This window comes from Miscanthus floridulus, chromosome 14 (genome assembly GCF_019320115.1).
Source record: "Miscanthus floridulus cultivar M001 chromosome 14, ASM1932011v1, whole genome shotgun sequence".
Classification (NCBI taxonomy): Eukaryota; Viridiplantae; Streptophyta; class Magnoliopsida; order Poales; family Poaceae; genus Miscanthus; species Miscanthus floridulus.
In genome coordinates this window covers 28,403,621-28,475,709 of record NC_089593.1, presented here as the reverse complement: position 1 = coordinate 28,475,709, position 72,089 = coordinate 28,403,621, and the positions used below count along the sequence as shown (strand labels likewise).

The 72,089-nt window shown below is 46.5% G+C and overlaps 3 protein-coding genes across 3 annotated transcripts; 2 read left to right on the top strand and 1 right to left on the bottom strand.

The window, feature by feature from the left end:
- Positions 1–11,300: 11,300 nt before the first annotated feature.
- LOC136503265 (uncharacterized) lies at positions 11,301–11,675 on the top strand. The gene has a single exon (XM_066498397.1). The coding sequence runs from the start codon at positions 11,301–11,303 to the stop codon at positions 11,673–11,675; it is 375 nt and encodes a 124-aa protein (XP_066354494.1).
- Positions 11,676–24,063: 12,388 nt separating this feature from the next.
- Positions 24,064–34,691, top strand: LOC136504409 (uncharacterized). The gene is made up of 4 exons (XM_066499325.1): positions 24,064–24,387; positions 24,915–25,348; positions 26,933–27,168; positions 33,949–34,691. Exons 1-4 carry the CDS (start codon positions 24,179–24,181, stop codon positions 34,525–34,527), a joined length of 1,458 nt encoding a protein of 485 aa, XP_066355422.1. The 5' UTR covers positions 24,064–24,178; the 3' UTR covers positions 34,528–34,691.
- Positions 34,692–36,105: 1,414 nt separating this feature from the next.
- LOC136504410 (uncharacterized) lies at positions 36,106–44,919 on the bottom strand. Its single transcript, XM_066499326.1, has 5 exons — positions 44,725–44,919; positions 36,662–36,730; positions 36,441–36,516; positions 36,288–36,352; positions 36,106–36,198 (listed from the first exon to the last, which is right to left on the bottom strand). Exons 1-5 carry the CDS (start codon positions 44,905–44,907, stop codon positions 36,106–36,108), a joined length of 486 nt encoding a protein of 161 aa, XP_066355423.1. The 5' UTR covers positions 44,908–44,919.
- Positions 44,920–72,089: the final 27,170 nt, after the last annotated feature.

Sequence of the window (72,089 nt, the reverse complement as noted above, 5' to 3'; positions counted from 1 at the left end):
GCAAAGGGTGATTTATCATCCAGTACATCATAATCGTCCTCCTTATCGTCCGCCGCAGTTCCAAGCCGGGCAACAGTCAAATGTCCATCCTGCTATAACCTATCCGAGTTCACAGTCAACCAATGCTCCTGGTGGCAATGCTCCAACATCCCAGGGTCACAACTATCCGTGCTATAATTGTGGAAGGACTGGTCATTTTTCCAGGGAATGTCCATATCCTAGGCAGGCTAATCAAAATTATCAGAAGGCTCCTGCCAATCAACAACAGGGTCAGGCACCAAACAAGAATCCCAATCAGAATGCTCAGAAGGGCAAAGATGAGAGGAAGACAGGACGGGTGTTCTATATTCAAGCTGGAAAAATTCTGGAAGGGGAGCCAGTAATGATGGGTATGTTTCCTGTTGCCAATCACCCTGCAGTTATACTTTTTGATTCTGGCGCATCGCATTCATTCATCAATAGAACATTTGTCGTGAAGCATGAAATTTCGATTGGTGCAACAAAGGAAAGTTTCTTTATACAGTCGCCCAGGGGACGTCTGTGTACTAAGGAGATGGTATACCAGGTACCCGTAAACCTGGGTGGGCATATTTTTCCCACTACCATGATTATCCTTAAGGATCAGGATATAGATGTAATCTTGGGAATGAATTGGATGTATCAGCATAAGGCTGTTATAGATGCTTTGAATAGGACCTTAAGAGTGAGTTTGCCTGATAGTAATTCTCAACTTCTTATCCAACTTCCAACCCTAAGAAGATCAGTGAGTAAGATTTGTGCAACTGTTGTCAAAGATATTAGAGATATTCCGGTAGTGTGTGGATTTCCGGATGTGTTTCCTGAAGATTTACCCGGTCTACCACCTGATAGGGATGTACAGTTCAATATAGAGTTACAACCTGGGACAGCTCCGATTTCTCGGAGAGCTTATAGGATGCCACCTAAGGAATTGGCCGAGTTGAAAACTCAGTTACAAGAATTGATTGAGAAAGGGTTTATCCAACCTAGTTCTTCACCTTGGGGATGTTCAGCAATTTTTGTGAAAAAGAAAGATGAGACCCTGATGTTATGTGTTGACTATCGTCCATTGAATGAAGTGACCATCAAGAATAAGTATCCATTACCTCGGATAGATCTGCTTTTTGATCAACTGGCCAGAGCCAAAGTTTTCTCCAAGATAGATTTGAGATCAGGATATCACCAAATCAAGATAAAGCCTGAGGATATTCCCAAAACGGCATTTACCACAAGATATGGGTTATATGAATACTTGGTAATGTCTTTTGGTTTGACAAATGCTCCAGCTCATTTCATGTATCTTATGAACTCAGTATTCATGCCGGAGCTAGACAAGTTTGTAGTGGTGTTTATTGATGACATTTTAGTATATTCCAAGAATAAGAAAGAACATGCAGAACATCTCAGAATTGTTCTGACCCGCTTGAGAGAACATCAACTATATGCCAAGTTCAGCAAGTGTGATTTTTGGCTTAAGGAAGTGCAATTTCTTGGACATGTCTTGTCAGCCGAAGGAGTTGCAGTTGATCCCAGCAAAGTGAAGGATGTGCTTGATTGGAAACCGCCAACCACAGTTCATCAAGTTCGGAGTTTTCTGGGTTTGGCAGGATATTACCGTCGGTTTATTCCAGACTTCTCAAAGATATCAAAGTCCATAACTGAATTGTTGAAGAACCAAGTTAAGTTTGTTTGGTCATCAGATTGTGAAGAGGCTTTCCAGACTTTGAAGAGACTGTTGACTACTGCGCCAGTGTTAGCCCAACCTAACATCGAGAAGCCGTTTGATGTTTATTGTGATGCTTCAGGTATTGGTATTGGATGTGTGTTGATGCAAGAAGGCCGAGTCATTGCCTATGCATCCAGGCAACTTAAGCAACATGAAGAACATTATCCGACTCATGACTTGGAGTTAGCGGCTATGGTTCATGCTCTAAAGATTTGGCGGCATTACCTGCTTGGTAATACGTGTCATATGTATACAGACCACAAAAGCTTAAAGTATATCTTTACTCAGTCAGAGTTGAACATGCGACAAAGAAGATGGTTAGAACTGATTAAGGATTATGATTTGGAAGTACATTATCACCCTGGTAAAGCAAATGTGGTTGCAGATGCTCTCAGTCGCAAAAGTTATTGCAATTGTTTGACAGTGAGAACAATGGGTTTGAATTTATGTCAAGAAATGGAAAAGTTGAATGTAGAAGTAATTCAACAAGGAAGTTTGACCAACATAATTGTTGAAGTCACTATTCGAGATCAAGTTATTGTTGCTCAGAAGGAAAAACAAGGGTATAGCCCATATTAAGGAAAGAGTCAAGAATGGGAAAGCGGAATGCTTTAGCATTGACAATGAAGATGTGTTGTGGTTCAAGGATCGCCTGGTGGTACCAAAAGTTCCTGAGTTGCGGCAGTCAATTCTAGATGAAGCACATGCTACTAGGTTATCCATTCATCCAGGAAGTAACAAGATGTATCATGATTTGAAGCAAAGATTTTGGTGGACTAAAATGAAAATAGAGATTGCCAGATATATAGCGAAGTGTGATACTTGTCAAAAGGTGAAAGCTATACATTTGAGGTCTGCTGGTGAATTACAACCATTACCTATTCCATCTTGGAAGTGGGAGGACATAAGCATGGACTTTATTGTTGGTCTACCCAAGACATCAAAGGGATTTGACTCAGTATGGGTTATTGTAGATCGACTCACTAAGTCAGCGCATTTTCTTCCAGTCAAGACAATATATCCTACGATCCAATATGCCAAAATGTACTTAGCAAGAATCATCAGTCTCCATGGAATACCCAAAACTATTGTGTCAGATAGGGGTACACAGTTTGTCTCCAACTTTTGGAAACAATTGCATTCTTCGTTGGGTACTAAACTTCTGTACAGTATAGCTTATCATCCGCAGACTGATGGACAGACTGAAAGAGTCAATCAAGTACTTGAAGATATGTTAAGGTGTTGTGTCCTTAACTATTCCAAAAAGTGGGATGAATGCTTACCTTTAGCCGAGTTCTCATACAACAATAGTTATCAGGAAAGCATTAGAATGGCTCCATTTGAAGCACTCTATGGTCGTAGATGCAGAACATCATTGAGTTGGTCTGAGCCTGGAGAAAGAAGATTCTTTGGAGTTGATCTTGTGAAAGAAACAGAAGACAAGGTTAGGCAAATATAGAGTAATTTGAAGATAGCTCAGTCCCGCCAAAAGAGTTACGCGGATAGACGACGGAGACCATTGGTATTTAACAAAGGAGATTTTGTATATCTGAAAGTATCACCAATGAAGGGAGTTAACCGTTTTGGTGTTAAAGGAAAGTTGGCACCCCGATATATTGGACCCTATCAAATTTTAGAGAGGTATGGGAAAGTAGCATATCGTTTGAAATTACCTGAACATCTTGCAGCTGTGCATGATGTGTTCCATGTTTCTCAATTGAAGAAGTGTCTCCGAGTGCCTGAACAAAATGTTGAAGTTGAAGGAGTGGAACTAGAACCGGATTTAACTTATTCCGAATATCCTATCCGAGTGTTAGATCAGAAAGATCGTGTTACTCGAAGATGGACAATCAAGTTCTATAAAATACAATGGAATCAACATTCAGAAGAGGAATCTACTTGGGAATCAGAAGATTACTTGTTAGAAAAGTTTCCCAAATTTTTAGCGTCAATATAGAATCGAGTAATGTTAGTTGAGCTCGGTGGTACATATTGTGTTTTGTAAAAGTAACCTTAGCTGTTTTATGGACAGAGTTTGTATGTGTTCTTGCGATACATTTCCTTTTCCATTACTTACCCTATGGCTTTGAATCTCGGGGCGAGATTTCTTTTAGGGGGAAGGATTGTAACACCTCGGGTGTTTAAATGTTAAAATCTGACATGTCATCATATGCATTGCAAAGCATTTGGCATTTGGTGAAAACTTTGATGTGCATTTACTAAAACAAGTTTACATTTGTATAATGAGTGTTGAATTATATTGTTTGACTCAAGTTTAAAGTTTGACTGGGTTTTGAATTTTTCGAGAGAACCCCGCGTTTCAACATGTAAACCCTACCCTGAAAATCCATTTCAAAATTTAAGCATATTTTGGGGTTGGGCCCAAAAGCAAAAGTGTAGAGCTTGGCAAGTTATACAAAGTTTGTTTTTGGAGTTTTTCAAGTTGTTTAGAAAATTTTTAAGTAAATCAAAAAGGCGTAATTCGGTAAATTTCCCTATTCAAATTCAAAAGTTCATTTCAAAATCTAGACTGAATTAGGAGATGGTTATAAAAGCAAAGTTGTAGAACTTTTGATTTTGAACAACTTTTATTTTTGGAGATTTTTGAGTTGTTATGAAAATTTGAGAGTAATTTGTGAAATTTGGCGAATGCCAAACTTGTAATTTCTGTGAACAGTACTCACCGCTCAGGCTACACCGGCGGCGATCTTCAGCTTGCTTCCAGTCGCGCGCGTGGCCGTCTGGGCGTCGCGTTGGCGCGCTGAAGGCTGCGTCGTGGCTTCCTTGCGCTTCCTTGGCTGCCCTATAAAGCTCTGGAGCGGCCGTCATTCTTCTCTCTTCGCTCTCTGTTTTTCCCGTCGCCGCTGCTCCATCTCCGGCGAGCCCGCACCGTCTCCTAGCGCCGCGGTCGTCTTGGTAAAGGCCGTTCTAGATCCGTCTTTCTCTTGCGCATCCACCCAGCCAACTATGGTCGGCTGATTTCGCCGAGAACTCGCTGACCACGCTCTTCTTCCTCGCGGCCGGCAGAGTCCCCGTCGAGCGAGCGCCGTCGTGGCCAGTACTCTACGGTGAGCTTCTGATCTCGGGAAGCATTGTTTCAGCTTCTCCGTGATGCCGTGGTGCTTAATATCTTGTTGATTGCTCGTTTTGTCCACCACAGCCACTGGAACACCGCCGTCGTTATTGCTCGCACCGCCGTGATCGCTGTGAACGCCGCCCCGCTTCACCGTTGCTTCTCCGGCCTTAATTCTTGCTTGAACATGTTCGTGGTGAGCTACTGGATCTTCCCATGCCCTCTGTTTCCCCGTTTTCGGCTTCGTTTCGCCGGCGTAACATCGCCGAGCCACCGCATCCGCCATGGCCGACGCCAAGCTCGTAACTCGTAGTAATTCGTCTAGCTAGTGCCTTCAGTCGATGTGCCGCGATGATGTGGTCATTTTGGTACCTTGACCGTCGCCTTTGGACTCACCGTCGGTGAGTTTGCGCCGGTCAGCGCCGTCGTCGTCGTAGTCAACACGCGGGAGGTAGATGATGACAGGTGGGGTCCGATGTCAGTGACTCAGCGTTCAAATGGATTTTTCTATTTTCAGATTTGAATGAATAGTGTCTGTTTTTGTTATTTTTGTGTAGATTTATTTAGAGCTCCAAAAATTATAAAAATTTTTGTGTGACTTCTCTGAGATGTAATAGTATTTAAGAAAAATATGAAATAGTGTTTTTCAGTAAGTTTTAAATGTGATAAAAATTGCTCAATTTATTCATAAATGGATTTCCAGGATTTTTCTAGGCTTATTTATTTATCCAAAAATTATGAAATTTGTTTTGCCACTTAGTTAACATGTAATGAACATGTACTAAAATTTTGGGCTCAATTAGAATAAGTTGATTTATTTCATAATTTTGAATTAAATAATTAATTCATAAAAGCAAATAGTAACCTTTAGTGATTTAGGTTTTGTTTGAAATTTTGGATTGAGTGATGACCTTGGGTCATTTGTTGTTAACGATCCTTGGCAGTTGATGTATGTATTTACGAAAAAGAATTAGTTTGTTTGACTTGCAACTGTACCGCGAAGGAAAGTTGTATTCAAATTATTAATTTTTCATCCCTCATCGAGCATCATGTTTCGAATTCCGCATCATGTTAAACATGGCATTGTTATTACGTGTAGTGAACGAAGGTGAAAACGTGGTAGTTAATCAAGCTGTTGAAGAGGTTAATCCGTCTGTTGAGGTCGGGTCGAATACTTGTGTAACGTCGCAGGAACCGGACTTTTCCGTCAACGAAGGCAAGCCCCGGATGCATACAACCCTACCTTGTGTTTTATAAATTAATTTCGCTTTTGCTTTCCGTTACTGCATTAAGTGATTAGGAGTTAAGTAAAAGCCTAATTGTTGCATTACCACCCTTGTTATTCCATATTTACCATATTACCATGTTTTAAACTCGTATATGCCTAGTCTTGCTTAGCTATGCGTAGAACGATGAAAGTCGGGTGACTACCTGCCACCCGCAAGTTACAAATGGAACACTGGTTAACTATGTTAACATGTGATATGGGAATGTGGAGTAATAAATCTAGACCGGGCGAACTCGGTGAGTGTGAGCCACAAGACATGGAGGTCTTGTGAGCGGGTTCTTTCCGCCTGTGTCGATTAAGGCACGTCCGTTGTTGAATTGCATGAGGTGAGAATTTGTAGTACTAACCACATACTCCGGTAAGCCTGAACTTGGCAATTCTACTACGAGAATGGCTACTCGCGCACTGGGAGTGGAGAGATGGCGGGAATAGCGTGTACCCACGTGGCCATGGGCTGGAATGGTGGAGTACTGTGTTCTCGGGTGGCGCGGACTCATTCTTGTTTTAGAGGATCCGAGGGTAGGTTGGTATATGTAGGTCGGGGACCTGCATATGTCGTGTGGTCTGGAATTCCCAGCTGGGTGTTAATCGGTTCGAATCGTCGTTGCTCCTCGGTTATGGAGACTCAACTCACTGTTCATCATCGTAGAATTAATAACCAGAACTTAAATAAGGCTTGTGAAGATGTTGGATATGAAGTTTCATGATCTCAGTGCGGATCGTGTCAGCTTTGTATATAATTCTCGAGAAGTTTTCTATATAAAGAATGTTGTTAAAAGAGGTTTTACGCAAAAGAACTTTGATCATTGTTAAAGCTATACCTTGAATCCTTGAGCCTGCATTACTGAGTCTATCAGTTAAGATTTCGGATAAGTCTTGTTGAGTACCTTTATACTCAGAGTTCGTTGACCCCTTGTTGCAGGTGAGCCTCATGAGCAGATCTGTTTTGGATCGTGCTGCATGACTATCGTTCGTTCTGACGATGAGAATTAAATGTGTGATCCTTGGGCAGGATGTTTATTTTGTGTGTTAAGTATATGTTAGTTATGCCACTCTACTACTACTATGGTTTGTAATAATTATGGAACTTAGTTTGTAAGGTTTGAAACAACTGTTTGTAAACTATGTTATTGTAAGACTTCCGCTGTTTTTACTCTGGTTTTGATATTTGAATAAATGTTGTAATACTGCAATGACTCTGTAACGTGATCCTGCTCGGAAATCGTGGATGATTCGGGGTTCCCCGAGGACACCCGACAGTCTTTTTAAGTTATTGGAAACATATGCATAAATGTCAAAGGTTGTCGGACAGTGACAGGTGTATGTGGGCCCTATAACTTAGGAGGTTCTACCACAACGCCCGAGGATCGCAAGGTCCACCGTGAGATTTGCATGCTACTTGAGCGTGTGGCAGCACAACAGGTAGAGAGCTCGATGTCTCGGCGACACAAACCCGACACCAGCCAGTGTACCCCCTCAGTGTGCCCTGCTAGGGATGCATCAGTCCACCAGGCGCCGCAAGGTGATGGGTAGTGCATCGCGATCCCAGTGCATCAACGTCTCAGCCACAACCGCGACGCACGCAGCACCCTCAACACCCGCAGATGCTCCCACGATGACCCGGGGAAGGAGCCCACTGTGGCTATCATCCTCGATGCTGCGGACGCTACGACAATGGCGAGGACCGGAGCCTAAGTCCCAGCCTGCCAGGCCCTCAGGCCTTCGGTCATCACATCCTCAATGCTGCATTCCCACCAAGGTATCGCCCACCAACCAACATCCCTAAATACTCTAGGGAGACAAACCCCAGACTTTGGCTTGAAGACTATCGGCTTGCCTTTTAGGTCGGTGGTGCGGATAATGATGATTTCATTATCCGCAACCTTCCACTATTCCTTACCGATTCGGCACGAGCGTGGTTGGAACACCTTCTGTCCGACGCTATCTAGGGTTGGGCGGACTTAAGGGAGATCTTTGTGGGGAACTTCCAGGGCACGTACAAACGTCCTAGAAACCCCTGGGACCTCAAGAACTGTCGCCAGAAGGCCGGCAAAACCCTCCACGGGTACATCCGGCACTTCTCCCGATAGTGCAAGGAGCTCCCTAACATCGCCAACACCGACATGATAGGAGCCTTCTTGTTTGGGATGACCTGTGAGTCTTTGGTCCACAAGCTGGGACACAAGGGCCCGCGGACCACCAAGGAGCTCCTAAACATTGCCACTAGCCACGCCTTAGGAGAAGAGGCGGTCGGAGCAATCTTCAACCATTCCAATAGCAAGGCAACACGGGACGAGGGTGCCAACGAAGGCACCTCCAACCGTTCCAGCAAAAGGAAAAACAAGAAGCAACGGTGCGAGGACCCACTCGTGGCTACTGCTGACCGCAAGGGTGGTCGGAAGCCCATGGAGGGCGCTCTAAACCACTTTGAGAAAATGCTCGAGGGGTCATGCCCAAACCATGCCTTCCCCATAAAGCATCTACTGAAGGACTGCAGCCTCATGCGGAAGTTCCTAGCTGAAAGCGCCAACAAGGGGGAGCAGGGGAAGGAACCTGCCCTCACTACCGACGACGTCGAGGAGAAAGATGATGGCTTTCCAATGCCAGACGGCTGCCTCATGATCTTCGAAGGATCAACGGCCTATGACTACAAACGTCGTCAGAAGGTCGCGCGCCGCAAAGTCTATACGGCCTAGCCAGCCACACCTCTCTTCCTTCGGTGGTCGGAATCCACCATAACTTTCGATCGGGCCAACCGCCCAAACACAATCCTGCATCTAGGAAGGTATCCGCTTGTTGTCGACCCGATCATTGGCTCAAAGTGCCTCACCAAAGTTCTGATGGATGGAGGCAGCGGCCTCAACATCATGTACGTGAAGACGCTTGACGTAATGGGCGTCGACCGAACACACCTTCGCCCGGTCCGAGCGCCTTTCCATGGCGTCATCCCTAGAAAGCAAGCCACGCCACTTGGACAGATCGATCTGCCCGTTACCTTAGGGATCAGTCCAACTATAGGACTGAGACCCTCACCTTCGATGTGGTAGGGTTCCCCGAAACTTTCCATGCCATCTTGGGATGACCATGCTACACGAAGTTCATGGCCGTCCCCAACTACACATACCTCAAGCTAAAGATGCCAGGCCCACATGGGGTCATCACCGTCAGCACCTCCTTCTAGCAAGCTTACGACTGCGAAGTCGAGTGCTGCGGCCACGCCACAACAATCGTCACCTCTGGGGAACTCGCTGCCCTCAGGGAGGAGGTCGTCGAAGAAGCGCCCGACACAAAGAGGTCATTCGGGTCATTCGAGTCGGCAGAGGGCTCCAAAGGCGTCCTCATGGACCCCAACAGCTCCGAGGGTAAAATGGTATGCATAGGTACCGTGCTCTCCTCCAAATAGGAAAGCGCGCTCGTCGACTTCCTTTGCGACAACAAAGACATCTTTGCGTGGAAACCCTCGTATATGCTAGGCATCCCAAGGGAAGTCGCTGAGCATACCCTGAGAATCCACCCATGCTCCAAGCCGGTGAAGCAACGCTTGTGCCGCTTCGACGAGGAAAAGCGCAGGGCCATCAGTGAAGAGATAGCAAAACTACTTGCCGCTGGATTCATCAGGGAAGTTCACCACCCAGAGTGGTTAGCAAATCCTATTCTTGTACGAAAAAGAACAGGAAATGGAGGATGTGTGTCGACTACACTGGTCTCAACAAGGCATGTCCAAAAGACCCGTTTCCTTTGCCACGCATCGACCAAATAGTCGATTCCACCTTGGGGTGTGAAACCCTCTACTTCCTTGATGCGTACTCCGACTATCACCAAATCGCGATGAAAGAGTCCGACCAACTCGCAACGTCTTTTATCACCCCCTTTGGACCATACTGCTACGTCTCAATGTCGATCGGTCTAAAAAACATTAGGGCCACTTACCAGCGTTGTATGCTCAATTGCTTCGGGGACCTCATTGGGCGGATCATTGAGGTCTACATTGACAACATCGTAGTTAAGTCCAAACGGGCTGACCACCTTGTTGCCAATCTTGAGCAAACCTTTGCGAAACTCTGGGCAAATTGCACCAAACTCAATCCCAAGAAATGTGTTTTTGGGGTCCCAAGGGGCATGCTGCTCAGCTTCATCATCTCCGAGCATGGCATCGAAGCCAACCCAGAGAAAATCTCAGCCATCACAAGGATGGGTCCAATCCAGAACATAAAGGGGGTTCAATGGGTCGTAGGGTGCCTCGCCACCCTTAGCCGATTCATCTCATGCCTCGGCGAATGAGGGCTCCCCTTTATCGACTCCTTAAGAAAGCCGACCGCTTCGAGTGGACAGCCGAGGCCTAGGAGGCGCTTAACGTGGTCAAGCTGCTTCTAACAAAACCCCTGGTCCTAGTCCCTCCAAGCGATGGAGAATCCCTCTTACTATACATAGCGGCCACCACACAAGTGGTTAGCACTGCCCTGGTAGTAGAACAGGAAGAAGAGGGGTATGCCCTCAAGGTCCAGCACCCAATGTACTTCATCAGCAAGGTATTATCCGACTCCAAAACCCGCTACTCCCAAATCTAGAAGCTCCTATACGCCATCCTCATCACCAAAAGAAAGCTACGCCATTACTTCGAGTCACACCCTGTGATAGTAGTGACGTCGTTCCCCCTCAGTGAGGTCATCCATAGCCAGGACGCCACAGGAAGAACCGCAAAATGGGCACTTGAGCTAATGGATCAAGGCATCGGGTATGCATCTCAAACGGTGATCAAATCCCAGGTGCTGGCTGACTTCATCGTGGAGTGGACCAAGGTCTAGATGCCACCGGCGGTCATCGATCAAGAGTGCTGGACGATGTATTTTGACGGGTTGCTGATGAAGAAGGGCACCAGCGCAGGGCTGGTCTTCGTATCACCCCTTGGGGTCCGCATGAGGTATATGGTTTAGCTCCATTTTCCCTCATCAAATAATGTGGCCGAATATGAGGCACTCGTTAACGACCTATGCATCGCCATCGAGCTAGGCATCCGATGCCTCGACATTCGGGGTGACTCTAAGTTGGTCGTTAACCAAGTCATGAAGGAGTCTAGCTGCCACGACGCCAAGATGGCTACATACTGCCAAGAAGTCTGATGCATAGAGGACAAGTTCGATGGACTCGAACTTAATCACGTCCTGAGGCACCTCAACGAGGCGGCCGACACACTCATGAAGGCTGCGTCTAGTCAAGAGTCGGTACCAACGGGCGTCTTCGCCAACGACCAACACAAACCCTCGGTGCGCTATGAAGGCTCAGACCGGGCCGAGGACGGCCCATCTAAACTAGCCCCGAGGGCTGATCCACCGTCTGTTCCATTCAACCCAGAGGTCATGGAGCTTGAAGAGGATCCGGATGTAGAGCCTGACCCCCCAGACGACTGGAGAATGCCCTACCTCGACTACCTCCTCCACGACACGCTGCCAACGGACAGGACAGAGGCCCGACGGCTCACATGTTGTGCCAAGTCCTTCGTCCTTGTAGAGGGCGAGCTCTACAGACGGAGCCACATCGGGATCCTACAGCTCTGCATCCCTGGTGAATAGGGAAGACTTTTGCTGAGCGACATCCATGGTGGTGTCTGTGGTCACCATGCTGCGCCAAGGACCTTGGTTGGAAACGCATTCCAATAGGGCTTCTACTGGCCTACTGTAGTAACTGACGTCGAGCAAATCATACGCACCTGCGAAGGGTGTCAATACTACGCTCGGCAGACTCACCTTCCGGCCCAGGCACTCCAGATGATCCCCATCATGTGGCCCTTCGTGGTCTGGGGGCTCGATCTAGTTGGGCCACTCAAAAAGGCGCCTAGGGGCTTCACCCACCTCCTTGTCACCATAGACAAGTTTATGAAATGGATCGAAGCTCGACCGATTTCCACGATCAAATCCGAGCAATGCTGTACTTTTCTTCCTCGACATCATCCATCGCTTTAGAGTACCGAACTCCATCATCACAAACAATGGCACGCAGTTCACCAGTAGGAAATTCATTCGATTCTGCGATGAACAACACATCCAGATCGATTGGGCAGCCGTCGCACCCCCTGGACAAACGGGCAGGTCGAGCACGCAAACAGCATGCTCCTACAGGGCCTTAAGCCTAGGATCTTTAACCGATTGAACAAGTTCGGTGCGCGCTAGCTCACCGAGCTCCCAGCGGTGCTCTGGAGCCTAAGGACAACTCCTGGTCGGGCCACTAGCTACACACCTTTCTTCATGGTCTACGGTTCTGAGGCTCTTCTCCTGATGGACCTTGACTATGAAGCACCAAGAATCAGAGCATTCGATGAACAGGGGGCCAAAGCATCCAACCAAGATGCCATGGACCAGCTAGACGAAGCCTGTGACATCGCCCTCCTCCATTTGGCCAAGTAACAGCAGGCGTTGTGATGGTACCATAGCCGATGGGTGTGGGACCGAGCCTTCAACATCGGGGACCTTGTTCTCCACCTCGTGTAGAGCAACAAGGACTACCACAAGCTCTCCCCACCCTAGGAGGAGCCGTACGTTGTCGCGGAAGTACTCCGCCCAAGCGCCTACAAGTTGAAAACCATCAACGGTGAGGTCTTCACCAACACCTAGAACATCAAGCAGCTACGTCATTTTTACCCTTAAAATAACACATACTTCTGCTTATCAGTTTTTATCTTTATGAATCTCCGATCCTTAGTGACATCCAACCCTTGCAAACTGCAAGGGGTCGGACCTCACTCGGAGGCTGATACAAACTGAACAAGTACATTTATCGTGAAGACATTTCCTATATTACCTTTGCAAACATTCTCTAAGTTTTCCACTCTTCCCGTAACAAGTCCTAATGGCTTGGATTTCATGAGCAAATTCTGAATATAACTGGTAGGACTGCGGGAATCCCATGCCCCAGTGGCTACGACCTCCTTGCTCACCAGCGTAATCAGAATTAATTCACCCACACTCCTAGTTTTTTTGCAACTTGAGCCATGGGAAGGGACGGACAACACCAAAACCTCTTCTATGAAAAGAGGAAGCTGAAAAACTGTTTGCTGTAGCAAAAGATAAAAATTTGCTCAGTCTTTGCACAAATTCACCACTTACAAAGTGATTTCATCATGAAAAAGATTAATGTACTCTCAAATTCAAAGGACTGTTCACTCTAGGGTGTCCCCACAAACTTATTCAATTACATCCTCTACATAGCTTTGCTATGAGTACTACTACAGCCACCACACGCTCTCCATCGGCAACGTCCGGGCACATACACGGCCCAGTTCATCTACTATAGCCGCCGTGCACTGCTCCCCATCGGCGACGTCCTACCACTTCGTGGGACCCTCAAAGGCGTCATCATCTGCAACGACGAGCACCACACTAGCGACTGCGGTGTCCCTCCACCGGGGCGCCCAGGGACTACGCCATCATCATCAGCCGCAACCCCAACAATGGTGCCTCCACCGGGGCGACCAGGGACTATGCCATCGTCATCGACCGTAACCTTAACAATGGCGTCGGGGCAAGAAGCGCCTCCCACCGAAGGAAGGCCGCAACGAACGACGGCAAAGTCGATGACGCTCGGCACCCTCCAGTGCCCCTCCTCCTTCGACAGCGGTGACCCCTCCTCAGCATAGGCGACCCACGCCATCTCATCTACGTTGGATGACCTCCATCTCAACATCACGCTCCAGATTCATGAGAGGATCTGTGAGTTTTTCTCTCCCTAGCATTACCCTATCTTACTTAGGAACCGATGCATTCGGTGGAAAGGAAGGAGAAGAGGTGGCAGCTCAGAGGCTGGCGAGGAGGTGGGACGAGAACTCTCCCCCCTATTTAAAGAAGGGGCTCAGCAGCTAAGGAAAGGCGAAAGGTTTGGATGAAAAACTCTCTGCCTTCCCCTATTCAATGCAAATGTGAAATCAATGTTGATAGAAATCTGAGGGGACACGATGGAGCCGGAGGGACGCGCTCTGGTCGACAAGATGTCGCTCGGTTAGGCGGAACATCATCTGGGCATGGCCTGCTAATAATGCACCCCTGGCGCAAGAACCGGGGCATGCTCGTATGTAGGCAACTCTCCGCTTCCCTAGGTAGGACCGTGGAACGACCCAATAGCGGAACCCCCCTCTAAGGGGAGCCCAACAGGCCGCCTGGGTCGATCGGATGGCTCAGGCAAAACAACGAACGAACGACCATTGAAAGATGAGCACCTCTGTTTACTTACTTTGAGTGTAAATTTCTTTACTGAGCCTCCGACCCCAGTAACAGCAGAGGCACGAACATTGCTCGGGGGCTGCCAAGGGTGTCTATTTGTTTAGACACCCCCTTCGGCTGACCCCTCCTTACATTTAAAAACCGGAAGCATGACATGTGGGTATAAAGCTTTGAATACAGCTGCATGAACCGCCGAACCTTACGCCTCAACGACTATGGTGTTTTATGTTCACCACCATAAATCGAACTCACAGTTCCCCACACCGCAAGCCTCGGCTCCCGCCTTCCCAAAAAGGGTTTGGAGGGGTCCACCTGTAGAACCTCCTTTGAGGAGAGGATGTCAGGTCGACTAAATCACAAATTATCGCTGAGGAACAAGAACAAAAAATAACAACTCTTATGCAGGTTACGCCAACCTCATCGCAAACATCAGGTCCAAACCTCGCGTGGACACATCTAGTTAGAGCTTCCCATCGCTCGTGTCACCAAGGTAACGTAACCAAACCCCACTTTCATTTCAATTAAGTAATGCATTGAAACCATACATCTAAGCATGGCATATGCAAATCTCTACATCTCAACGCTTCGTGTTGTGTCACGAGGCGACAGCCACCTCGTTCAATATGAGCGGCGACCGACTGAGGTTTCAAGGCTGCCTTGCGTCGAACAGAGCTAGGGGAGAAAAGCAAAGACGAGCCCCAGCGGCCCTGCCTGACCCCGCTCAGAGGCGGACAAGGATGTCTCGACCTTTCTCGTTCGATTCTAACCCCAAGTCAAACCCATAGAATCTCCGTTGAGGAGAGGCCAACGGGCCACCTAAGCCTATTGAACGACTCGGGCATCTGCCAGGAGGTGGGTTAAGAAGTAGTGAAATGCCACATGAGGGCTCTACCGATCCCGTCAGCAAATGATGGACCCGGATTTCACACGAACATACCCGATAGCGAGCTCATTGAGCGCGACACTCGAGCCATCGAGGCAAGTGTCGTCGACTCAGCCCCTCTGATTGCGGAAACCGAGGATGGGGTAACGTGTGAAAACATGGCCGACCCCCATCAGACCCTAAAGGGCTCAGGGGCTTGAGCCGGATCGAGAGACCGAGGTTCGATGGCTGACCCACGAAAGGTCCGGAGCCACCCCGCGTCGAACAACAGCCAGGGAAGAAAACACAGATGAGCCTCGACGGCCTCTGCCCAACCCGCATTGAGACGGGTAGGGACATCTCAACCTTCTAGTTCAATCCAGACCCTAGCTGAGCCCATAGAAACCCCATTGAGCAGGAATCTATTGGAAGGCGGGGCAAGGAGCAACGGAATACCACCCAAAGGCTTTGCCAACTCTGTCACAAAGCATTGGGATCAGATTCCGCCTAAACATCCCCGTTAACAAACTCATGAAACACGTCACTCGAGTCATTCAGGCAAGTAACGTCACTTCCCTCGCTCCGATCTCTAGTAACATCCAACCCCAGCAACCACAAGGGGTCGGATCTCACTCGAGGGATGATAAAGGTACATGTACCTCCTTTCCTTTTTTCAAAAAAGTGTTTACAACAAACCTCTTCCTCACACCAACACTGGTGGCAAAGTTCGAGGGAACAGATTGGTATGACTGCAAAAAGCCCATGCCCAGATGGCTACGGTAATTTTGCTCAACTAGCACAATCAAAATTTCCCCTAAACACCACGGGCCCTACGGTCTAAACACACGAAAGGGTCGGATCGCATAAATCTTTTCTCATTGCAAAAAGGGAAGAATGTAAGACCAAACAAATGAAACCAAATTACGAAACAAAAGCCACGAATCCATTTTTGGACATAAAAGTACTAACACTTGTTCACATATTACAGATAAGTGTTTATCAAACTTATTCAGCTAACTACTTCCACGAAGGGTGAACCTCTTCTTTCAGCCTGTCCACCAGGTTTCGTGCGAGGGGAACCACCGCCTTCTCCATCTCGTCTAGCTCAGCATCTTCATACATAGGCGCGAAGCCTTGACTCATTACCTCCAAGTTGATCTCCCAGTCATAATGAGAACGGGCGACGGCGAAGGCCTGGGTGATCCCGGCGTGAAAGGCGTCCTCCTCAAGTTGGCCTACCCGCGCTGTGATTCCTACGGCACGAGCTGCAAGCGAGCTGGTTCCTACTGGTTGCGCCACCCTCAGGGCATCAGTGACCACCCCGACGGTGGCTTGTAGAAGGTCATGTTTGTCGCTCTCGATCCGAAGGATCCCTCGCACTTCAGTAAGCTCCTTGTCTAGCCTAGCAGTGACGCTCTCAACTTCCAACCTTCAGTTCACCGTGGCTCCAAGATCCGCCCAGAGGGACTCGACCACACGACGCTCCTCGTTGCGCTCCTGGATGGCCCGGTCGCGGTCCTCATGGGCTGTGCCATGCTCCGAGCAAAGTCTTTCCTCGGTCCGGCGTAGCTCGTCCCGCTCCTTACGCAACCGGGCGATCACCTCGGTGTCCCGGTCCACCCCCTGCTGCAACACCATAGACCTCTCCTCAGCCTTCAGCTTGAGGTCCCGTTCTGTCTCTAGCTCCGCTAGAAGCTCGATGGCCTGCTCACAGGCTACAGCGTCCTTCTAGAGTAGCTCGTCCCGATCCTTTCGGATCCTGGCGGCCTCCTCCTCATCCAGCTTCACCTTCGCCGATAGGTCCTCGAACATCCCATGAATCTCCTCTGCATCCTGATGCGCCTCGGCCTCCCATTGCAGGGCGGCAGCCAGCTGCGCTCCAATGTCTCCTTGTATTCAGGCCTCCTCAGTGAAGCGGTCCCATTTTGCCTTTTGCTCACAGAGGAACCGGGACTTGTTCCAGCTACAAGCAACAATATTCTGAGAAGAAGACCGGTATCAAAAAACACGAAAACACATAAATGCGTGAAGAAAGAAGAAAATAGGGGAGAAGATCAAGCAGATACCTGGCTAGAAGGAATGAGGATTTCATGCAAGGCACCACTGGCCTCCCTCAAGGCACCCATCATCGCCGAAAGCCCGACGTCAAGATTCTCCCGCTCCAAGCTCTTGGCAGCATTGTCAAGTGAAAAAAGAAACAACGCTAGGTCCTGAGCGGTCATCCACTGGACCGGCGGCTCGCCCCGTGCGGGGGAGCGGCTGCCTCCCGATAATAGGGCCAAAGGCGGCTCCCTTCCGGCCCTCCCCACCACCGTCACGACGCCCGAAGACCCTCCGGCCATGTCCTCCTCCATCAAGCCCACCTCGGGCACCGCAGCCTGGGTTGCCGGCGGCGCGGATTGTGCCGCTCCCTCGGGCGCCGCCATGGCAACATCCGGTCCCGCCGGGCTTACTGCGGTCGTGGGCACCACCGCCTAGGTCTCCGGTGGCACGGACTGCGCTGCTCCTACGGACACCATCGTGACTGCATCTAGATGCGCCTAGCTCATCGGGGTTGGGGACCACCCATCCACGTCCCTATCCGTCCTGCCCATGTCAAACACCGTCGTTCGAGCCACCAGAGGCACGGACTGCGCTAGCCCCTTGGACACCACCATGGCTACGTCCGACGACTCCTAGCTGGGCGCAGTCATGATCACATCCACCAACAATACCAGACTCTCGGTTGGCGGGATCGTGCACACCATGGAAGACGCCGCCTACTCGGCAACCACCGAGGGCGCAGGCGCTGCTGGACTGGCCGACGAGGCCGCAGCATCAGCGCCACTCTTGCCCGAAACAGGGGCGACGTCGGACAGCGTGGTCCATCCTGCCTGGAGGGTAAGGCTCTTCTTGGGCGCCAGCCCCAGAGAGCGGCCTATCCGCAAGAATCTACATGAAGGTGAAGGGCATAAGGTCAAAACAAAAAAAAATAAAAAGCAGAAAATAGGGGAATCAGTGGCTTACTCTAACGCCTTTGAGCGGCAAGAACATTTTGGGGACGAACCCCCAGACCCCCTGACTTGTCTGGGTAGGCCCGTTTTGAGCCTACCCCCTGCTCCCGGGCAGGGGAGCTCATCTCCCTTATCTCCGAGGGCGCGGCAATAGAGTCGCCCCTCTCTGTCAATGCCTCGGGCAGGGCGGCAGCACTACCCCCCTCCGTCATCTTATGGGGCACAGCAACATAGCCGCCTCCCTCCACCAACACCTCGGGGGCAGCGGCAGGTTCGCCTCCTCCCGCCCACCGATCCTCCACCGGCACCCTACGCGAAGCAACGGACTCTCCGGCTCCTGCCGGCCTCGAGGACGGGCTGGAGGTTCGGCCCACCTCGGCCGACCTCACGGACTTGCTTCCCTCTGTGTGGAATAGGAAGGGCCCCTACATGGACAGGTGGGCACTTGTTAGTGTGTCCTCGCCCACTAGGACGTCCCAATCCACGTCGGTAGCTACCTCGTCATCACCATCATCATCATCGTCATCATCTTCACTATCAGTCTCCTCTCCTCGATCTCGAGCTTGCTGCCTCCGTATCGCCCTTTTCTTCATGAGGTCCCTTGTCCTCTTATCCCAACGCGGTTCATTGCCGTCTGGGTTGGGTCCTTTGGTAGCGGGGCCGGGCTGTCTTGAAGAACAATCCCCTCGGCTGGTCTCGCTATCCTGAGGTTACCATTAGGAGGCCAGAAGTTCAAATGAAAAGAAAAGCAAGGGGAAAGGAAACTTACAAATTCAACAAACTTCGGTTCTGGCCGCATTGGGGGATGCCCCGGCACCGGATACATGAAGTCAAGGACGGCGCCAACGGAGTCCTTCGTGGGCTCCATCACCTCCTTAATGCGCTGCGCCACTTCGGAGGGAGGGAGAACTTCATCGGAAAGCACCGTCCCTTCGAACGACGCTTCGGGCACCATCTGATACAGGGGAAGCGCGCGCGCCATCAACGGCGCAACCCTCCTCGCGTGGTAGGCACCGATAATCCCCGACCCCTTCATGCCCCTCTCCTTCAGAGTTTGGAGGGCGGCAAGAAGGTCGTTAAGGTGCTTCTTCTCCTTGCTCGTGACACCCCACCCCCATGACCCTGGGGTCTCCACGATGTAGTGCCTAGTGAAGGCTAGCAAGGGGGCGGCATCGTCATTCTTGACATAGAACCATTGCAAATGCCACCCCTTGTTGGAGGTGGACAGATGCATTAGCGGGTACGCTCCTGCCTGGTTATTGCAGAGGTGAATGCTGACGCACCCCACCAGCGCATGCAGCTCTTGCTTCCCGGACCGCCTCTTCAGAAGATTGATGGTGAAGAGATACCGCCATAGGTCAAAGTGGGGACTGATCCCCAAGAACCCCTCGCACAGGGCGACGAACACCATAATGTGTTGGATCCCATTAGGGGTAAGGTGTTGAAGCTCCACTTGGTAGTAGTCCATCAGTCCCTAAAGGAACTGATGGGCGGGCATGGCGAATCCCCACTCATGGAAGTGGGCGAAAGACACGACGTACCCTTCGGGCGACTCCGGTTCCTCCTCTTCATCGGGCAACCGCCACTCCTCGGCGGTGGTCAATGGGCGAAGGAGGCCTCGGTGGATGAGGCCCTCTAAGCGCTGAGGGGAGATGTTGGATTTGTACCCTGGGTCCATTGTGATGGCGGGAGCAGCACGGGGAAGAAGGCATCGGCGAGTTTAATGGCGGGAGTAGTGCGCGTGTCGGAGGCTCTAGCGATTAACGGCAGAGGTTGGTGATGCGAAGGCAAAAAGGCAGAGTACGGAACCCTGGGGGTAGACCCCATGGTTTTATAGGGGCGACGGATGCGAGAAGTGCAACCGTCTGCCTCGATCTCTAGGCCTGCCACGCGCACCGCCACGTCACCTCACGGGATACGCGCCCGCAATCCCTATACTTTCCCACTAAAAGCACGCTGGATGGTTCGCCTTCCCAAGCAGACTGGACTCCTTTCCCATAGAAGGGACATAGGTCAGAACGCTTCTTCTTTGTCCCACCTGGGCCTGGAACGTCCAGGGATTGGCCCAACGGTCTCGACGACCAACCCAACAGAAGATGGGCCTGTAAGCAACCGGAACCTAGGTACACGAGCATCAACTGGGCCTCGATCCAAAGTCAAGCCCTAGCCAGGTTAACCCTAGACAAAATCCCTGCAAACGGGACACCAGGGTTCCCTTAAAGCTTTCCAGTTGACGAAACCAAACCTCATAGCCTTACCTACGAAGGGTCCAAAGCACCCCCAGGCGATTCTGCCCAAATCACCCGGGGGCTCGAGGGCTACACCCATCAGGTGCACTCACGCGCACCCTCTGGCAAATCAAAATACCCCCTTGGTGATTTTGCTCGAATCACCCAAGGGCTCGGGGGCTACTGTCGGGGACCTAATACCGGCGTACCCAATGAGGTGGAACTGATGAACCATTGGACGATTGACACTCCCGATCAGACGAGAACGTTACTGCGTCTTTTGTCCGAAACAACGAGAGACTAGTTCCGCCTCGGCCGACCCCTGAGGGTAGACTCCGCATCGCCCGATGGCCGAGGGCAGACTCCGCCTCGCCCGACCCTCGAAGGCTAGGCTCCGCCTTGCCCGACCCTCGAGGGCTAGGCTTCACCTCGCCCGACGGCCAAGGGCAGACTCTGCTTCGCCCTACAAGTACACCCTACTCCATTATAAGGATGAGCATAGGGTACGACTTGACACTCAAGTCAAACACAGCACCAAGGACCATGCTGGCATTGCAGAGTCCAAACAGTATTGTAGGCGCCGCCTTCAGCCCTCAGACACGGAACCCGACATAGACATATGACAACCACTATGGTCCAGGAAGAAACTTGCGCCCTCTACAATGATGGATGTGCTGTCACCACGCTGTGGTCCCAAAGGAGCGGCGCCCACTCCACGGCCCCTCGGGCCCACCAGATCGGAGCACTCGCTTCGGCCTCCGAATGCCCTCTCCAATCGGCAGGCCTTGCCCACAGCGCTACTTTAGGCTCCGACCCCGCGTCCCTTCTACCGGGACTCGTAGGAACCATAAGGCGTGCAGAGCAAGGCTGGGCAAGGCTCATAAGTCAAAACCACTGTACCAGAGTCCATACCCTACGCGGAGCAGTACTCTGTAGCCATCCTGACATTCTACAGTGCATCAACAGTGTTGTAGGCGTCTACCATTATCTGGTATCCACCGGTATGGGCAACAAGGCTTGGTAGACGTGGACAACAAGGCTCGGTAGCATAGGCACCCTTTCCCTCTCACTTGTAAAGCCGTCTCCTTCATTTATAAAAGGGGATGTGCTTCCTCCAACAAAGGGACCGACTCTTGACAGAGAAGTTGAACACACACGACACAACAGACACAACTGAGTAGCGACCAAGCTCTCGGCAACCTTTTCGATCATTCCATTAGAGACTTGGGACTCGTCCCTCTCTCAACTGTTTTGTACCCCCTACTACGAACCATTTTCGGCACTAATAACATGAGCAGCAATAGCAAACTGGACATAGGGACATTCTGTCCGAACCAGTATAATCCTCGTGTCCTTTAGTGCACCATCCGAGCCTAACGCGCATCAATTATAAATTTACTAGGTGGTGTTTGTTTGAAACACCGACAGCTTTCTGGAATTCATAGAACCTACAACTACCAGGTATCTGAAAATGCCCAACAGTTAGGGTTCTTCAACCAAAACCAAAACCAAAACCAAGAAATATTGAAAATGGAACAAGAAAACCCTTACCCCGGACATATTTCTGGGACACTTGAAGAACACGCGCCCCTAGTTTTCGTTCTCTGTTGTCCTCACTATGAGCTTGATTACCCTCTCTCTCTTGCATGTGGGACACACGATCAGCGGGAGCCTAGTCTCCTTCCCGGTGTCTTCCTCAATAGCCCACGACGCCATGCTCCTTGACGAAGAGGGCCTCGACCTCCGAGCCATGAGGTGCACGAGGGAGGAGGATTATCCGTCACCGTCGTTGGGGAAGAGAATGGGTGAGAGGATGAAGAAGGGATGCGGCTGTTGGACTGGGGAATGGACTGGATTTGACTCGGGCTGGACCGGCTTGAGACAAAAGAAGGAGGTGAGGGCAGCGTGGTCATTTCGCGTGCCAAGTTAGGGCTCCCAGGCTCCCTACCACGCTGGTGTGCCACCTTAGCAAAAATGGCAAAAACGTAGGAGGGTTACTGTTTGTGATGACAAATGTGTAGGGGCACGCACAGAGCTGGCAAACGAAGGAGTGCCATCCGTAAGGATAGCAAAAAGTTAAAAATCTCGTGGCGGGCGGGGTGGGCGGAAGAGGCTCGCTTGTACATTTTCCAGTATGCCCTTCACCGTTCAATGGAACAAGTAGTAAAGCTCATTTGTTCGCGCGCACGAATCTTGAGGCGAGGAACATTTCTACGGCGAGGATAACACTTGCGGCCACATGTACAAACGATAAATCCACTCTCCAAGACGAGCAGTGTCCTTGTGATTTGTGAGGCTACGCCAAGGAAGTGGTTGACGCGCTACACGAACCAAGCAGACCCGAAAGTTTGGGTGGGTGATAAACGGGCCTCACTGCAGGGCAAAATGATCATTTCATCTGTCTGTTTGACACTGTTAGAGACAAGAAGACGGAATGACATCTGAGATAAAAGAGTTCAGAGCAATGGCACATGTGGGAACTTAACTTTTTAAATGGCTTGGTAATTACCAACTCTTTTAATGGGATACATGTAAAAGCCTGATTTAAAGATGGGTTTTGGATGCCCAGTGATAGAGTGGTTTAAAGAGCGAAAATTGCAGGTGGAGCGGAGCAGGGCGGTGGCCCTCGGTTTCGTTTGATTTGGGTCCTGTTTGGTAGAGATTTACCACCGGAAAAAGTGAATCTAGATCTGGGATTCACCGTGAATTTGAGATCAATCATGGATCTACCAGCAAACTATTTGGCAAATGCATCAGCTCCAGATCCATGTAGGGGCATTTTCGTTGGAATGGCCAGATTTGCCCTCGTCTCACACATTTCTCTCTATCTCACTGACACTCGGACCCACATGTCAGGAAAAAACACCGGCTTAGTTCTTCGAGCACGTGTGTAGGGCCGACCGAGGGCGGGCTCGTGGCAGGCCGGAGCAGGGCACAACCACCGTGGGGGCGACCAGGGGGCACGCGGGCCTGGGCGCGAGGGCGGCGACAGTGGGGGCTAGGGAGGAGGCCAAGCACTGGGCGCGGGCCGGAGCCTCGCCGTAGGGCTTCTTCTTCCTCGCGCGGAGGGCCTGATGGGGCTGCTTCTTCTTCGCGCGGGGCAGGCGGGCGCGTCGCGGGGGGTAGACGGCCGACGCGGAGTGCCTGCGTGGTGCGCGCGGGGAGGTAGGCAGCCGGCGGGCGCAAAGGCCTTGCTCGGGAGGGCGCCTCTGTGGGGTGGGTGCCAGAGCGCGGGCTGGCCAGGCCGGAGCTCGCGGGGCACCGGTGGGGGTGTGATCGGGCTTCGGTGACGGCGTTGCTGGGCTTCGATGTGGACGGCGCGTGCGCGGCCAGAGCGCGAACGGGCACGGCCGGGGGTGGCACAGACAGGGCGGCAGAGGAAGAAGAAAACGCGACCGAGGTGGAGAGGAAAAATAGAAAGAAGCGATATGTTGTGTAACGAGCGGTAGTGGTGAGTAATTTTTCCCAACTTCACCAAGAGCAACTCTTGAGGAGCTCCATCAAAATAGTGAATCTAGTCTTTAGATCTATCAATTTTGTAAATCTGGATTTGGTGGACGTGGAATGTTTGGAATTTTTTTGGTGGAGGAAGGCTGAAAGTGGTGAATCTGGAGTCGCCGAATCGCTGCAAACATGCCACTGGTTGCGACTTGCGACCCGAAGCTGCTCCTGGAGTATTCACTTGCCATCCGTCCGCCCCAAACTCCACAATCCAGGACTACTAGGCTATTCCCCCGTACCTCGCCGCCACCGCCACCGCCACCGCCGCCGCTCCCTCAGATGCAAGTCATCCGCCCTATTCTAGTACGTCTCTTCGGATACCGTAATGTCGGCACCTCTGCTACCCCAATGCACCGCTTCTCCTCCCCCTGTCGATTTCCCCTCTCTTTCATGGCATCTGCGACGACTCGCTGGTGGCCACCAGCGCTTGAGCAACGAGCTTCCCCACTCATGGTGTCTCCCAATCCACCTGTCAGTCGTGTTTACCGGTGTGTTTTTCTTGACCTGATGCTAAATTTTGCGCCTTTACTTGGTTGCTATAGTTTTTGTATCGATGTAGATTGCTGTGTTTACCCTTCTTAATTTCCTATATGTTGAGTTTTTGAAGGGGAATGGGGGACATATGGTTTTTTTTTTGTTCTGATGCTAATGTTTGGGCCTCTATAGTTGGTTTTGGGATCTGGATTCTGACGGACTGATTTTGATTTACCCTTGCTATGTTGTTTTTCTAAAGCAAATGAGCAAAAAAATTTTCAGTCCATCCCATGACTCCCAAAATAGACAGGATAGAGACTCTGAAAAGAGAAATCGATTTCAGTCTTAGATTATATTGCGATTTCAATTCTGACTGATGACACCATCTTATTCATGTCGAATGTTGGACGATGAGATTAGCTTGTTATATATATATTCTCGATTTCAGGCTTAGGTTATATTACGATTTCAATTCTGACTGATAATACCATATTATTTATGTCGTATGATGAGATTATCTTTTTATTCTCTTTGGTGATAGACTTCCTTGTGGACATCAGAACATGGCCACCATCCGTCGAGTAAAAGATGATGAGTCTGATAAACCAAACAGGCTGCTGCCCATCTCTTCTGCCAACGTTATTAATCTTCCCTTGGACAACATTGAGAAAAGGGGTGCAATCTTGGGGGTTATAGCTGGAGATGACACAAGTGATAAAGATGCTTGTTGGGAAACCTCGGAGGTTATATATGTCAAACATGAGACATGTGGGGAAATTGTGAAGCACACTGTCACTGAGGAAGATGGAAGGAGCACAACTGAGGATCATAAGGGCAAAATAGGTGTCAGTGATGATGAAGGATATACTGTGAATAATGTACTTGCAAGAAGTAGACACCGTGACGGTTCTATATACAGGGGCATGGGCGATACATGGTGGAAAAAACAGTATTGTACTGCAGACCGTAATGAGAGTAAGTGGAAAAAAAACTCTTTTCCTATTTTTATTTGTTTCCTTAAACATAGCATCTCTCTTTCCATATCCTAAAGCTGTATATGTTTAATTGTGAATTTGTGATCCTGGAGATCATTGATATAAGGAGCCATGGAGCACTGCCTGCCATGTGCAAACCTTCCTCTCCTTGCACTCTTTTAAGTTATGAGGTAATTGCACTGGAGGTCATGAAACTTTGGACGATAGTTAGCACTTCCACACAAACCTTGCACTTTACTTTTGCAAGCCCTTCAATTTGGCACCGTTTGCACACATAGCTATTTGCCATGTTACCTGATGGGAGAGGCTGTGGTGGCATGTAGAGCTTTGATGACATGGACTAGGACCCTATTCCATGCTATGTTACTGCATAAATGCCTATATTCCCATGTGAAATTGAATAAAGTAATGCTTTCTTCCAGAAATTTACTTGCATATCAAACCCTGCAGTAAAACTGTGACCATGGCACAGCCTTTGAGCGTGTATTTAAACGACAGAATTCACAGGAAAAAATGACAGATATAAGCAAAGCCATTGAGCGTGTATTTGAACGACAGAATACACAGGAAAATGACAGATATAAGTGCAAACAACAATAAAAGAATTGGGCAGTCACGCTGATGTAGTTACCATTAGGTTTTAAAGTATCCATACATGCATGCAGCCACAATCTGCCAATAATACAAGATTTTCAAATCTGCTGTCAGCATGACACTAGCAATATGACAAGTCATCGGACAGTTCACATACTATACATAACCTAAAGGACTATTAGGTCTGAAAGGAGCCAACTGAACCTTCCAATGCCCCTGTTCAGTATGAGGATCAGATTCCCACTTTCCAAAATGTGCACCACTTAACTAGAAATATTGTAACTGTTTCTTTTGGCTGCTTTACAAAAGTACTTCCTGCACAGAAAGAGATATTGCCCCACTGATTGTTATCAATGTTTGTTTGTTGTTGTTATCTTCTTTGTTGAACCCACCACCCTAACCCTCTTCGTTCTTCAATGCTCATCTAACCTCCTGCTTGCTGTTGTGTGTGGAACATCAATTGCTTCTGACCTCATGTTGGATATGAAAGTGGAATGAGGAAGAGGTGTTTCGCTGCTGCTCTGATTAATTTCTTAGTTTTGAGTGATGAATGCACACACTGACTTGTAGGATCAATGAACTGGAAATCATCCGGGTCAACTCCTAGCACGCCAATCTCATCTAAATACATGACACATGTTGTATGCTTTTTGGGACAAAAGAGGCCATGCAGTTCGTGTTGATATCCCCTCCCTTTAGTCCTCATTAGCCCCATGCTCAATACTTTCACTGGAAGCAGCCGACAAGCTTTTCGAGGCAATGGTTTCTTTGGGTGTTTCTAAAGAACTCTTGAGGTAACACGATTCCTAGTAAAAAGAACATAGATTGTTTCTGCTTAGTAGATGGAAAGGAAAAATTTCCAATAGGTCCATGTAATCCTCAAATAGCATATTTACTTTTCAAATATTAATTACCTTTTTACTGTGTTAAATTCCATCAAACTTACAATATGACTTTAATTTTTATGAAGCTCGGTTGGAGGCAATGGCATTATCAGATCCTACAGATTGTATCATTCACGATGGAAGTTGCATTCGACATCAGCCTAATGGCATGCTGCAAATTTTGTCATTAGAGTTGGCTGAAATTTCTGCGCATGGTGGCTTAGTAGAGTTATATGGGTACATTGCAGTGCGGGATAATGTGGATCCATTGCTTAATTATGTCATCAATTTTAGCAGGGATGAACCCATCATTGCGAAGCAGGTGCACATGATCATATCCATACTTACCTTTCATTATTTCAAGGGATAAGTCTACCTAACTTCCCCTAGTATCAGTTTATTTGTTTAATCTCCTCAAGTATAAACCACGTTGGAGCTGCTTTGGAGGCAGTTTCACCCACATGGCTTGTTAGGTGGACACTGCCACATGGGCAAAACCACCACCAAAACCCGTCCCTTAAGAATCATTTAGACGATAGATTTAGATGGTATGGAATATTTCAGGAGCCAAATGCCTGATTTTGTACATAAGTGCATCAGGCAGATGAACCTTGATACTTATGGGGTTAAGTAGGCTTATTCCTTAATTAAGTTACATTGTTCATTTCATAATGTAAGGCTTAACTTATTCACATGCATATATAGAACATATGAGATTGGAACATTACATACGCTCGATAGTATTAGGAAAGGATCCATTAGGATCAAGTGTATATCAGGAAGGATCCATTAGGATCAAGTGTTTATCCGGATTGGATCCATCAGGATCAATTGTATAGGATAGTTTCATGTATAGCCTAGCTTCCTTATATTGTATCACATACCTTGTACTATATGTTGACTATGGCTATATATATGACAGGCACCCCCCACATTGCGTGTGTGGTGCGATTCCCATACCTTTCTACATGGTATCAAGAGTCCGGGCCTAGGTCCACTCGCTCCTCTCTTCCCACTACCGTGCCGCCCATATCAGGGTCGCACCCTCCCTCCTCTGACCTCTCCCACCTCACCCGGCGGCGCTGGTTTCCTGCCACGGCGCCGTCCCTATGACCAGTCCTCAGGACTCCAGCGCCACATCCGGTGCCCTCTCCTCTGCCTCCGCCGGGTCAGGAACGACACTGGTGGCCTTCTCCATCCCCCCATACGCCACCATCTGCCTCGAGCTAGAGCGTCCTAACTTCTCTTGAGGGTCAGCCTTCTTCCTCTCCCTATGCGGCAAGTTTGGCCTCCGCCCGCACGTTGACGGCATGCTGGAGGCACGTCCTGATGACCCGGCCTGGGCTGTGGCTGACTCCTGCATCTACAACTGGCTCCTCAGCACTGTCGCGGATGCGTCCTCGGCCTCGCCCTCGAGCCGGATCAGACTACCCATCAACTGTGGATGACGATCGCAGGGCTCTTCCAAGGGAACAAGGCCTCCCGTGCCATCTTCCTAAGTCATGAGTTCCACTCGATGACTCAGGTTGACCTCTCCGTCGATGACTTCTGCCAGAAGATGAAGGCCACCGATGATGCCCTGCATAACATCGACTACACCGTCGTCGTCTCGTAGCTTGTCTTCAACCTCCTTTGCGGCCTCAACTCCCATTTCTCCAGCACCGCCGACAACACCACGGACTCCAACCTGCCGCCAGACTTCGCCACCGCCCGGGAGAAACTCGTCCCCAAGGAGCTTCGTCTTGCCAATGAGGGCCAGGTAACGTCCCAGACCGCCTTTTTCACCGGATCTCCCTCCTGTGGCTCTGCTTGCCATGCGTCCACCTTCAGCCAGGGCACCTCTGGCAGTGGCGGTGGCCGATCGGGCGGCACTGGCGGCTCCCACAACAGGCGGAACGGCCGTGGCAGCGGCAGGGGTGGTCGTAGCCCTCCCCAGCCAGCCGGCCCATGGGTCTGCTTCTCCCCTAGGGCGGCCACCAGCAGCAGTGGAGCGACCAACAGCAGTGGCGGCCCCAGCCCGCCTGGCGCCCTGTGGGTGCCCTCGGAGTCCTTGGCGCCTACCGGCAGGCCTACACTGCCTTCACCCTGGCGCAGTACTTCGATAGCGCCACCACTCCACCAGCTGCTTCCAGCCAGGCTATGGTGGTTGGAATCAGGCCGGCCTCATTGCCGCCCTGAACCAGATAATGCTTCAGGGCTCCAACCCCTGGGTCCTCGACACTGGCGCCACTGCCCACACGTCTTCTTCGGATGGTATACTCCTCTCCCGCCTCCCTCACTCTGATTCCTTCATCATAGTCGGTAACGGTAGTACCATTCCTATTTCCTGTCATGGTCATTCTACCATGTCGGCAGCCAATACTACCTTCAACCTTAACAATATTCTCTTTGCTCTTGCTCTAGTGCGCAACCTTCTTTCAGTTCGTCAGTTTACTCGTGACAACTCATGTTCCATTAAATTTGACGCTCTGGGTTTTTCTGTCAAGGACCTGTGCAACGGGACGCGTGATTCTTCGTTGCAATAGTGGCGGGGATCTCTACACCATCTCTCCCTCGTCGCCGCCCACCTGCAGCCTCGCCACCTCGTCCACGCTTTGGCACCACCGTCTCGGTCATCCTGGTCCTTCCACCCTCGCCTCCCTACAGAGCATGTCCGCCATATCATGTAATAAGCAGCCATGGTCTGTAATAAGCAGTCGTGGTCTCTGTGTCATGCCTGCCAGCTTGGCAAACACACCGGTCCCGTTTAGTAGTTCTTCATCTGTCACTACCTCCATTTTTGAGTTAATTCATTGTGATGTATGGACATCTCCCGTTCTGAGCACCTCAAAGTTCAAATATTACCTAGTGTTCTTTGATTATTTTTCTCATTGCTGTTGGTCTTTTCCCATTCGCCACAAATCTGAGGTTCACGTACACATTTCAGCGTCACCCCGAAAGCATTTCAGGTTGATAATGGTACCGAGTTCGTCAATCATTCGTGGCACCGCTGAGTTTCTCTCCAGTCACGACATCACCTTGCGTCCTCTCGTGCCCTTACACATCTCAACAAAATGGTAAAGCTGAATGCATCCTTCGCACCATCAACAACACCATCCGCAACCTGCTGCTTCATGCCTCTATGCCACCCCCATACGACACCCTGGCAGCCGCCACATTTCTGCTCAACCGACGCCCCTCCACGTCCATACAACATGCCATCCCCTACCAACTTCTCCACCGGTAGCTCCCAGATTACTCTTCCCTCAGTGTATTCAGCTGCCTTTGCTACCCCAACCTCAGTACCACGACAACACACAAACTCTCCCCTTGTTCGACTCCAGCGTGTTCCTCGGCTATCCTTCCTCTCACAAAGGGTACCGCTGCTTGGACATGGCCACTATCGTGTCACGTCACGTTGTGATCCGCGAGTCCGTGTTCCCCTTTGTTGTAGCTCCGTCGGCGGCTCTGTGCCATCATCACTTGATTTCTTGATGCAAGGTCTCCCTCCACCATCGGAAGCTCCACCTACGGGCGTCGAGCGATCGCGGGCGCCGTCAATTGCTCCCTCCAGCAGCAAGGCTGAGCAGTTGGAACTCTAGGACTCGGTGATCATCTTCGTCGGCCGGTGCGCCTTCCTGGACGCGCCACACCCTCTACCTCCCTGCTTTCGGGCAGGCCTCCGGCCCCAGTGGACCCAAGTCCATGTCCGGGCAAGTCAGGCTGCTTTGGGGCCACCTATCAGCGGCGTCCTTGACCCCCTGTAGCACCCCCGGCGCCCATTGCCGCACTCGCGGCATCCACTGACGTGCCTGTTGCACCCTCTGCAGCACCCGCGACACCCTAGCAACGCCCGCGGCGCCCTTTGCCGCGCCCCCAGCAGCGCCTGCGACGCCTCCTGCTACGCCCGTGGCGCCCACGGCTCTGCCCTCGCGCCCGGTGACACGTCTACAGGCAGGTAGCTTGCGACCGGTCGACCGCTTCGGCTTCTCCGCCACGATGGCCTCGCCGATTTCGACCAACTATCGCAACACCCTTGCCAACCCCAACTCGCGTGCTGCGATGGCGGCAGAATATGACGCTCTCATCGCTAATGGCACTTGGTGCCTGGTCCCTCGACCTCCCAGTGCCAACATCATCACTGGCAAGTGGTTGTTCAAGCACATTTTCCACTCCGATGGGACTGGCCCGGCACAAGGCACGTTGGGTCGTCCATGGCTTCTCCCAGCAGGCTGGCGTTGACTACGACGAGACATTCAGCCCGGTCGTCAAGCCGGCGACGATCCACACTGTCCTGAGCATCGCTGCCTCTTGTGCCTGGCCCATTCACCAGCTGGATGTGAAGAAACCCTTCCTCCATGGTCACCTCGAGGAGACAATCTACTGCCAGCAGCCATCTAGCTTCGTCGACCTGGCTACTCCCGACTATGTCTGCTTGCTGCAGAAGTCCCTATACGGACTCAAGCAGGCACCCCGTGCTTGGAACCAACACTTCGCCAACTACATCCGCACCATTGGCTTCGCTGTGTTCAAGTATGATGCGTCTCTCTTTGTGTACAAAGATGGAGATCATGTCGCCTACCTTCTACTCTACGTCGACGACATCATCCTCACGGGTCGTCCACTGCGCTACTCCAACACATCACGACATGTCTCCACTCGGAGTTTTCCATGACGGACCACTTCCTCGGGATGTGACACGGGACCGCTCCGGCCTGTTCCTGTCCTAGCGCCAGTACGCCGTTGACCTCCTCCAGCTGGCTGGCATGTCCAAGTGCCACCCTATACTGATGCACGGACCAAGCTGTTTGCTACTGATAGCGCACCGGTCGTGACCCCTCCGAGTACTAAGCCTCGCCGGTGCCCACTAGTACCTCACCCTGACATGGCCTGACTTGGCCTTTGCTGTTCAGCGTTCATACATGACCTGCGTGAGCCGCATCTTGCGCTGATCAAGTGCATCCTCCGCTACGTGAAGGGCTTGTTCTCTGCCAGGCTTCACTTGGGCACTGGCCCGGTTGACTAGATCACCGCCTACTCCAATGCTGATTGGGCGGGCTGCCCTGACACACGGCGCTCCACCTCTGGCTTCTATGTCTTCCTCGGCGACAATCTGGTGTCTTGGTCCTCCAAACGCCAGACCACGGTCTCCCGCTCCAGCGCTGAGGCCGAATACCGCACCGTTGCGCATGTCATGGCCGAGTGCTACTGGTTGCGGCAGCTCCTTCATGAATTTCACATCTCAGTTCCCTTGGCCACAGTGGTCTACTACAACAATGTTAGCGCCATCTATATGACCGCTAACCCCGTCTGCCACCATTGCACTAAGCATATAGAGATTGACATTCACTTCGTTCGTGAGAAGGTGGCCCTATTAGGACACGTTTGCGTCGTCCATGTTCCTTCGGCGCACGAATTCGCATACATCATGACCAAGGGACTTCCTGTACAGTTGTTCACTGACTTTCGGTCCATACTATGCATCCGTGATTCTCCCGCTACGACTGCGGGCGGGTATTAGGAAAGGATCCATTAGGATCAAGTGTATATTAGGAATGATCCATTAGGATCAAGTGCATATCAGGATATGATCCATCAGGATCAATTGTATAGGATAGTTATCCATGTATAGCCTAGCTTCCTTGTATTGTATCACCTACCTTGTACTACATGTTGACTATGGCTATATATATGACAGGCACCCCCCACATTGGGTGTGTGGTGTGATTCCCATACCTTTCTACATATAGTACACTACAACTACTAATCTGTTTTACATCATTAAAGTTGGGACAGAATTGTTTAGTGGAACACAAAGCTCAGTTTGCACTCTTGGTTCTTGGGGGAGCAGGCTCTGCCTCTCCTCCGTTGTTTTTATTCTCTTCTTAATGAAATCACAGACAGCTCTCCTGCGTTGTTCGAAAAAAAATTCCTCAATCAATAACTATATATAGGGTTAGTTTATTGTGTTGCTCCGTAGATATATATTGTGTGATAACTCCCATGCAATATCTTGCCAGGCTGCCAAAAAAATTGCTTCGATGTGATTATCTGCCCAAACATTGGAATAGTAGTATATAATACTTTGGATCGTATAAGCCTCTACTCCCTCTGCCCATCAAAGTCGTATTTTTATTTTGAAATGCTGGACTGTATAAGGTTTGGCCAACAATACAATTATATGCATGTTTAATGTACCAAAGCCGCATCAATAGATTGATTCTCGCCAAAGGTCCTGTAGCCCAACTGGTTAGATGGCTCCGGCGGCACCCCTCAGGTCCTGAATTCGATTCCCCACGGGGATGAATTTCAGGCTTGAGGGTAAAAAAATTCCCTTGTCTGTCCCACACCAAAGTACAGGTCTGTTGTCGTCCCGTCTCACGGGGATGCAGGTGCCGCTGTATATGGGTGGGGCCGGGGTTCAGGGATTTTCTCGAGCCGCGTGAGAATTCATCTTCTTAATGAAACACTGTGGGAACATCTCTCCCCCCGTGGCTTGAGTTTTTTTTTTAGATTGATTCTCGAAATACTTTTAAGACGATGTTGATTTTATAGCAATTCACATTATAATGTAAGAGAAGTTGAAGGTCAAAATCTACTTCTGAAGACACTGTCTCCTTTCAAAACATGCCTTACATTGATGGACGGAGGGAGTACTATATTATGAAATGATGGTTTACTGTGAGAAAAGATTTTAATTTTTGAAACTAAGGGAGTATCATGTATTCGAAACAAAATCGAGTAATTTTGGACTCTTGGTTGCTGCTCAGTACACTAGAAATATTGTTTTTTTTTGTTTATAGGCATTTGAAAATTCATAGCATTAATGATCCCATCACCAGTAAAATCATCTTTTTTTTCTCTTCTCATTTTACACAGGCTCTTGTAAATATTGGGGATTTGAAACAAAATCATATGAATAATGGAGGCTGATTCCCTGGCTCTCTAACCACATTATGCACTTTGTAACCATTTTGTTTCATACGTGACAAAGATCTCGGTTATCAGTTTAAAATATTCCTTTAAATAAATGTTGTTACAAGTGAAACATCATAGGGGAAGCATTTAGCTTTAGATATTTCCTACTTTAATATGAAGAAGTACTGAATATAATAATTTGTAGGGTTCTCTCATCAACATGGCTGGCCCTAAGCGAGGGGTCCAAATGATGGACCTTGCTCTAATCGAATATGACATGAGGATCAAGACAGGTGAACAGGAAAAGGATGACCTATATCTGATTGATGGTGCATCAATGATAGGCCTTGCAGGCTTATGGAATTATCCATTTACAATGCGCATCCCTGGTGATTGTGGTGCAGTTAACCTAACTTTAGCACGTCTTGATGATGCAGTTGAGGCGACTATAGAGGTTCTCATATCGGAAGTGCAAAACAGTTTCAGTTTGTTTCTTGGTTGTTTAACAAGTGGATTGAATAAGGAAATTCAGCTCTTTGATGGTGCCGTAGCCAAGTCATGTGGCTTAAGGAGGTCTGTGGTTGCTGTAGTGAATGATTCATCGATAGATTTGAAGTTCAAATTAGGCTCACTGTTATCTAGTTCCGACCAACATTGCTGCTCGTTCAACACAAAAACCCATGGGCATGATACCCAGGAAATAAAGACTGATTTTGCATTAATATCAGTGAAGGTGACTTGGTCAACTTTGCCGGATGGGACACGAGGCTACTACGAGTGGTAAAACTAAGAAGTTAGGTAGAGTGGCAGCAATCAAACATTTTTATGAATTCATAAACTTAGGTGTGGCAAATTTGTGGTGTAAACTATTGTGACAAGTAAGTCTTTGTACTTTTTATTAACACATCCAGTTTAACATGCAATAGTGTTATACTGGTATTACAGGAAACAACGCAGAAATCTTGTTAACTGAACGGCTAGCAAAGGCTAGTCCGTGACCAATTGTGTGTCTCTGTCTCTGGCATGTGGAAGCAGTTGCAAAAGCCATATTGGCCTATGCGGTATATCCCACCTGTGGTTGCAGCTTCGGCAAAGCGAGATAAGCTACTTCCTATCTTCAGCACTGGAAATATCGTTGTTGCTGTCCCTAACATCCTCCTCTTCTGCCCTACTCTTCCTCCTCACAAACCCACTATTTATCATCTGCCTTTTTTCTCGTCCTATTGCTCTTCTCCCTCTAATTCCTCCTTGGGCTTGTCATACGTGAATTTTTCAAAGTTATTAGCAGTTTTCAAGTTCCTCATTGGGCTTCTCATGCGTGAATTTTTCGAAGTTATAAGCAGTTTTCAAGGGAACTTTGATAATTCTTCTTTGGTCGTTATGTTTCCACTAGGAAGGTTCTTAATAATCTTGTTTCCACTAGGAAGGTTCTTAATGATTGGGAGTAACTTATGTGTTTTTTTCTGAAAGATGCTAGCAACTCTCTTAGTATTACAACGTTGCAATGGTCAAAGGATTTAGATATATGTTTAAAGATGTATTCATTCCGTATGACGGCAGTAGACACACTATTGGACTTATGCAAGACATCAAATGAATTTATCATAACCAATGGACCTCACAATACTAATGTCACCATTTGCAACAAAATTATGATAATTTTCTCCAATCTTCAAAAGCAGATGTGCTGAATTATTGAGCTTTTATCTAAACATTCCAAATAAACAATATTATTCTTCGCTTATTGTATTCAAAGGTCATATGGAACGTGCTCTTTTCAGGTGTCATGAAAATCTCGGGCACGTGGTTCAATATAATATCCCTTTTCAGGTGTAAATCTCGGCACCTGGTTTTCAGATGTCATGAAAACCTCGACATCTATTTCAAAATAATCTGATCTCGCGCACAATGGACATGGTACTAGCTTTTAATATTTAAAAACAATATAAATATACATTAATATTAGAGCAGCGAGTACGAATTTGAAGGCAACACACGGTGAGCCAGGCAATCTTGCCTGAGGTTACTCCCCGGATCGTCTGTTTGGCGAATCTCAGGGCCTGCACAGTGGACCTGGTCGGCTATGCTTATTGATATGAATACCAATACTGTTCATCTCAGGATCTCAAAGTAGCAAATCACCGAACAGTCTGCATTTCTAAGGTGTTACAACTATACACGTTCCATCCATTCCAGTCTCAGCGTCCACGTAAATCGCAGCCCAGCATTGCACACGAGCCTTAGAGAATAATTCCCGATCAATCGAGTCCAGCAAAAATCAGAAAGCATTACTCTTGCACCTAATGATGAAACTACACTTTGACCAAATGCTCACTCACTAGTCACTACATCACACAACGCATCAATGTGCAGTGGAAGTGGTAGCCTTATCAGCTGTGGTTCTGCTGTAACCCAAACCTTTCAGCTTCTCCATCAGCTTCCTCTCCGCAGCGGCCTGAAACCATGAACCAGTGAGCGTCAGATACACAACACAACATCAGAAGATTGTCGTGCAGAGATGAGCCCACCTGTGGCTGTGGGTACCTCGAGCATCGGGCTGTCTTTTGGGATGTTGCATGCCAGGACTATGTTCAGACCGGTCTTCAGCACTGAAACATGTGTGAGAGCAGGCTTTCTGTTACTAAAAGCTATGAGTGCAGGGCAATTCGTTACTGCAACTGCCAACAGAAACAGTACCTAGACGACGGGCCATGCTTGATCCAGTGTTATCAGATGTTCCACCTAGTACAGAGGTGACACTCACTCTGTTATCCTGCAAGCGCCATGAGAAGACCGCATAGTGAAAATAACAACAGAAACAACAAAAATATCAGTTCTCATGAGGCAATACTGCAAAAATGACACAAAATGAAATAATTAAACATCACCTTTCTAAGAATAAAGCAATTACTGCTTACCGGCCTAGTGGCTGCAGCAGCATACAAATGGCCAAACTTTGTTGTGTTGCATCCAACCCACACATAGATCTACATCAATAAGTATAAAAAGGAAAAACTCAGATGGGATCACTCACATACAGATTCTATGTACACCAATTAAAGAATGAGAGATACCACATTCAAGGTTCGAAAAAACCTAATTAAACCTGAAGCGGACCCCTAGCGTCTCGTTTAGGGCCTAGGCGTCCAATAAACCTCTGGACATGTCTAAGTGCTGCGCATAGGCGTGAGACAGTGCTTAAGCGGCGTAGAAACACGAAAAAGCGGTAGCCTGGCCGGCTTGATGGGCTATGTGTGGCAGTGCGGGCAGGAGAGTAGGAAAAAAGCATGCAGAAGAGCCATGGAAAAGGGAAACAAGATGTGTGGGGATCAAAATTGCACGTCTTTTCACCACTTCTTTGCAAGTTTGCAAGAATTGGAATCGAAATTTACTTAATGTGCAACTGCAAGTTTGATGTCTGCTAGTGCTAGTTGCCTAGTTGGTCAATGATGTTAGATATATATGGTGTATAGCATATTTTCCTCTTTGTATAAGGGCTTAGATGCATATATGCCCAACTTATGTACATGTTTGGGCTGTTGCCCCCAGGAATAGAGTGAGCTTCATTCCTTCTAACATGGTACCAGAGCCTAGTGTCTAGGGTTTACCTCGCTCCCTCGCGCTCTTTCCGTTGCGCTTGCCTGGAGCTCCGTCGCCCGTCGGCTCTCTCCCTCGCGTGCTCTTCCCGTTGCACGCTCCGTAGCTGGGCGTGGCCCCGCCGTCGCGCACTCTCCGTGGCCGGGCGCGGTCCCGCCATCGCGCGCCTTCTGCGGCCGGCGCGGCCCCGTCGTCGAACTTCCTCCGTTCCCGCGCGCGCCCTTGCTCCGCTCTTTCCGCGCGCGCGCTTGATTTCCCGCGCAGCTCGCGCCCCTCTCGCATCCTCTGCTGTTCTGCTCTGCTCTGCTCGACGCGTGCGAGGGCGCGGCTGCCACGGTGGTGTGCTGCGCCGACGAAGCTGCGCTGTGCGCGCGCTGCGACGTCGAGATCCACGCTGCCAACAAGCTCGCCAGCAAGCACCAGCGCCTCCCGCTCGAGGCGCTCTCCGCCAGGCTACCAGGAGAAAGCGGCGTTCATCTTCTACGTGGAGGACCGAGCGCTCTTCTGCCGGGACTGCGACGAGCCCATCCACGTCCCAGGCACGCTCTCCGGGAACCACCAGCGCTACCTGGCCACCGGCATCCGCGTCGGCTTCGCCTCCGCCTCGTTCTGCTCTGCTCTGCTGCTTTGCTCTACTAAATCCACCTCTGCTGCTCTGCTCTGCTTTGCCATCCGTTCGGCTGCTGCTGTTTTTCTGCTTTTCTGGAGAAAGAAAGATGGCATCTCCTCCTGTTCCTCCCTCTGGAGGCGCGCAAATCCCGCGTTGTCCAGTGATTTTCGATGGCACCAATTATCATGACTGGGTTCCACATATGCGGTGGCATATGCGTGGTCTCCGACTCTGGGAGTTTCTTAGTGGTGAGCTACCTTGTCCAGCATTGCCTGATCGTCCAGTGCAGCCGGTGATTCCTCCAGAAAATTCTGAAGAGGAACAAAAGAAGTTGCGCGAAGCTTATGATGATGATATGGCCTCTTACATGTCTCATTTTCGGGCTTATCGGACTTGGTTGGATGAAGATGCTCGTGCTGGGGCTGTTCTTGTTGCTAGTATGGAAAAGCATCTGGCAGGAGAGGTTATTCGGCTTGATCATGCTGCTCAGATGTGGGCTGTTCTTCGTCAGCGCTATGAGCCCTCTGGTCAGTCCACTTATATTGCCGCCCTACATCAAGAACAACTGTTGCAGCAGGGTGACAGTTCAGTTGAGGATTTCTTTCGACAGCTATCTGCAATATGGCGTGAGCTTGACACTCTTAGTCCCCAGTTGTCCCCGGACACTTGTGACTCCTGCAGGAAGCAACAGAGCCACCTCGAGCTTCGTCGCACCTATGATTTCCTGACTCGTCTGCATGCTGAGTTTGAGCCCCTTTGTGCTCAATTACTTGCTCGTGAGCCGTGCGTGTCTTTGATGGAGGCTCTTGCTGCTATTCGTAATGAGGAGACTCGCCTTCGTTCTGCTGGTCTACTTCAGTCGACGTCCTCCTCAGTCCTGGCTGCTCGGTCTGGAATTCTTGGTTCTCCTCCCAAAGTGCTTGCTTCAGCAGCCTCTGGTGCCTCGGGGACTCGCAACTCAGGTGGCCTTCATTGTAAGCACTGTGGCAGAGATGGACATGATGAGGATCATTGTTACAAGAAGAAGAGGCAGGCTCAGTCTCAGTCTCGCCGAGGTGGGCGTTCCTCACATGCTCAGTCTCAGCATCCTGATGCACAGCAGGAGATACTCATGTTACTTCGTCGTCTTGCTATTCCTCCACCTATTCCTCCACCTACTGGAGCTTCTGGTTCTGTCACTACTGGAACTGCTGGTTCTGTCACTCCTGCCCCAGTACTCTCTACTGCTACTTCTTAGTCTTTTATTGAGAGACCACCATCCACTTCAGGTATCTTGCCATGGATTCTTGATTTGGGTGCTTCTTTTCATGACACCTGATAGTACCTCTCTTTCTTCTATTTGCTCTCCTTCCATTCCTCTCACTGTTCAAACTGCTGATGGCTCATCTCTTTCGGTTGTTGGTCAGGGCACTCTTTCTTCTTCTTCATTTCATGTTCCTAATGTTTCTTATGTTCCTGATTTGACCATGCAACTTATTTCTGCTGGCCAGCTCACTGATCATGGTTGTCGTGTTATTTTTTATTCTGACACTTGCTGTGTACAGGATCTCAGCACGGGTCTCCTAGTTGGTACTGGCCCTCGCCGCCATGATTCTCCGCATCTCTGGGAACTCGATTGGCTTCGTCTTCCTTCCGCTGCCTCTGCCGGTCTTGTGAGCTCTGCTTCTCTTGCATCGGCTTCTTCCTCTTTTGCTCAGTGGCATCATCGCCTGGGACATCTATGTGGTTCCCGCTTATCCGCTCTTGTCCGTCGTGGTGTTCTAGGAAATGTCTCTGGTGATGTTTCTTTAGATCAGTGTCAGGGCTGTAAGCTTGGCAAACAGATCCAGCTTCCATATCCCTCTAGTGGGTCTGTGTCACAACGTCCTTTTGATCTTGTTCATTCAGATGTATGGGGTCCTGCACCTTTTGTTTCAAAAGGGGGTCATCAATATTATGTCATATTTATCGATGATTTCTCTCGCTTCACATGGGTGTATTTCATGAAACATCGTAATGAGGTGTTATCCATATATAAAACTTTTGCTCGGATGATTCGCACTTATTTTGATGTTCCTATTCGTGTTTTTCGGGCTGACTCTGCCGGGGAATATCTTTCGGGTGCTCTTCGCCAATTTCTTTCTGAGCAAGGGACTCTCTCACAATTTTCTTGTCCTGGTGCGCACGCTCAGAATGGTGTTACTGAGCGTAAACATCGTCACCTTCTTGAAACTGCTCGTGCTCTTATGATTGCTTCCTCGGTCCCACCTCATTTCTGGGCTGAAGCAATCTCCACTGCCAGCTATTTAACCAACATTCAACCCTCATCTGCTCTTAAAGGTGGCATCCCATATGAGCGCCTTTTTGGACATCCACCTGATTACTCTAGTCTTCGCCTTTTTGGATGTCTGTGCTATGTTCTTCTTGCTCCTCGTGAACGCACTAAACTCACACATCAATCTGTTGAGTGTGTTTTCTTAGGCTATAGTGCTGAGCACAAGGGCTATCGCTGTTGGGACCCGACTGCTCGTCGTATGCGGATCTCTCGGGACGTTACTTTTGATGAGTCTCGTTCCTTCTATCCTTGGCCTCCTCTGATGTTTCTCCTCAGGCCGTTGTTGAGCCTCTGTCCTTCTTGACTTTTCTTGATACACCTATCTCCACTGTGCTTCTTCCTCCGTCACCATCTCCACCTCCTAAACCATCTTCACCTCCTCCACCTTCTCCTCTGCTGCCCTCTGAGTCGTCTTCACATGCTCCTCGGTCCATTTATGATTCCAAACCTCCCGTGATTCACACCTACAGTCGTCGGCTCCTGGATTCCTCGCCTCCTGTTGAGTTGCCTTCTGATGTCTCCTCTCCTGCTGAGCCATCTTCGGTTGATGATTCTTTATCTCAGCCCTCCTCTCATTATAATCTTCGCGATCGTAGCTCGCTGAAGCCTCTTGATAGGTATGGTTTTGCTGGCACTGTCTTTTCTGAGCCAGCCACATACCATGATGCCATTTGTCATCCTGAATGGCAACTAGCCATGGCTGAGGAGATTGCTGCTCTTGAGCGCACTGGCACTTGGGACCTTGTCCCTCTTCCTTCTCATGCTCGTCCCATCACGTGAAAGTGGGTTTATAAGATCAAGACTCGCTCTGATGGCTCTCTCGAGCGTTATAAGGCTCGTCTTGTTGCTCGTGGTTTTCAGCAAGAGTATGGTCGTGATTATGATGAGACATTTGCTCCTGTGGCTCACATGACCACTGTTCGCACTCTCCTTGCTGTGGCCTCTGTTCGTGCTTGGTCCATTTCTCAACTTGATGTCAAAAATGCCTTCCTTAATGGTGAACTCCGTGAGGAGGTCTACATGCGACCACCTCCTGGGTATCTTGTTCCTGAGGGCATGGTTTGTCGTCTTCGTCGCTCTCTTTATGGTCTGAAACAAGCTCCTCATGCTTGGTTTCAGCGCTTTGCCTCTGTGATCATTGCTGCTGGTTTTTCTCCAAGCAATCATGACCCTGCCTTGTTTATTCACACATCCCCTCGTGGTCGCACTCTTCTTCTTCTTTATGTTGATGATATGATTATCACTGGTGATGATTCTGAGTATATTGCCTTTGTCAAGGCACACCTCAGCGAGCAGTTTCTTATGTCTGATCTTGGTCCTCTTCGTTATTTCCTTGGGATTGAGGTCTCTTCCACCTCTGATGGCATTTACTTATCCCAAGAAAAATACATTCAGGATCTTCTTGCTCGCTCTTGCCTCACTGATCATCGCACTGTTGAGACTCCCATCGAGCTTAATCTTCAGCTCCGTGCTGCTGATGGTAAACCTCTCACCGATCCCACTCGGTATCGTCATATTGTTGGGAGTCTTGTCTATCTAGCTGTGACCCGTCCTGATATCTCATATGCTGTGCACATTCTTAGTCAATTTGTTTCTTCTCCCACCCATGTCCATTATATCCATCTCCTTCGTGTCTTGCGTTATCTTCGTGGGACCATTACTCGTCGTCTGTTCTTCCCGCGTTCTAGCTCTTTTCAACTCCAAGCCTACTTTGATGCTACTTGGGCTAGTGACTCTAATCGTCACTCTCTTTCTGCCTATTGTATTTTTCTTGGTGGCTCTCTCATTGCTTGGAAGACAAAGAAGCAGACCGCGGTCTCTCGTTCGAGTGCAGAGGCTGAGTTGCGAGCTATAGCTCTTGCGACAGCAGAGGTTACTTGGCTTCGATGGTTACTTGAGGATTTTGGTGTTTCAGTTTCTATGCCCACTCCTCTTCTGTCTGACAGTACCAGTGCTATCAATATAGCTCGTGATCCTGTGAAGCATGAGCTCACCAAGCATATTGGAGTTGATGCATATTACACTCGGGCTCAGGTGCAGGATGATGTCATTGCTCTTCGCTATGTGCCCTCCGAGCTCCAGGTGGCTGATTTCTTCACCAAGTCGCAGACGCGAGTTCAACATCGTTTCTTTCTCTCCAAACTCAGTGTTTGGGATTCACCCTGAGTTTGAGGGGGGGTGTTAGATATATATGGTGTATAGCATATTTTCCTCTTTGTATAAGGGCTTAGATGCATATATGCCCAACTTATGTACATGTTTGGGCTGTTGCCCCCAGGAATAGAGTGAGCTTCATTCCTTCTAACAAATGAATTGGATTGGGGTCTGCAGTCTGCTAGTCTTTATGTGTGCTACCTCTTTAGTCTTTATGGGGTAGATATTGGATTGAGGTATGTTCACTGACTTGTTTTACTACTTAGTACTTACTACTAATCTTATTCTCAGCAGCACAAAAATAAAAACACACACAATCGATTAATCATGTTTAATCTACGTTTAATCTTCCTAGGCGCTAGTCAGTAGGCTAGCGCCTAGCGTTTTCTTGAACCTTGACCACATTGCAAACATGCTGAGAGCATTGAAACAAATATACATCCAAAATATCATTGAAAACATGCTGAGAGAACTGAAACAAATATACATCTAAAATATCATTGCAAACAGGCCAAGAAGATTTTTTTTTGAAGGTCAGGCCAAGAAGATTCAACAAAATCACATTTAAAGTATGGTGAATGTAGAGAGTATATCAGCAAATCAAGTTTTTTTCCTGACAGATTTTAGTCCTGGTATTACAAGTGATACAGAACATTTTCAAGTCACAACCATGATTGGTAAATAAACAGTTCAAGCTTTGCACACAGTGACAATGTGGAAAGCGAAACGCTTAAAAACTGGCATACTTTCATGTCATTGAAGAGACATACACATACAGGAAATGATTGTAACATCAGGGTTCAAATTTAATTGCTTTTCTAAAAGAAACTTGATAGACATAAGGTACACCTTTCTTTTACCAGATGGCTAACACATAGAGTGAGCGAACTACTAATACCATAACAAGGCTACAATTAGTGCACTTTCTTCCAGGTGAAGGGTTTTTCTGTCATTTTTTTTTCTCGAACTACGCAGGAGAGCTGCGTGTCATTTCATAACATGAGGCGCTGTCAACGAGTCAGGTTGTAAGGGTTTTTCTGTCTTACCTATAAATCTTTATTTTCCTTTTCGTGTTACGCTTGGCTGTATGGATTGGTCCAATAGAGTTGTGGTGGTGAACAGACTACGAAAACGTTGTTCCATACTAAACCAGAAGGATCTTGATTTACTACATAGTTTTCTGATTTCTCAGCTTATTCAGCCCTAATTGTGTTGTGAACAGTATTTGAACAACCATAGATCATGAGTACAAGATAGACGTGCCATGGCATTCTATTAACCTTGTCTTACTGAAGCGCACAGCCATAAGCCAACATTATCATAAAAAAAAGGGCGTACCCAGTGCAGAGAGCTCCCGCTCTGTGCGGGGTCTGGGGAAGGGTGTCAGTGGCAAGCCTTACCCTCGCCTGTGCAATACGAGGAGACCGCGACTCGAACCCGGGACCTTCCGGTCACAGGCGGTAAGACTCTACCGCTTGCACCAGGCCCGCCCTTCGAAGCCAACATTATCATAAAAAGTGAACAAAATTGAAGTCTATCACTAGTAGCCATAACCATGACAGACAAATAAACACTTCAAGGAGTTCAAGCTTTGCAGACAGTGACTGTGGAACAGCCAAATACTTAAAAGTGGTATTGCTTTCATGTAATTTGTAGAGACAAACAGGATACGACTATAACTTCAGGGTAAAAATTTAGTTTCGTTTCTAAAGGAAACTTTGTAGATATCAGGTAGAGTAGAGCACCTTCTTTTTACCCACATGGCTAACACATAGAGCAAATGAACAATACAGCAACTATAAGTAATACCATAAGCACTATTCCTTCCAGAAGAAGGGTTTCTCTGGCTATATATATATTTTTTTCTTTTTCATGTTGCGCTTGGCTGTATAGCTTGGCCCAATAGAGTTGTGGGGGTGAGCAGAGTAAGTAAACTATGTTCCAAATTTTAAGCCAGTAGGGTCTCGATTTATTACATAGTTTTCTGATTTGTCAGCCTACCTGGTCAGGGCTAATCAGACTATGGAACAGTATGTGATCTATCATAGGTCATGAGGACAAGATGGACTGGCAAAATGTTAAAACTAAATGCTATCAGGTCACAAGTTCACATCCTAGTAACTTTATTTTACTGAATGAAAGGACACAGCCATAAGCAAACTTGATCACAACATTGAACAAAATTGAAGTCTATCACTGGAAGTGGCATAAGCAATTACTTATATTACAACGAATTCATGACACATCATGAATTTGAACGACTTCCAGTTTGAGTACTTTAATCGCAGCCAAGAAACCTTATTTACCTGTTTAGGGAACCTCACTATCTGAAAATGAAGTATGACATCATGAAGGTCCTCTGTGAAACAAGTTACTTGCAGCTCCCCCTCGGATGATAAGTCACCAGAAGAATTAGTTTGGCCCTCTGTCAAGGTGGGCAAACCCACCGCCAAATCTGGAAACCTAGTTCTCAGCTCCCCTGAAGACATGATGCACCTCTAAACCCTGAAATGAGTTCAAATTGCTTCTTCAGACAGGTGTGTAAGAAGGTCACCTCGGAGTCTCCGACCAAGCAAGGGGGCATTCTTCTGCTGTCCATTATTATGCCGATTACAATAAAGAGGGCCAAAACTGCAGGGGCGGATCCAGTAAAGGGACATGGGTGTACAAATAGCCAAATAGCTTTAGGTTAGGGTTTCGGTGCTCAGCTTCGCATGGAATAAGGGAAGGAAAGAGAAGGTGTGGGAGTACCTGGTGGGTGCTCGTCGCCGGCGAAGAGACCAACGAAAGCCTCAGCACCTGGCCTCGGGCGGCGGCGGCCCAACAGTCGTCTGAGAGCGAGAGGGTAGCGAGAGAGCGACAGAACGAGGAGGGAAGATGGGATGCAGCGGACGGAAGTAAAAAAAAAACGCACAGGGCCGTTTTTCCAGTTTCTTTGAGAATTTCTGTTTTCTTATTTTTCTTTCCCTCCTTTTTAATTTTTTATTCTCGTTGATTTCATATCTATTCTCTTTATTGGACACTATCCATGACTAGTACAACATTTGTTTTAAATAACATAACAGAAATTTCATACCTATTCTCTTCATTGGACACTATCAGTGGCTAGTAAATATATAGTACATTGTAAATAAGTAAATGGAACTTTTTATATTTTATTAAGGTTGAATATTTTTCTATTGAAGCTAGAAGCCATTTTCACAAGAACATATACCAATTTCACAAACCAAGAAGCGATAACAACATTTTTCTAAAATAAAAACAATTTTCTCTTTGTGACAATTTCCCAAGTGAATGCTAAATATTTTTGTGCTAAACATGAAACAATAGTTCCCATGAACTAGGAACATTGCTATCATCAATAAAAAATGGTATGAACTAATTAAAAAAAATTCATGCTCCAACAAGAACTAATAAAGAGTACTACACTTCAATATCTCGTGAAAATTTTGAGTCTTCTTAGCACTCTCTTTTCATTCTATAATTTACTAAAGATTTTTATGTTGTATCAGGGTTAAAGATTAGGTTGCAAAATACTTTTGTGTGTTAGAATTGTCACACTTTATCAACCTCAAACACATCTGGCTAAGCGAGTGTTTATTATCCACAAGGACAAAAACAGTAGAGGCACATAGTGGCGTTAAGTCCATAGAAAAGCTCCAACCAAAAACAAAGGTATACAAGTTGAAAAGATAGACATCGTTATGAGGCAAGGGCAAAAGAAGGCTTGACATGACAGGATAGAATAGAAATAGTTTGGCCATAAAAACAATTATGCATTCAAAAAAAAGTATTGTATAAATAACAATACTGCATAATTAATAAATTAGGAATGTTGCCACTCTTACATGACACTAGATGTCCTTTATGGAACAAATGGTTTTTTTTCTACAGGTAGAACATTATTTTACTTACCCCTTGTAGTAAAATATATTTTCGGGTTAGAAGCAACTTCTAGAGTAGAAAAAAGCAATATTTTATTAAGAGGAAAGAAATATTATTATAGTAGAATAAATGTTAAGGGGTGTGACACATTTGCCTTCCTAATATCTTATGGAATAGGAAACTTCTACGAGAGAAACGTTCCAGATAAATGGGAGTATGCGTAAGACATAATTATCATACTTTAGACAATATAATACTCTATGGGGTGTTTGAGACTGCTCCACTCTATGTTTTTAGCTTCGCTCTACGTTTTTTAGTCAAGCGGTTTTAGCTCCATGCACTCTGTTCGAGATAAAAGGATAAAGTTGTGAGAGCACCTAAAGAGGTGCTCCACAAACTCCAGTTTTTTATGAAGCTGCTCTACGGTGGAGTTTGTGAAGCAATCCCAAACACCCCTATATCTAATTATTTTGCATGAGAAATATATAGGTAATAGATAAACGCAAACAATATGCTACATGGAATACTCTAGATCTTGATATTTTGTGTAATGAGAAATATATGGGGAATAGATAAACATGAGATATATTCTAAAATATATAAAAGTGTAGAAGGTTGCCACCATAAAGCTATAAATACATATATAGACTTGTGTTCATTACATACATACCAAGTCACCAAGTGAGAGTTATCAAAAGTTATGAAAGTAGTCATCGCATATTTTGTTTAAAAATACTTCATAGTTATTTTGAAGTTTATAAGTGTGCATGTTAAAAGTTTGTTTATAATAAGTTAGACATGATTATAAATAAAATAAAAGGGAAAAATATTTTACACCCCAATATTATAATACTACGTCTGACGGTGCAAAATTGATTGAAGCAAATATTTGTTGTAGCCATCTAATTGGGGGTAAATCTGTTATTTACCGAGTAGGACGAGACTTTAGAGCGTAGTAATCTCGTGGGTGATTGAGGCCACAGGCCACAGCAAAGCTGAAATGCCTGCAATAGCCAAGCAACATAGGCAGCACGGAGCAAGCACCAAAGCACACACCACGTTGCCGCCGGCTACAATAGTAAGTCCCAGGGAGCAGGGGCGGATCCAGCATACATGATGATTTCCTTTACCACAAATCTAAGATGGGTCATATCCTAATGATGCATATACTAGTTTTTTTGGGTTGGGTTAGGTTGGGATTGGGGTTGGGCGGGCGGGCGTGTGGGTGGGCGCGGAAAGAGGCTTCGTCGCTGGTGAAAGGCAGGTGAAGACCTTAGCCAAATCGTCGTCGGTCACCCAGTGTGTTGCCGCCGGCAAGGAACCCTGACGTGAGTCAGTACGACAAAATTTTTTCATTTGCCTACTCACTCGACACGAGCGGGGATGGGATGGGATGGAATGGAACATTGGAACCTCGTACCCTTTTCTTTTTAAGAAAATGGCTATATATATGTCAACAGATTTTCTTGTTTTTTATCTATAAGATTCTGGTCCGTTCATCTTGTTTGAAGATTCGTGCTATCCTTTCTTGCTATCAACGGACAGATTTGTTCTGTCAAAATCATTTTGACCAATAAAAAGATGACAACTCAGCAAAAAAACTGATTTTGTACTGCTAGATTCAAAAAATTTGAACTATCACATTATGAACTTTGTATTGCCAGGCTTAAAACTTTACACTCAGGATTTATAAACTTTCAACTATAACATTACAAACTTTGTATTGCTATGTTCCAAACTTTCAACTATCATATTATAAACTTTGTACTGCTACATTCAAAACTTTACACTTAGGATTTATAAACTTTCAACTATGACATTACAGACTTTATACTTCTAGGTACAGAACTTTGAACTATGACATTATAAACTTTTGTGCTGCTAGGTTCAAAACTTTACACTCATGATTCATAAACTTTTCATATATGACATTACAAACTTTGTACTGCTAGGTTCAAAACTTTGAACTATAACATTATAAACTTTGTACTACAAGGTCCACAACTCAAATGCAAAATTCAACAGATATAAAGCTAACAAAACTGTCAACAAATTTATATGTGTATTATCTGTCCGATTTTATTTTGGTGAGCTGTCTTCTTTTTTGATTGGCTAAAAATTTGACAGATTTTGGCAAAAGAAATCTATCACCAGATTACTAGACAGACCCTTTTTTTTAATTACATGGTACAACATTGGAAACCCCTAGTGTTTGGTTGGGTGTATATAAATAATTGGGATGGATCATCCTGTATGGATGGATTATGGATGAGATAAGTTCAAATAGGATGGTATGCGTTAATTGTTTGGTTACCTGCATATATGATACATGGATTTTGTTTGAATGGTTGTATGGAATAGTATGGTTCCATACAAGATAATGTTTGGTTGGTCGAATGGGCATATCCAAAAATTTCACCTGGATTCTATATATTGCACAATTTGTTATTAAGAATGTAGCAATATTTCATAATAAGAGAATAACATTAAGCAAGATAAGTTGCCACTGATTTATATTATATTAAAAAAATCTCTACTACAATGACTTTTCATAGCGCCAGGACTGATAAAACCACTATGGAACTATGCAAGCATGAGTACATATGCAGCTCTGACAAATATAATCTTTTTCCGTACAACTGCATGTGCTCCATCTACAATGTGCAATAGAAAGCACTATATAAGTATAGATTTGGAAAAGAGAAGGGCGTCACCCAAAAATATCGAACGCCCTAATCCTTCGTGCAGAGGCCACGCCGCACATGAAAAGAAGCCCACACTGTCTATTTTTTAACACCCCACTGCGTGGACCCCACGCTGCAATTTGCCGGACCACCATGCCCGCACGCAGTAACCCACGTGGATCCCAGCCACAGGCCCCGCATGTGGATGCCGCACTGCGGATGCGTCTGCCAGCCTCAGGCACCTGCACGGTGACCCATGGTGGCGCCCCAGCAGCTACGACAGGTGGGTTCCATTGCAACATGTGCAACACCCGATCTACTTTTACAGCATCCAGATGAAACACTTGTAACATACGTTCAAAACAGCTAAAACACTTGCAACATACGTCTGAAACATTTGCAAAAACATCAAAAAAAAAAACTTAAAAACACATGTATAGCCATTGCAAACATATGCAAATATCCAGATGAAACAGTTGCAACATACATATGAAAACACATGAAACACTTGCATATATATGCAACATCCAGATCTACTTTTGCAACATCCAAATGAAAAACTTACAACATACGTCTGAAACACATGAAACATATAGAACATACAATTGAAACATATGTGTATAGCCATTGCAACATGTGCAACATCACGATATACTTTTGCAACATCGATATAAAACACTTGCAACATATCTATAAAACATCTGAAATACTTGAAACATATGCTTGTAACATGCACTTTCAGCACAGATGTCACCTTACTGTTTGGATGAATTGAGGCTACTCGTGGTCTTGCGGAGCTCGATGCTGGTGCGGAGATTGACGCCGGCGCAGAGTGGAGAGGGTGCAGCAGGTGGGCTGGTGTAGTGCCCGCGACGAGCGACCCCCCACGCCGGAGAAGGCCTCGGCGAGCGGTCGGGCGGGTGCGGTGCCCGCGGCGCTGCACCCCTGCATTGGAGAAAGGCCGCAGAGGAAGAGGATTGGGCGTCGTTGGCGGGAGCGAGCGTCGCTGGCCTGGCCGGGGTGTGTGACGGCGCGTAACGAGCAGGAGTGAGCGGTGTGGACTGGGAAGAGCGGCGTCCGGACGGTCAGACGCCCTGAGGAGAGCTTTACCGAAAAGAGAATATAATTGGTTTGCACTCACGTTATTTACAAAGCGGTAATTGCATCTGTACTAATGCAACAGATAAAAAAAATCAGGGACAGAAAGCTGTAATCCACACATGGTCAAATAGATCTTTTGCTAATACACACCAACAGCAGTAATCCGTGCGGCTCCGGCCGGAGTCGGAGGAAGGGGTGAGACGGCGAGCGGAGATGTGAGCAGTGAGCAGGATGCAGACGCTCGGTCCGGTGTCAGTCCGTTATCTGGATGGCGTAGTTCAGTATTTTTTTTGCCGAACTAGATGATCCAACATGACAAGAGAATGTTCGATTGCTCTGGATGGTTCGGTCTTGAAGGGACTATACTGCGATCCGGCAACCAAACGGTGGGACATGTGGGCCATGCACCGGTGCGTGTATGGTTCGATACTAGGAACCAAACGAGATGCCTAAGCACCGAAAGGTCACACGGCCCAGCAAGCTCAAATAGCAGACGCATGGAATTCCCAGGTTCTTTTCTCTTTCTCTCTGTCTCTGTACCATGCTTGAGAATTTAGATAAGGATCTGTTTGGATCTTTGGAATTAAATTCATTCTAATAATTACAATTTAGACATAGATTAATTAAGCTAATATAGTTGTATATGGAATATATTTGTATATTTATTGTTATGCATATAAGGACATACTTATATGTTGCATTTTTATTGTAGAGAAGTGAGTTGAAGAGTGTGCTATAAGTTGGAGAATAAAATTATATAGCATACACTACTAGAGACGGCCTCTTTGCCGAGGGCTTGAGGCCCTCGGCAAAGGCCCATTAACCCTCGGCAAAGGCTTTGCCGAGGGCAGCCCTCGGCAAAGAGCTCTTGGGGAATTTTGAGTCGGCGAAGAGAGTCTTTGCCGAGGGCTGGAGCGGCACTCGGCAAAGAAAAGCAGCCGTCACGGTGCCGGCGCCTGGGACGGAGTCTTTGCCGAGGGCCGTCTCCGGAGGCCCTCGGCAAAGAAATTTTTTTTTGAAAAAACTTTGCTGAGGGCCTCCAACCATGGCCCTCGGCAAAGAAATGTGCAGAATTTTTTCAAAAAATCTTTGCCGAGGGCAATGGGACGGCCCTCAGCAAAGAATTATTCTTTTTTTTTGAAAAATCTTTGCCGAGGGCTTCCACGCAGGCCCTCGGCAAAGAAATTTTATTTTTTTTAAAAAAAGTCTTTGCCGAGGGCCTCCAACCATGGGCCTCGGCAAAGAAATGTTGCAGAAATTTTATTATTTTTTTTAAAAAAATCTTTGCCGAGGGCAATGGGACGACCCTTGGCAAAGGACCCTTCTTTGCCGAGGGCCTTGGTCATTGCCCTCGGCAAAGAGGCAGAAATTTAATTTTTTTTTTGTTTTTTGCATTCCATCGACACAAGCATTTCATATATATATATATATATATAGAACTACTATCCTATAGCTGGCTGCAGAATAACTTATTCTGTAGCCACTTTGAGTTACGATAATTACTATGTTAATTTACGAGATTTACAGTAACTCCTTACTAAGTGGTTTACTATAACGTTATGGTAAATATTCCCATGTGTTATAGTAACCCAACTATCGTAAATATGTATTGACATTATGGTAAATTAGTATATAAAATTATGGTAAATAGAGGTGGCTACAGAATAACTTATTTTGTAGCCGGCTGCTGAATAGCCTCTCCCTATATATATATATATATATATATATATTACACGGAACCCATTTTCTCACAATATATCACAACCATAATTGTGAACCACGAATCACAATATATTACAACGACAAGTCACATGTTCATCATCATTCACATGTTTATTACGACAAGCTCATGAAATCCAAGCACAAGTCAGAACCATAAACCATAAATATTACAATAAAGTCCAACCACATCACCTAGCACTAGTCCTCATCAAGGTAGCTTATGAGACGGTGGTGAAGGAAAGACGGGATCAGCCGGTGACGCACTACAGGGATGATTGGAACCCGCGGACGGAGGCTGCACAAAGGAGCAGAGATTGCATGTGTGAGTAATCCGGGAAAACAGTTTTGGAACTTAGAGATTGCATCAGTAATCTAGGAATACAAAAAGATTAGACTCAATTGAAAATTTCGGCAGCACCTCCCCTGCACGGGGAGGTTTCCAAAACCTGCAAGAAACAAACCTGCCAGGCGTATAACCATTGAACACAAGATGTCTACCCATGGTCTTCTCGTCTACCTTTCTCCTGTTGTCACATTTGCTGCAGGGACACCAAACTAGAGAATGTCCTCCTGCTCCTAGGCCAAATGCATGTTTCAAGAAACGATCTGTCCCCTTCACCCATTCATAGTCGTAGTCATTGTCGCTTCTTCAGCCCGTGTACATCCACTGACGGTCCTCCATCCTTTAACATTTACATCACAGAGTATTGTGACCATCAATTGCATCTACGTGGTGTTCCTAATGTCTAATAGGTGAGGATAGGTCCTAATCCCACCCGCGGATGCGTAGATGAGGTCAGTTTCTAGGCTCCGCGCCTCTCCGAGACAGAATTTCGGCAGCACCTCCCCGCTGTTCTCCCGATACACGTCCTGCCAGGGAGAGTGTGTATCCGGAGAACAATAGGGAGGTGATGCCGAAACTCCGTCTCAGACCGGAGCGGACCATGGAAACTAACCCATCTACGCATCCGCGGGCTGTCCAAAAAACGTGGACAATCCAAAACAGATATGGTCGTAGATATGCAAAGATCCGCATACCTACGACCGTATCTCTTTTGGACGGGTGACGCCTAACTGGGTTATGCGTGGGCTACGATAGACATGCGGAAAAGAGGTTATTTATACCTAGGGTGCCAGTGAAGTCAGGCTAGCGGGGCAGTGGCGAGTCGACGCAGTGGCGAGGCGACACAGTGCAGGCAGAACCGTGACACCGACGAAGATGATCGGGGTCCTCCGGGTCCCCTCCGACGTGCTCTTCTCCTGCATAAAAAGGCAATAGGTTATTGTTTGTTCAAAATTTCGGCAGCACCTCCCCTGCACGGGGAGGTTTCCAAAACCTGCAAAAAAACGACAGGATGGCCGACATTCACAACGACACGAAGGCCGACAACCACAACGGCACGAAGGCCCTCATATCAATTTACGGCACGAAGGCCCACACAACCACATACGGTACGAAGGCCGACAACGAGAGTTTTAGCTAGGGTTGAGGTGGAGTCGGGCGTCGCGGTGTGGGGGTCACTTTCTTCTCCGACGAGGTCGAGCGGCGTCGGAGTACTCCTTTCCCCCTCTTCCCTTCTCTCTTCTCCGCTTCTCCTCTTCCCTTCTTCTCTTTCTCCTCGTCCTCTCCTTCTTCCCCTTCTTCTCCTTCTTCTCCCCTTTTCCTCTTCTTCTCCTTCTCTTCCCCTTCCTCCTTCTCCTCTTCTTCTCCTTCTCTTCCCCTTCCTCCTTCTCCTCTTCTCCTTCTCTTCGTCCTCCTACTTCACCCTCTGCCTCCTCCCCTCCAACAGCAGCCGGCGACAGGGGCGGCCTGGGGGCTGGTGTCGTGGCGGGGGCCGCCGGAGGGCCGGCCGGCGCGGCGGGAAGGCTGACGCGGGGGGCCGCCGGAGGGCCGGCCGAGGCGGCTCTGGGGCGGTGGGGTGGCGTCGGCGGGGCGGCGCTGGAGAGGCGCGCAGGGGCGGCGCGGAGGTCGGGCGATGGGGCGCGCAGCGGCGGCGGGTCGCGCGGGGCGGCGCGGTGGTGGGGCGGCAGGGCGCGTGGGGGCGGCCGGGCGTGCTATGGCGGGCCACGTGGGGAGGTGGGGCGCGCTGGGCGGCGCGGTGGTGGGCGGCCAGGCGTGCGGGGCGGCGGGGCGCGCTACGGCGGGGGGCGCGGGGCGGCGGGGCGCGTAGCAGCGGCGGGCCGCGCGGGGCGGCCGGGCGCGCGGGGCGGCCGGGCGCGTGGGGGCGGCGGGGCGTGGGTCGGCGGCGGGGCGCGCAGCGGCGGCGTCAAGTAGCAGCGGCGTAATGGTGTTGTGTGGGCGTAACGGTCTTTGGCCTGGCCAATGGCCCTCGGCAAAGAATATTTAAAAAAAATAAAAAATCTTTGCCGAGTGCCTAACGGCGGGCACTCGGCAAAGACTGACGCTAGTGGCCGCCGTGACCCATCCGACCATATTTACCGAGGGCCAATTTGCCGAGGGCTAGGCCCTCGGCAAAGATTTATTTTGCCGAGGGCCGTTTGTTTGCCGAGGGCCAGGCCCTTGCCGAGGGCCTGGCTTTGCCGAGGGCTCGTGGGGCTGGCCCTCGGCAAAGAGGCCGTCTCCAGTAGTGATAGTGATCTATAGAATCCATTTCCATCTCCCATCCTATGAATTTGAGATAGACTTATTTGTGAGCTTGGGAAAGTTATGAAATATCAAATTCCAAACCAAATAGCCTAATCCATTAAGTAGATTTCAATTCTCCCAAAATGAAGGATCCAAACGGCCTCTAAGAGACTTAGAAACACTCTCTTGACGTTTATAGCATATCATGCTTAGTACATAGGGCGTCTTACTAAAATTTATAATTGCTCACTTAGGTGACCTACTATTCATCCTGCCCGATTCCCATGATTATTTATCATTTAGTAGTTAAATTGCTAGTTTAGAAAATAAATTTGTAGTCATTATTATAATTTTTTTCTTAAAATATCAATGAAGAGACAATAGGCTGGATTAAGCTTAAAGGGATAAGAGTTAACGTAACTCATAGTGTTGATCCTAAAGCATAGAAGTTCCATGTTAGAAAATGTTAGGGGCGTAACAGTCGAGTTATGCAAAGCTTGATAATAAGATCATATGTGTAAGCCAACCTCTGCTCTCATACCCGTCTATGAGGGGGTTTTCCCACGCCTGCCTGACTAACCCGGGTGTCGTCCTCTCGACCAACCCGAACTAGCCCCGACCGACACGGGACCCTCAGGATAGTGCCATCTGTACTTCCTCTTTAGGATGTTTTTTAATGGTTGGGTTACACATCACAATCCAATCATCAAGCAAATCACGTAACACAAATATTACCCAACGTTAAGTTAATTAATAGCTCTGAAACACCATTGGCCAGTACATATCAAAATTAATAGGTTCAATTTAAATGATTACAAGTTATCCTGTCCTATAACATTTTTTTATCAATCCTGTCCTATAACTCGTTTTCTCTTGTTCACTCATTTCTTTTATCAGAGTTAACAGCAGCTCACTTCGGGACGCCCGAGGTTTGCTAAGCCTCGACTTCATTGAGCTTGGCTCAATAGTCATCAAGTCAAAGTACTTATAAAAAACAACTTAACGGTAGCACCGTGAGTACATTGTGTTCTTGCAGAATTTAATTTCAACATATAATATTTGGTGGATGCAAAACAGAATTTATTAGGCATTTGTACATTTGCAAAAAAAATATGACATTTATTATGCATAGACATGCTCATGATTCGTAAGTCAATTATTCTATAATTAAAGATACATGATAAGTAGTTGAGACTAAATTAAGTGAATGATCAAGTAATTCCTCTCGTTACCAATTTCATCATCAACACTACATTGAGTCTAGAAGTAAGAACAACCGAAAAGGTTCCGTCTCGAGGGACTTTAGGCTTTCAAAGATACTCTGTAGATACATACAATTCTACCCACACGGACACCAAGAATGAACCTCCATACCTGTGCCCAGATAAGGATTGCCTCATGGTTTCAACCTTTCCTCAATGTGGCTCTCAAATTGAGGAACGGTTTGACTAGGTACCAATGTAATGCCACCGCATCTACACCGCATCACCCCTCACGCTGATCCACCCAATAAGCAAGCACTACTACTGTAAACTTTTCCAAGGCGGGCATCACAACCGCCTCGGCCAAAAGGTCACGATAAATCATTCTTTAGCGAGGCGGTCAAATGCCCGCCTTGGTAAATCAAATAAAAAAAAGAAAAAAAAAATCCATGGATAGGCCTGGCAAGCCCATCCATGCGCCGCACCACCGCTCACTGGATCCGCACCGCCATAGCGTCCGCTCGCTGGAGGAGGTCGCCCGCTCGACGGATCCGCTCGCTGCTCACCAGATCCGGCCACCATGGGCGCGGATCTGGCCTCTAACGGCGCATCCAGCCTCCAACCGCCGGATCTCGCCCTTCACCGTCGCCGGATTTGAGCGGGCCCCCATAGCCGCTCCTCAACCAGATCTGGCGGAGGAGGTGGTGGCGCCGCCCTTCACCGTCATCGCAGACCCTGCTGCTCCCGCCGCACGTGAGTCACGCCGCCGCCCCTGCGCGCCTCTACCCCGCTGCTCCTCGCCGCACGTCGGCCACGGGAGCCACCACGAGGCATGCCGCCGCCGGCCCAGTGCGCCACCACACAGCCCGCCGCCGCCGACCTAGGAGCGAGGTCTGTGCCCACTACCTGCGCGCCGCCTGAGGAAGACCGGCCCTCCACCACTGCCACCGAGAGAAGTGAGGGAGAGAAGAGAGTGAGAGAGGCAAGGGCGCGACTGCGCCGGGAGCGGAGGGAGGGAGACACGACTACGCGAGAGCACCGTGGGGGGAAAGGGGCTCGGCTGGGAGAGGGATGGGCTAAAGAGTGTCCTAGGGTTTCCTTGGTATATATACTCTTAGTTAGAAACAAGGCTCATATGGGCTTGGTCAACAGTTAGTGGGCTCGGCCATATTAACCGAGGCGTGCCATTTTAAGAGGCACGGCTCCGAAAATGGCCTTATTTTCCTAGGCGGGCCTCTTATAAGGCCCGCCTCCGTTAATAGATTTTAGGAGGCGGTAATTTTTTAACCACCTCCGTAAATCGATTAACCAAGGCGGTTAACTGTGCCTGCCTCAGTTAATAAAAAACGATCACCTCGGTTAATCCTAGGCATTAACTGAGGCGAGCGGCCAGCCCAACCGCCTTGCAAAAGTTTTTTTGTAGTAATGGAGTCACCACCAAGTAATTAGCTTACCGCCCCCATTCGTGATATGTGGTCTGTACGGGTGGTTACTTGAACTCGCTATCTCATGAACGGTCCTTAGCTACTCAATGAGCTACGTCACTTGAGATCCAACACTCACAATGACCTTACCCCTCGCTTGAGTAGAGATTACCAAAGGTGATCATCATGTTAAGTATCTCAATTTAAGTTTTTGGTCCTTAGTCACATTGAGTAGTTTAGATTTAGTTGATACCCTTGCAGTTTTAGGTGATCCATTATCCCGTTGTAGCTCCTACACGCGCGAGAGTGAGTTCCCTTCTCACATTCGACTTCTACCAGTGCTAGCCAACTAAGCATATTAAGCGATCCATACCCGTTGATTAAATAGAGGCTATGATTACTTAGTGAATATTTCTAGATTAGTGAAACAAGATTGATTAAGTTGTTATTCATATTCAATGATATGCGTAACTCATAATGCGACAAGTAATGAGCATCCAAAATAGGGTTCATAATAGTGGAGTGTCTGCCTGTCATGACATCCCATTGACTGAGACCGACGATGACGATCTATACACGTTCCTCACATCCTAGATTAACCTGAAAAGGTCAAACTTTTCGCGTGGAAAGTCGCCAACAATGGAATTTTGACTCAAGCTAACAAGTGCTATTGTCATATTGCTTCTCAGGCAATTTGTGAGATGTGTGGTCACCGGAGAGAGGACTATTTCCATGCCTGCATACAGTGCCCCCATGCGGTTGCCTTGCGCCATGCTATGAGGGATCACTGGGTAGTATCGTATGAGAAGGATCTAATATACACTGGACTGGACTGGTTGCTAGTGCTCATGAGTAAATTTTCGGCAGAGGTGAATGCAAATTTAGTTATGCTTCTTTGGCGAATTTGGAGTGAGCGTAATAGTGTCTTGCGTGCCGGGCAGAAGATCTCAGTGGAGGGTTCTGTTGTTTTTCTGACACGATTTGTGGACTCTCTTGTGCAGTATCGGCATAGCACTTTGCAGCCTGATAGCAAGGAGAAACGATGTGCGCTGGTGGGGAGCAGAAGGTCAGCAGAAGTGGCTCGACAAGTCCTGAAAAAATGGGTTCCACCTCCACCGGGTATGATGAAGATTAACGTTGACGGAGCTTTCATCTCCAGTTTGGGTATCGCGGCTGTGGGCGTGGTGATCAGGTATCATAATGGCCAGGTAAAATTGGCATCGATGCGCTTGCTCCGTTACTGCAGGGATGCCGAGGAGGCTAAAGCTATTGCCTGTTGTGAAGGGATCGCCCTTGCTACACAGTGGTTGGATGTTCCCATGGTACTGGAGACTGATTCTGCGCGGTGGTGGCTGCGAAGCTGAAAAGCAATGTGATGGATCGATCGGTGGGCTGGTCCCTTGTTGGACAAGCGCGGACGAATATATATGGAGGAGCTGTGTCGTTTGGAGATTTTTAAGATTAGTAGGAGTCAGAATAACGCAGCGCATGAGCTTGCTCATTTTGCAATTAGGTCGGGTTGTAGTGAAGTCTTTTTTGCTTCTTTTCCTAAGTTTGTTTTGTCTCGAGTTTGTAATGATACTAATTGATTTTTAATAAAGTTTCTATTTCACAAAAAAAAGATTAACCTGAAAGGAGACATGGGATGGATTGGAGAAGATTGCATTTGAGAGAATAGAAAGATAAAGAGTGATTGGGATAATTCTGTGATTTGGAACTCTGGGAAGAGAGATCTAACGGTGGATTGGTGTTTCCCTATTTTTTTCACATCTATATACTATGGTGGTCAGGACCTAAGGTTGAGTTTCAAACATTCTTAAGTTTTAAAATATTTGACGGACACTCCACCACAGATGACAGACCTCCATGGGTTATTTCCCGAGGCTAATAGGTGCTGTTCTGGGCTCTGGGTAGACTGATGGACACTCTGTCCTTAATGACGGACCCTCCGCGACTCCACGGAACACTTAGGCATTTAAGTAGCTTGTGCCTTCGTGGACACTCCGCATAAGGTGGCGGACCCTCTGCCACGAACTAGCTGCTCTGGGGTTCTCTGGAAAACAATTTTAATTCCTGGCGGACTGTCCGTGAATATTCACAGACGATCCGAACGATCTGTGAACTTAGTTATTGTGCAGTTTTAAGCAGTAGCAAGGAGTTTTGACTAAGTTTGGTCTTGACGGACGCACCGCCAAATGTGACAGACACTCTGTCCTCTGGTCGATAGAAACTGTGTTCTTGGTTTTGAGTTTGATTAAATTCTAGTTTGAGGGTGGAGTTCATCATGCATGTGTTAGATGTTTCCTAGGTTATTTTGGTGACTTATAGGCTAGTGATAGCTAGGGTCTGAGCTCTAGTAATGATGTGCAACTTGTGATTTGGAATTTAATTAAAACCTTATAGGCTGCATATCCGAAGATGTGAGACTGTACATCCATGCTTGATCCATCTGTGCACAGAAAAAAGGTTCACGTGTGTGTGATCATAAAAAATAAAAACTAGAGCCGCGCCGTCATGAACAACCATCCTAGCTAAAAGTTTAATGGGTTGCTAGGTGTCACATGGATATGACCGTAAAAATTAAAATTGGTAGACCTGTTTACACCAAAATTTGGAAAGAAGAATGCGGGAACTCGAAGCTTCTAGAATTGTATCATCAAGAAATAGATCAGATGTGAATTGATATTGGCTGGTTTTGATGCCATGTCGGAATCGGCTATTTTATAGATGACATCAGCAGACAACGTCAATGGACTACGTACGGATGGCATCGGGGGAAAATATATCGGACTCTACAGAAAGGAAAAGATTAGGGTTAGGAATGTTTTCTTTTATTCCAAGAATTGTAATGAGTCATATTTGAGTATGATTCATGTTTAGGTTCCGGGTATAAATATTAGACCACAATTATTGTACAAAAAAAACGAACAATCAATCAATACAATTACTTTTTCGTCTTCACGCCAACCCTTAGGAATAGGAGTACTATAGAAACTCGGCGAGTTCTTCAACCAGCAGGGCTGCATCGATTAATCGACCTCCGGCTTGTCTGTGAGTACCGCCACGACTTGTATTATGCTTGTAAAGCTGCATCAGCTGATTGACCTTTTGTGAGTTATAATATAAGTTAGTTATCGATTCATATTGTTGCTTGTAAGGCTACATCAGCTGATTGATCTCTTATGAGCCATAATATAGACCAAAGTTATCGATCTTGTGTTAAATAACTTATTGGTTAACACAATATCATTAGTTATCGAATCTACTAAGATTAGTAAGATTTTCCTTGTTGTTTTTGGTTGATTCACCAGTTATCGATCTTGTTATAATTAATGTTTTATTAGTTATAACAAATCACCGATTGAGATAGAGATAGAATCGGCATCACATCATCTTAATTGGTCATCTTCTAGTCTGGCCATACTTTGAATCTTATAATTGATGGCTTAATTATGCTCGGTTGGCTGTTTTATCTCTATCCCGATCAAACATAGTATGCATTCAAAGACATGTTCCAATCTTGAGTAAGTTCACTAGTTAATAAGATCTAATCTAATGACACAACTATAGCTGCATCGACCCGGTCGAACCTCACTGGTAAGACTTTGGATTAGAGATTATCAATTAGTGGTTTTGTTCATGATCGAGATATGTACTCTGTTTGTTTGCTATGTATGCATCGGCTATTTTAGCCAATTCGCCTACAATTTCATGCATATAACATGTTTTTCATGAACCTATTGATATATATATGGTTTTATAGATTCTTTGGCTTTAGTTTGTTATTATTATCATAGCTGTATGGATTCGATCGAACCTCACTGTTGATGGTAACAGATTAAATTCAGAGCGTTTGTAGATTCATTTATATTAGACAGTCGATTTGTTCGCATGTTACATCCTTTCTCGTTGAACTTTTGGCTCAATGCTTTACACCGGTTATATCCATCTAGCTGATGATGTTTCTTTATATTACTTATATTTGGGTGTATTATACTTGTTCTGTCTGGATTAATCAATCATAATAAAGTCGCTATGACCCATGAGTATCGGTTATTTTGAATTCGTACCATCATCATTGATATTAGCCGATAATCTTGAATTCAGCGATCCTTGCTTTACTGATATGTTGGATATCGACTATTTAGTCGATAGCCCTATCGAATTGGCTGTTTAGCCGCATATTTGGATATGTTTGGAGCAACATCGACATGTTCCGCCTTAAACTACAAATAAGATTTTCTCTCATTGTCAATTGCAGGTCATATTGACTGGCATGCCATTAGGTTTTCAGAATCGACTGGTCCTCTGTTGAAGCCAAGTAGATCTCCAATCTTATTCCATTCAGATCGTTCGGCTCGCTATGTGTTTACTGCATCGCCACATTTTTGTGCCAACACACTTTTTGGCATGCCTGGTGGAAACACAATCGTCATGGCAGCTCACAACAATAGAGATATTCTTATGGTGCCTTATGAAGACTTACCTGATGAGGATAAAGATGTCATTGGTAAAGCTACATAGGAGTTTCAGAATAAGTGTTTGTTGTCATACACCAAGACACGTGATAATAAAGTCGTTCAGAAATATCCACTACCAAGAGTTTTGATACATGGGCAGTCAGATACAGATGAAGTTGATGATAGGCGTTTTTTGTGGACGCTGTCAACAAATCTGTTAATGATGCCATGTTAAATCATAATACAGCTTTCCTAAACACATTCTACAATATCATGAAGGAGATGTTTCATGGATATCCAATTGATCAGATTGGACTGGCTTATTACAATATTCCACATCCGTCGACTCAGAGAACTAATTAAGCTAGTACTAGCCATCAAGAAGTAGCACTAGCTGGCAATGATGATGTCTAGACAGTTCAGAGCTCATCTGAGCAAGTTTAGGGTACTACTATTAATCAAATACAGTATAATCCTGGATCATCAGTACAGTATGTGCCACAACCGATGGGGCAAGTTCAGAATCAAATGATTAATTTTGGCATATCAGGTCAAATACTGTCGTCGGCTCAAAAAATAGCACCATCAGTTCAAAGGATTCATAGATATACAAATCCCAACATTTACAATCAGAGACTTCAAGCAACAAATCAGCAAAGGACTCAACAGATAGAGATTTCACAAGAATATCATTATGGCATAGATTATAATACCCTTCATATGATTCCAAATTTAGGGTATCAAGGTACCCAAAATTTTAATCCATAGATGGGTCAGCAATTGCAAAGAAATCCAAATTTAAATGCTGATAACTTATTGCTCAGAGTAACTAAAATGATGAAGAATCCGTTCGGTTTAAAACAAAAAAGGTAGACCTTTTCGTACAAACACACATATCCAGGGTGGTATGATTTGGTTGCTTTTTCTATAAATTATAGGCACCTAGAATTTGCTAAGTTTACTAGTCAAGATAGTACAAGTACAATAGAACATGTCAGTCGGTATCTTACTCAGTTGGGTGAAGCATCCATTGAAGAAGCTCATAGAATTCATTTCTTCTCTTTGTCCCTATCAGGATCAGCTTTCACATGGTTTTCATCGTTACCAATTAATTGTATTACCAATTGGGCTGACCTGGAGAAGAAATTTCATACATATTTCTATACTGGGACAGGAGAAAGGAAAATCATAGATTTGATGACCATAAGGCAAAAAACTAATAAATCAGGTGCTCAGTTTCTTCAGAGGTTCCGAGAAACAAGAAATTTGTGCTTCTCATTGAATTTAACTGATGATCAGCTAGCTGCTTTGGCTGTTCAAGGAATGTTGCCAACATGAAGAGAAAAACTGCTTGGGCAAGAGTTTAACAATTTAAGTCAGTTGGCTCAACAGGTGGCAACACTTAATAGCCAATTCTAGAATATGCGCAGAGATACCTGATTCTAGAAGAACACCACAATTGCTTAAGCTTATAATCTATATTTAGTTGATGATGATAGTGAGGATGATGAAGAAGAGAAGATTGCTACAGTTGAATGGAATTGGGGAAAGAAGATAGTGATGGTTCCAAATCCTTGGGGAAAAAGAGTTGAAGAAAGTTATGATTTTAACGTCACAAAGTCGGACAAGCTCTTTAATTTCTTGCTTGAGAAAGGATAGATCAAATTGCCTACCAATCATGTTATATTACCTCTTGATCACTTAAAGAATAAGAAGTTCTGCAAATTTCATAACACAACTTCTCATTCTACTAATGAGTGCAGAATTTTCTGGCAACATATACAGAGGGCTATTCAATAAGGGAAGCTTGAATTTAATACACCTCAGAAGATGAAAGTTGATGATAATCCTTTCCCAAAAAGATCAGAATATGATTGATGCTAAGTTGCTCAAAGGGAAGACTAAAGTTCTAACATCAACTAGGGCAAAATAAACTGGAACAGTTGATCCAGAGATGTAAATACTGGCTGATGAATATAGAGAAATTAAAAGGCATCATGACCAACAGAAGAGTCGATATGAGCAGGGAGAGACGTCAAGAAATGGGGCGATGAGGTCGCGTGTTACATCTCAAATTTTGTTAAATAAATGGCAAAGGCATAAAGAAAAGGATTATCAGTGTTGTTTAGAAGAGAAAGAATGTCAGCGTCAACAAGAAGAGGAGAGGTATGAAAGAGAACAAGCCGAATCACCTTGGAATTATCCTTTTTTTAGACATTGTTGGAATGAAGGTTTGAAATTACCTACTAGAAATAATTGCCCAGAGTGTAGTGAACAATATTGGGAGTTTAGACAATCTCAAGCCAACTGCTGGTCTATTCATGCTCGAATTGAGTATCATCATGATAATATGGATCGACGCTTAAAAAATAGAAGTGTTCATGATTGGCTTGAGAAGCGAGTTGTTGATCAAAATTGGGCAGATTATGAAGAAGAAGGTGATGAGAAAGAGTATGTTTGGCAGGAAGGGCAATTGTGTCCAGGAGGTTTAATAAGAAGTCAGAAAAGAAGGGTACAATGCCTAAGGAATAGAGAGTTAGAACAGGTTCAGAAATCTAGTAAACCTCAAATATGGCGTGCTAAACAAAAAGCCAATAAGGGTCAACCATCGGCGAATATTCAAATGGTTTTTCTTTTGCCGTCAAAATTTAGATCTCCAGCAGATCGAGAAGTCTATTCAGATTTTGATAAATCAGAATATGAGGAGATGGTTGCCAAATTGGTAGTGATACAGCAAGCTATATTTGATAAGCCAGTCAAAGCATCGACACCTGAAGGCTTTATATGTGAAAGGTTTTGTTGATGGGAAGCCGATGAGCAAAATATTGGTGGATGGAGGTGCTTCTGTTAATCATATGCCTTATACTACTTTTTGCAAGCTTGGTAAGGGAGAAGGAGATTTGATTGAGACTGACATGATGCTTAAGGATTTTGGGGGTAATGCATCCAAGACTAGGGGGCAATAAACGTTGAATTGACAATTGGAAGTAAGACTTTGCTCACTACATTCTTTGTCATTGATGGAAAGGGTTCATATAGTTTACTCCTTAGTCGTGATTGGATTCATGCAAATTGTTGTGTACCATCGACTATGCATCAATGCTTGATTCAGTGGCATAGAGATGATGTTGAGCTGGTTCATGCGGATGATTCTGTGAGTATAGCAATAGCTGACCCAATGTATTGAGAACTATAAGATTTCAAATGTTTTTCTGACAAGCGATGGGAAGGAGGCTTCATTAAGATTAATGATGAAAGCCAATAGGCGATCCAAGCTGTTAGCTTTAAGAGTTTGTTTTAATGGATAATCCAATAGATGGTACAGATGTTAAACGTCGGCCGATGAATTAGAGGAGATAGATATTGGTTCTGGAGATAGGCCTAGTCCGACGTATGTAAGTGCTAAGTTGGATCTTGAGTATAAGCGATAGTTGATGGATTTTTTAAAGGAATTTAAGGATTGTTTTGCTTGGGAATATTATGAGATGTCTGGTCTAGATTGATCAATTGTTGAACATCGGTTGTCAATCAAACCTGGATATCGGCCATTTAAACAAGCTCTGAGGAGATTTAACCCAAATGTTCTTGATGATATCAAAAAAGAGACTGAAAAATGACTAGAAGCAAAATTTATCTGACCATGCCGTTATGCAGAGTGGATATTGAGTGTTGTTCCTGTATATAAGAAAAATGGGAAAAGAGTTTGCATCGATTTCAGAGATCTGAACAAGGCTACACACATGGATGGTTATCCGATGCCAATAGCCGATATGTTGGTAGATGCAGCAGCCGGGCACAAGGTTATTAGTTTTATGGATGACAATGCAGGATATAATCAAATTTTTATGGCTAAGGAAGACATAGCAAAAACAGCTTTTAAGTGCCCTGGCGCATCGGTTTATTTGAATGGGTTGTGATGACCTTTGGTTTGAAGAATGCTGGTGCAACTTATTAGAGGGTGATGAATTATATTTGTCATAAGTTGATCGGTAGGATTGTTGAAATCTACATTGATGATGTGGTGGCAAAATCCAAAGGGTACAAAGGACATCTAGCTAATTTGCGGGAGACTTTGGAGTGCACAAGAAAACATGGTTTAAAGATGAATCCTAATAAGTGTGTCTTTGGAGTATCAGCTGGACAATTTTTGGGTTTTATGGTCCACGAGAGAGGAATTGAAATTGGTTAAAAAAAGTATGAAAGCAATTGATTAGGCAGTACCCCAACTCCTAAAATAGTGTTAAAATCTTTGCTGGGTAAGATTAATTTTATCAGAAGGTTTATTTCCAATTTGTTAGAAAGGGTTATGCCATTTTCTCCTTTGTTGAAGTTGAAAAATGATCAAGAATTTAAATGGAGTGACGTACAACAAAAGGCGTTTGAGGAAATAAAAGAATACATGAAGTGTCCACCTGTGCTGGTCCCTCCTCAACAAAGTAAGCCTTTTAAGTTGTACGTGTCGGTGGATAGCCAAACCATTGGGTCGGCCTTAATGCAAGAGTTTGATGGAAAAGAACGAGTTGTTTTTTATTTAAGTGGAAGGCTTTTAGATCTAGAAACAAGATATTGTCCTATTGAAAAGTTATGCTTATGCTTATATTTCTCTTGCACTAAGCTACGACATTACTTGTTATCGGCTGAGTGTACAGTTGTGTCTAAGGCTAATGTGAGCAAGCACATGTTATCAATGCCAACGTTAAATGGGAGAATGGGAAAGTGGATTCTTGCATTATCAGAATTTGACTTGAGGTACGAATCGGCTAAAGCAGTCAAGGGGCAAGTAATAGCTGATTTTATTACTCAGCATAATAAACCAAGTATTGGCTATGTAGAACTGATACCTTGGGCATTGTTCTTCGATGGATCATCGTGCAAGCAATGTGGTGGCGTTGGTATTATTATTGTTTCACCTCGGGGGGGGCAAGTTTTGAGTTTGCTTTTCCAATTAAACCAATGACTACCAACAATCAAGCAGAATATGAAGCTATTCTTAAGGGACTTCAACTTCTTCATGAAGTAAAGGCCAAGTCAATGGAAGTATTTGGAGATTCATAGTTAGTTATTCATCAATTGATCGTCCTATATGAATGTAAAGATGATATTATAAAGGGATACTATGATGAATGCTAGAGGTTACTCAAGGAGTTTCCCCATATTTCACTTCAGCATATTCCAAGAGCACATAATCAAGAGGCTAATCGGTTAGCTCAGAGTGTGTCAGGTTATCGAGTGTTTCAAGAGATCTTAAGCAATGTAAACTTGACTAATGATTGGAGAGTTGAAATAGCCAATTATCTTAAGAATCCATCGTAGAAGGTTACCAGGAAACTAAGGTATAAATCGACTAAGTATGTTTTGTTAGATGATCAGTTATATTACAAGACAGTCGATGGGGTGTTGCTTAAATGTTTAAATCAAGAAGAAGCTAAAGTGTTGATGGGTGAAGTACATGAAGGGATATGTGGATCTCATCAATCAGCTTATAAGATGAAATGGATTATTCACATGTCTGGATATTTCTAGCTAATAATACTAAAAGATTGTTTTGAATATTACAAGGGGTGTCAGGATTGTCAACATTTTAGTAATATTCAGAAATCGCCTGCATTGGCTATGAATCCAATAATTAAACCATGGCCATTTCGAGGTTGGGGAATTGATTTAATTGGCCAGATTTTTCCACCTTCAAGTAAAGGACATAAGTTTATATTGGTAGCAACAGATTACTTTACCAAGTGGGTTGAGGCAATTCCTTTGAAGATGGTAACCTCGAAGAATATGGTTGATTTTTTCAAGGAACATATTGTGTATCGTCTTGGAATTCCTCAAACTATTACTACTGATCAGGGGACAATGTTCACATCAGAAGAGTTCAGAGATTTTGCTGTCAGTATGGAAATTAAGTTATTAAATTCTTCTCCTTACTATGCTCAGGCTAATAGCCAGGCAGAGGCGTCCAATCAAATTATGATTAAATTGATTAAGAAGAAAGTTGAGGAGCAACCAAGGAAGTGGTACTTAACACTCAATGAGGCATCATGGGCATACAGGATGGCTTGCCATGGATCGATTAAATCATCACCTTATGAGTTAGTGATGAGGGCATCCCTTCCTTGGATACAACCATACCTATTGCACAACAAGGGCCAATGACTCGAGCTAAAGCATGAGAACTTAATTATTAGGTAAAGTCGTTCCTCGGTGTCCAAACAATTTCTTCTCTGGATGGGGTACTACTAAATCCCTGTGATGATTTCCTTATGCTTAGGAAGATGGAAGGAACTAGCTAGGTGCAAGGTCATCAAGATAACCATCAAGTGGATGCTGGTGTAAACAACAAGAAGACCATACTAAACATTCGAAGTGCACATTTGGACATCGTAGCAACACCAGATTGATTTGATCATAACTCTTGACTCTGGAAGTTGTTGAAGGCCCATGAGTACTCATTGGAAAGATCTTGATGTCTATTTTCATATGGATCCAACCTCATGGCCAGACTCCACTGGAGACGAGCAGAATCAATGAAAAGATGTTTAGACCTCCAGTCATGGGCTGAGAACCACTTATCAAGTAAAGCCCACTAGGGGGCATTCTAATTTAGGGTTTCCACCCTCCCACGCCTCCTGGCTGTTTCCCACTATAAAAGACATGTAGCAGCCACCATTTGAGAGTGGGTTTTGTTCATATGCAAGTTTAGCTTCAGCTACTTCCTTGTAAATGCGTGTGTCGGTTAGACCACCCGATTTACTTGATTCAGAACCCCAAATTCATGTCTTGATTCAGATCCATGAGTTGTTTCTTATTTATCTTGTTCTTGCTTGTTCTTGATTGCTTGCAGGTTCAGGGTTGTTCTTGGCATGGCAAGAACAACAACAAATCAGAGTCGGTGTACCTGTTGCTAAGGCGCAGCAACCCTGCTGGATGTTGTAGTTGGACAGCCAACATCGAATCCTTCCCTAAATCGAAGTTACCCCATCCTCTCATTGAAAGATCGAGATCAGCCTGCCATCTCATGTGGTAATCAGAGCAAGGTTAATCGGTGAGAGTATCTACCCATCCCTTTTATCTACCTACAGTCCACAAAACTCCCCCCCTAAAAAAAGGATAGAACTAAAATCCCTAAGACAAGTTTGTGCCTTGCTGTTCTGCATAGTCCTTACTTGTTGAGTTTTCCGTTGCATCGATTGGTTGAGTTGCTGGTTCTAGTGTTTAATCTATTAGAGTTTTGAGTTCTATTCATGTTTTTGTCACCACCAGATCCACCGCTGCTATCACCACCAGTCCCACCTTTTTGCCTCCATAAGAACCACCAGATCTTCCACCACCATCATCTCCATACCATCTCTGCTGCATTCCAAACATCCCCCTATTCAAACGTGGAGCACCCTAAAGTTTTCCACGCGTTGTGATTTGATTAGCATATCTGAGTTCCTCGATTCAAAGAAAAAGAGTGTTTGTGCTTGTTCTCTTGTGCAAGTTCAATTTCTATACCCCTAGTCAAAAATAGTAAATTGTATGTTGTGAATTGTTTGCTCTCAATTTCTGGTTGCAAAACTTGAGAGTTGTACTGCAAGTGAAAAAACAGAAAAAGGGGTAAAAGAATCAGAAAAAGAAATGAAGCAAGAAAGATAGAAGAAAGGGTTTCAGCAGTTATTATTTTCCACTTCGCTTGTGTTGTGTTGTTGGTGTCCGGTGGCTACGTTTGTGTCTAGGCTCGTGTCTCTAGAATGGTTCAACCTAGGACCAGCACAATATCATCGTTGAACGATTATTCAATTTGTTTTGGCTAACGTGGTTCCACCTGTCCCTTGAATTTGTTTCCAGCCACCTATGGCTCCACAAATTTATCTACAACATCACAGGTTTACATTCGCTGCCACAATTGTTGTTGTTCTTGCCGGCTGACAACACCTCCTGCAAGTGTGGTAAGAACAAGTAAGAACTTGGTTAAGCAAGTTTGAGAGGAATGGAATCAGCCATTACTTAGTTTTCTTTTGTTATTCGAGCACCTTCTTGTGTTATTGCTGTTGTTCACTAACCATGTCAGGAAATGGTGAGGATGAGCAGGGGCAACATGCACACTCACCACGCACAAGGGGCACCATACATGACTTTGAGCGCCATATGAGGTTACACGCTGAAGTCCTCGAAGAGGACATTTGTGTTACCAATGAGCGCCTTGGGCAATTAGAGGCAACTCAAATTGGCACCAACCAAAGGCTTACTGCGATGGAGGTTTCCATTGGAGAAGTGAACACTTCTCTTGTTGCTATTTTGGCCAGACTTGAGAGAATGCAAGACGGAGGAGTAACCATGCACATCAACACCACCGCAATGATGGTAGTGTGGGCAGTGTTTCAGCCGAGAATGATGATGTCTATGCAGGAGACACCAAGCATGATGATGAGGTGGATGCTCAACCCCATTGTCAACTGCACCATAATCACCGTGGAATGGGCGCTAGGCTACCACGCCGAGAGGTATGTGACAATGATGATTCTTTGGGTAAAATTAAGTTCACCATGCCATCTTTTGATGGGAAATATGATCCTGATGCATACCTTACATGGGAACTAGCTGCTGATCAGAAGTTTGCTTGTCATGATTTCCCTGGAAATAAATGGGTTAGGGCTGCAACTAGTGAGTTTACTGATTTTGCTTCTATTTGGTGGAGCGAGTATTGCCGCACTAATCCAAACAATACTCCTTAGACCTAGGATGCTTTGAAAAGGGTCATGAGAGCAAGATTTGTTCCTTCATATCATGCACGTGATTTGTTACATAGGTTGCAGCAATGTAGGCAAGGGAATAAATCTATAGAGGAATATTATCAGGAATTGCAAACTAGTATGCTTCGTTGTGGTTTGGTAGAAACTGAGGATGTAGCAATGGCTAGATTTGTAGGTGGTTTGAATCGAGAAATTCAGGACATTTTAGCTTACAAGGAATATAATTCAATCGATCGTTTATTTCATCTTGCTTGTAAGGCTGAACGGGAAGTGCAGGGACGTCGAGCTAGCACGAGGACTGTAACACCCTAGGTGTTTGCCTTCCACATTTGCACTTGCATTTCATGAACATGAGCGTCATTCATTCATTCATTCACAAGCTTATATCACATGAAACATGTCTTTGAAACATTGCAACGTATCGTTATGTTTCATGTGTGTTGTTTCCTTTATGAAATGAAAAGTGTGCAACACTTGAGTGCAACATGTGCCACTCACTTTAGTGAAACAAAGTGAGTTATTACTATGTAACAATATCATGAAATATGTGAAACATGACTATGAAACATTTGTAACATTTCATGTGTTTTCATTGTTTTAGTACATACCTTGCTTGATTCTTGTGTGACCAATGTATGGTGTGGCTAAAAATTCTTTTAAGTAACTTAGTTACACCTAGGATGTCATTTGGAACATTGTTCATGTTGATCACTTTGACTAATTGGGTTCCCAAGTCATGGTTTGACCCATTTTGACCCCTAAACCCTTTGGTTTGACCGTTTAAAAAGTGTAGCTTAGGATGTTTGCATATCTGAGCAACCTAAAACAAAGTTGTAGCAAATTTTATAAAGAACAAACTTTGTTTAGAAGCCAAGTCATGAAAATGTGCACAATATATTCAAAAAGGACCCACAAGTCAGAATTGAAAGCTGATTCAACACTTGAAAATATTTCTATGTCCTAAGTACATTTTCAGTTTGATCGAGCCAACTCTAGCTTGATGTAACTCCTGATTCATGGGGAATTAGACTATGATCCTTGAATCGAAGTTGGAGATGGAAGGTAGGGCTACAACTTTCATGAACATTTCTTCCACTAACTCATCTTGGTTTAGGAGTAAATCACCGTCAAACATCGCCTGTCAGTCGGTGTCGTTGAAATCTGAAACGCGAGCTTCAGACCGGTCATGGCCGACCGAGGTCAGATGATGGCCACTGCGTGGCCGCCACGTGCTCGGCTCGTCCTAACCACGCCGCGCGCTGGCCATCTTGTAGTGGAGAACGCCTGGCTACCCTCCGCATGCACTCTGCCTCTTTCTGCGTTCCTCCGCTCGCCACAGCAGCGCAGCCAGCAAGCAGCCGCTCCGCCATTGCTGCCGCGGAGCTTCACCGTCGCCAAGCTCACGCACCGCCACAAAAACGCGCACTACGTCTTCACTGTAGCTCTATCATGTTCTCCTCTATGTCCTCCACTACTTAGCCGAGCCATTCGAGTCTTGGTAAGGGCGCTTGGGCCACTTCTGCCGTCACCGCCATGGGCCGGACCTCGCTGGAGTTGAGGCCGCTGTGGTCGGGGTAGCTAGGAGCCATCTCGTCCACTTTTCTTCCTTCCAGTAGCTTCCCCGTATGCCCTAGGAGCTCGTACCTAGCTTTGCCACGCCCTACGGGCCGGACCTCGCCGGAGCACCGTCGGACCACGCCGCTGTCCGCCATGCACGCCGTCATCCTTGCTAGGGCTCGGTAGAGGTTGAAGTAAGGGCATGGATGGGTGCACATCATGGTGGGGAGCATGCCGGTGCCGTCAATTTCGCAGGAGGAGCCGCCGTCGGTGAGCTTCGCCGTGGTCAGCGCTGTCGTTGCTGCCTCCCCTGTTTT

Bases quoted from the DNA above. Each gene is read 5' to 3' on its own strand.
- LOC136504409 (XM_066499325.1), top strand. From the start codon at position 24,179: ATGCAAGTCATCCGCCCTATTCTAGTACGTCTCTTCGGATACCGTAAT. The intron at 25,349-26,932 runs GTAAGTGGAAAA...ATTTTTATGAAG, and splicing joins TACTGCAGACCGTAATGAGA to CTCGGTTGGAGGCAATGGCA. The intron at 27,169-33,948 runs GTGCACATGATC...AATAATTTGTAG, and splicing joins AACCCATCATTGCGAAGCAG to GGTTCTCTCATCAACATGGC.
- LOC136503265 (XM_066498397.1), top strand. From the start codon at position 11,301: ATGAAGGCTGCGTCTAGTCAAGAGTCGGTACCAACGGGCGTCTTCGCC.
- LOC136504410 (XM_066499326.1), bottom strand. From the start codon at position 44,907: ATGTCTTCAGGGGAGCTGAGAACTAGGTTTCCAGATTTGGCGGTGGGT. The intron at 36,517-36,661 runs GTAAGCAGTAAT...TGGCGCTTGCAG, and splicing joins CTGCTGCAGCCACTAGGCCG to GATAACAGAGTGAGTGTCAC. The intron at 36,199-36,287 runs GTACCCACAGCC...TCATGGTTTCAG, and splicing joins AAGACAGCCCGATGCTCGAG to GCCGCTGCGGAGAGGAAGCT.